This window comes from Lonchura striata, chromosome 8 (assembly GCF_050655825.1).
Source record: "Lonchura striata isolate lonStrDom1 chromosome 8, ASM5065582v1, whole genome shotgun sequence".
Classification (NCBI taxonomy): Eukaryota; Metazoa; Chordata; class Aves; order Passeriformes; family Estrildidae; genus Lonchura; species Lonchura striata.
Genome location: NC_140710.1, coordinates 32031182 through 32090317, shown reverse-complemented (window position 1 = coordinate 32090317; position 59136 = coordinate 32031182). Strand labels below are relative to the sequence as shown.

Sequence of the window (59136 nt, the reverse complement as noted above, 5' to 3'; positions counted from 1 at the left end):
CTGATGTTGTAGTGTATGTCATGGAGAAGCACAGCTCCAAGGAGAGGGTATCTGCTGGGGGACGCTTGGAGCAGCATCCATAATTAATGCTGTAAAACCAGCATTTCCAGTCCAGGCCCTGTCCTGATGTTCAGTGTCAGATGCCAGAGCAGCTGCTTCCCACACACCTTGTAGATACATCAGTTTCTGCACTCTGTGAAGGCATCACAGAGCTCCCCCTAAATAATTCAGGCCACCCTTTTGACAACCTCCGTGTGTAAGGGGTTTTCCTTGCCACGATGAAGAAAGTCTTTGTTTTGTTCTCCTGAAAGCTTGTTGCCTCCCCAGAATCTCACTTCCCAGGGAGCACATAAACAAACTGCCAGCTCTGGGGAGAAGCTCTGAGGTGCCATCCCCTCTGCAGAGCAGCGAAGGCTGAGCCCTGTCTGCCAGGACTGGAGGGGTGACACCTGTGACAGGCTGCCATTAATCAGGTGCCAAGTCCGAGTGCTGCTCTGTGGACAGCATCTGCAGGGATTTTAACACCAAACGAGGTGCTATAAATACCTCACCAGCCCGGCAAAAGGCAGGAATTAGAGAAAATGAAGTTTTTTGGAAGAGGCTGCTTTTTCAGTGCCTGATTTAATGATGCTCACACTGCTACCTGTGATTATGTTTGCCCTATTCCCAGTTACTTTTCCAGTGTAATCAGCCTCGAAGCGTTCAAATGGAAATCTTTCCTGCTGCTTTCCGCTTCACACTGATTTGGAAGCAGGAGAGGAAGGAAACAGCCGCTGGCTGGGGGGGCCTTGGGGAAATCAGGGCTGGTGCTGGCGGGCGGCAGCTGAGCAGTGGAGGATGCAGGGCCAGCAGCACGCACGAGGAACAGCCTGCCCACAGCAGCACCCCTTCCCTGCCCAGCCTCACCCTGGCTCATCAGAATGCTGCATCTCGTGGTGCCAGGATGCTGCATGAATGCCTGCTTATTCCTTAAAGAAATGTATGTATATATGAAACAAATCTATATATGAAACGTATGAAATAAAGCAGGACAGTGGGTGTGGAATTGTCCAGGCTGGCCCAGCAAGGTCCTGGCACACAGACCAACTCCCAGCTGCCTTTGGCCCAAGGTAGACATGTCTAGACTAGTATGGTCTCCATCTTCTGGAGCACTTGAAGCTGCCTTCTCCATAAATGCACTGCCAGTTATTACCCCCAGGTGTGTTCTCAGCTGTTGGCCCATGGATGCATGGTGGACATCCAAAAAGAAATGCTCTTGTGCTTTCAGAGATCAAGCATTTACAAAGAACCTCTGGGCTTCAGCTGAAAAATTGTCAGGAAATGTATTGATGTTGAAAACAGTGGATTCCTTTGAACCCTGGAGATACATACATTCGTTGAGCTCATCAGAAAGGTGGTGCCATGTGTGTGGGGATGATTTGCAAAGGCACTTTGCATGAGCTTGAAACCCTGACCCAAATCCAAATTAAATATTTTTCCAGCAAAAAAGGTTTAATTTTGATGAGTTTTTATCCTTTGTGAGAGCACCTTGTCCTCTGCAAATTATCTGCAGACTGTAAGTCTGTGCAATTATTATACAGATAATAAAATGAGTATTTCCATATGGCAGGAAGATTCCTTCCTTATTTTCTGTTCTTAAACACACGTGATGCATTTCCTTTCCACCAACGTGAGCATAAGCTGATATTTTTGAGCATTCACAAATAAAAAGGGTCATAGATACTTAAAAGGCAAAGCAGCTGGGTTCTTCTGCAATAACTTTGCAGGTGCAATAATTTTATTCCCCCCTTTTGATGAGGGTGAAGGCTCCTTGGGACAGGTTTGTTCAAGAGCATCTTGACTTCTGGCTTGGATGCTTTTGGTCTCACACCTGAGTTTGGTCCTGAGTGGGATTTTTGGAGGAATTATGTGGCAGAGGGTGACCAATCTCAGAAGCAGCCCATAAATGTGAGCAAATCCACAGCCAGGGTGGCAGGAGGAAGAACAGCAGAAGCAGCACATGAGCATCCAAAGGAAGCAAGTTGCCTGTCATGAGTAATTCCCAAGGGAAAACGCCTTCTGATGTGACTGGTGAAAGCCTCTGCTGCCTCTGCTTTGCCTGGGCTGGGTGCTGCAAGGATCATCCACCACGGGCAGGAGCAGCTGCTCCCAAGGCTCAGCTGGAGAAGGCAGGAGCACCCCAGCTGCCCAGAGCCTTCATTCTCCAGGGAAGTTCAGGGACCTCTTATTTTTATGGGCTTAACTCCTCCTGGGTCCTTGGCCTGGGCAGCATCTCTTGCTCTCCAGCTTTGCTGGCTCCACTGGCAGCACACATCGCCCTCGCTCGCTGCATGCCTGGGCAGGGAGAGCCCAGTGCAACGGGCAGGAGGAAGTCATGAAAAATAGATTCTCTTTGGCCCCATGCCCAGCGGCCTTTGAAGGCTCCCTTCTTCCCCACTCTTGTCTCCTTTGATGCTGCTGTTTTGATTTGCAGTTCAGAGGCTCTATCAGAGATCTCCAGGCCGGATGGACTTTAGGGGGAGAGCATTGCCCTGCAGCATAGCCTGACCTGCAGCATCCTGCTGGCTGAGCTCGAGGGGGAGATAAATGTGGAGCTTTGCAGAGCAGCTCCCAGCCCTACTTGCTTATTATTTAAATAAACCCATTCCTGCTCACTTTGAATCATCTCAATAAGAAAATAATGCAACAGAAGACTGCTGTCTGAGGGGTGCCACAGAATTACCACCATTGGGTGAAGGTTTTCCATTCCCAGGTACTTTGATATCCCTCTGTGAGCCAATTTTCAGACTATAAACTGCACACCTGCACACCTTTGTGTATTAATGAGGCTGGTGGGTGACACCTTGACAGGTGCCTGTGTGTAATATCATCACGTTCACTTTTATCCATCAACCTTGTAACTAGGTGGAAAAAACACACAGGGTTTGACAGGATTCATTTTTTGTTTAAATGTATGGACTGGGATTCATTTTCCAGTAAAGCACATGGACCACTGGCCAGGCTGCTCTCATGTGCTTTGCCAGCTGCTCTGCCCCTCGCTGGCTTTCATCCTGCTATGGCTACTTGCTCCTTGCCAGCCTGTCATCCTCGGCTCCCGGGGACACCACTGTGAAAACTGATTTTACAGAGAAATTTTCTGATTCTTCAGGCCTGTCAGGTGGAGAGGCTGTCACACAGCCACTCTGCATGACGGCAGCAGAAGGCACCTTTATCCCAGATGTCTTCCCTCGTCATCCCCAGCTAGGGAAAATAATTTGAAAAGTGACTGACACTTCTGGAAAGAAAACTGATTTGGAGATAATTTGGCTTCTGCTTCATGAGTTTGCTTAATTTTCCTGCATCCTTGTGCTGTGTGTTAACATAGGGTAAGTCTTTGCTTTAAGCAGTTCATCAGCTCCAGTTATTGACTGTTCTCCTCGTGTCAGTGTTTGACAGGGGACCGTAGCAGCAGAGACCAGCCACAAGCTGCAAAATCCCACGTGTGGTGATGCCTAAAGAGCTTACCTAGAACAGAGGCTAGACAGCGTTGAAGGAATAAAGTAGGTATTTATTAAAAAGGCTTTCAAAGGATACACCTTGCGCAGTACAAGAGCCCGGCAGTGGCTGTGCCCAAGATAGACCCAAGATAGATGGCATGTCATGAGTTTTCACACTTTTGTAAGTTTTGGTCCATTTCCATATTGGGGTTAATTGTCCAATTCCAGCTCCAGGTTATACAGTCCTCATCCTCCTAGTCTGCTCTCCTCAGTTCCCTGTTGTTTGCACTTTTTGGGCCAGAGGCTGTAACGTGTCCTTGATTTTGGGGCTGGAAAAGGATTGTTTTGTGTGACTGAGCTGTGACTTGCTACCACTTTATATGACGTTCAGATTATGTAAAAATGCAGTACGGAATCAGGAAAATACGAAAGCCAAAACGTAAGGCATCAGTGGACTCTGGCCCATCAGCAGAGCTGCCACCAGGCTCCAGGGAAAGCAGCTGGTAGGGACAGAGCTGCAGTAACACACAGGGCTGGTCCCTGGTGTGAGCCAGGATCTCGGGGTGTCCCCTGCAAGTGTCGGCATGGAGCCAGCAGAGGCAGCGTGCAAGAGCAGCAGGCTGGGGGAATGCAATCTCCCCACCACCTGCAGCCTGCCCGGGGTGTGACACAGCCAGTCCAGCTTTCCTGGGAGGCAGCTCCTGCAGCTCTGCTTCCCGGCAGGACAGTGGCAGCACCCTGCTGAAAGCCAAGCAAAGGTGGCGTTTGGCAGAGGGAATAAATGGCTGCATTTGCAAACTGTGAGATGAAGTCTGGTGACAGACTCCAACGAAATGGAAAGGTGGCCCTGGGTGTTGATAAGATATCCTCCATGGATGAGATGGAACGTTAAATGAAGAAGAATTTTAATGCAACATCGAAGTTCTGAGTTTAGGGTGAGAAGCACCAGCCCAGGCAAGCAGGGAAGGGTCCTGTGGCAATGTCCCTGTGCCAAGGGCTGTGCAGCTCTGCTGGGAAATGGTCCCCAAGCTCCTCAGTGGGGAGCAAGCCAGAGGCTGCCAGTAGCATCTTTCTGACAGGGAAAGGCTCATTGGGACCTGAATTTCAGGCAGTGCAAAGCCTGCAAGAATAAAATTTAGCACCTAGAATATTGGATTTTGTGTGAGCACTGAGGGCAGGCAGCTTGACTTTTGAGGAGCAGATCTTGCAGCCATCAGGGAGATGTTGTTTCTCACATGGAGAGGTGAGACCCTGCAGCAAGCACAGCTAGTGTGGTGTGAGGACAGACAACTTGGCAGTCTGTGGGAACACCAGTGTGCTGAAGGCTGCCTGCAGAATAAAGCAGATGAAATTTCACAGCTCTCTTATCACTCTCTGAAAGGCAAGCAGACCTCTACTCTCCAAATGAGGACTCCTGGCCAGCCCTGTGTTCTTTGATGGCCCAGAAAATCTCACCTGTAAGGGCAGGTGCAGCAGGAGCAGCTGGGCAATGACACTGTGAGACTCTGGTGATAACCTTGAAGGACAGACAGCAGGATGCTGCACTCCGTGATTTATCTGGGGAAAGCCCTGCTCAGAGGAAATCCCCCTGCCCTGGGAGGCAGCCTGAGGGTGAGCAGGAAAGAGCTTGTGCCCAGGCTGCAGGGGCTGTGGTCTGCACAGGTCCCTGCAGAGGCTGGACACTGGATGAGGAGGTTTGCTGTTTCCCCTCTCCCATGAGTAAGTCCCTGAGCCCTGGGCAAGCTGCCTCTCTGCCTTCAGCATTCTGCATAGCTTTCTCCTTGGAAAATGCTCCAGCAAACACATCTTGAAGAAAAGCAGCAGATTGCATTCCCTTGGAGTTCTCGGATAGCTGTGATTAGTGCTGCCAGGTCTTTGCAAACCCTCAGGGGCAGGCTGGGACAGCAGCTTGTGCTGTGAATGCTGCTGGCCAGAGGGGTTGTCCTGGATTGGCAGGGGGGAGCACTGGCAGGAGCTCCTTGCTGGTGCTGCACAGCATCAGGAATTCTCTGGAGATGCTCTGGGATGCAAGAGGGAACTCAGCCACCATGGCTCTGGATCCTTCAGGCTGGAAATCCTTTCAGTGCTTTTTTCCAAGGACACCAGGCAAATCTTCCAAGAGCACCCAAAGAGCTGAGGATTTGGTGATGTCCCCAGTCTCACAAACACCCCCCAGCACCAGTGACAGGTGGTGGGACCCAAGCAGGCTCCAGATCCTGCTGTCCCTCCTTCCCCTCGCAGGAAGGCAAGGCCACGGCCACGGCAGCTGCAGTGGCTCCGTGGGACCATGAACTGCCAGGAACCTCCCTCATCAGCATCACCTGCATCTTCCAAATCTTTTCCAGCCCCTCTCCAGCTCTGGAAATCAGTTGCCTGTGAAAGCAGCAATGCTTGTGCCCAGGATGACTTTTGTAGTAGGGCAGCTAGCTGCTCCACACTGACAAAGATATGCAGAGCCCTGCTGTGAAATTCAGGAGATTCTCATCTATCTTCCCAGCTAAGATGAGCTCCAGGTAGCTTCCAGATGTGTTTTAGCTCCTTGCCAGCTCTAGCAGAGGAGACCAACCACAATCTAGAGCAGGGTGGATGGTTATTCACCAGCCCACACACTGATCTGGGCCCTGTTCATCATCAGTTCAGGGAGCAAACACACCATCCAGACTGCTCCAGCAGCTGAGAACTGCCTCAAAAATGCAGCCCACAGGTGGAAAACAGCACACAGTCAGCCCTTACTTCTTTGAGCGCACAAGTTCTCCTTTTCCTCTCCTAATCTGGGGGCATTCTGGGGAATTCTGATATGATGACCGTACAAGAAAATGCAGCATTTTGTTTTCCACAAGAATTGATGGTTTGTCAAGAAGACATATCTCTGTGAGGAATCCATGCCCTCTCCTATGCCTCCAGCTGAACACTTTCAAGCAGAGTGCTGAGCCAGCCCTGTACCATCCTCCCTCTGCTTGCCTGCTTGCAGTGAGGAAGAGAAGGAGGATTTGGGCTGGATTTTGTGGTTTTGCTCCTGCTTTTCCCTGACTTTGCAGAAACACGTGTCCCTGAAAAGCCCAGGAGACAGAGGAATGTAATTAAGGAAGAGAGGAGCTCCAGATGACACTGGCTCTGGAGAGCAGTGCTTTCCCCTCCCTCTTGGTACTCACTTACTGCATCTGTCTCTTGCTGGGGGCATGAGTCACATTGGTTCTGGTGATGGATGAAATTAGCTCCAATGTGGAACAGGAAATAAAAAGCCATTCACCGACAAGACATGTGCACAGGCACGGAGCTCAGGGCAAGGATCCTCTCTGCCTTTTTCTGCTCTTGTGCTTTTCACAAACAGCTCCCTTTTAATTAGATAGAATGAAGTTCTAAGTCAACTATAAATGATATTATCAAACTAATAGAGTGTGATCATATCTTGGCTTTTATTGGTCTGGGAGCTGCTGCTGGCTGCCATGGAAACAGTGTTTTCACAAAGCTCCTCAGCTCTGATTGTAGGCATCAAAAGGAGGTCAGGGGAGAGGTGATGAACCCCTGGGATGTCCTTGGCTTCACAAAGAACCAAGGAGGGGTTCCCCTCAGACACTCATCCGTTGAGATGTTTTCATCCCCTCTTTCCTGGTCAAGGCTGCTCTGCAGCACTGGTGTCCATCTCCTGCTGCCCTCCACTCTTGAGTCTTGCTGCTTGCCAACACCCTCACTGCATCCAGGCTGGGCTAAACCAAGAGTGGCAGAGAAGGAAAGCAGAAACGAACAGGGAGGACACTCACAGCCTGCATGTGAGTGTGGGATGGAGCTGTGCTCAGGACCAAACCCACTGTCCCCAGCTGAGCAGCCCGCAGGAGCTCATCCTGCTGCCCTGCGCCTCTGGGGGATGTGAAAAACAGAGGCTTCCTGAAAGTTATCCAAGGGGAGTGAGAGCAGTAGCATGGGGGGGGCATTTCCTGGGTCCTGCAGCTGCCACACTCCTGAAATGGCAGGTGGGGAGGTGGGCAGCAGCAGGAGGGGGCAGCAGGGGCTGGAGCCTGCCCCCACACCCACCCTGCGAGCAGCAGAGAGGGAGCAGGATGCACTTGCCAAGGGGCAGTCCCGTGGGAAGGAAGAAGAGACAGGAGAGAAAAACATGGCTTGGTCCTGGCCATGGTTGGTGTTCCAAGCCTGATGGGAGGTAGCAGGCTCTCTGAGGATCAGAAGATGCCACAGTGGGTGTGCATCCTCATGGGCATAAGGGGCAGCTGCAGGGACATGGGATCCATGGGGATCAGGGGGACTCGGTGAAAAGAAGGCTCCTCTGCCAGGTGTGGTCCTGTCTTTCTGTGGCAAGAGATCCAGGTCCAATCTCAGAGCAGGCTTTGTGAGGAATCACGGCAATGAGTGACCAAGGGGGCAAGGGACAGCCTGGCCTTCATCCTATCAGCTCCTCAGCTCAGTCCTGCCTGGCCCCCTGCTCCTGCTGCTCCTGCAGCAGCTCAGACTGCTGGCTTGGCCTCACCTTGCCTGCTCAGCTGCTCTGCCCTTCTTCCTGCATTTGGGATCCTCCAAAGAAAACCCACCCTGAGCAGGAGGAGTTGGTTCTAACAGGCTTCTCCCCTGCCTTCTCCTTGATGTCCCTTTGAAAAGATGTGTCCATGCTCTGTGAACAGAGGCAGCATGAAGTCTCAGGGCCCAGCCGAGATCTCAAACCACCCCCTGCTGCATTGAATTTTTTTTGCATAGGACTAATTTTTTTTAATCAGAGTGATGTAGAGCATGATCAGAAGCAATTAAAGGCTGTCAGGCTAATTAGTGTCAATCAGCATGGTTTATGGGTACTGGCCTTGTCAATCAAACTTGATATTGTATGCTAGTGAGATTGCTTTTGGATCTCATAACTAATTCTTCACAGAGAGCTTTTCTTTCTTGAGATGCTTATTAAAATAGTACAAGTCCTTCAGAAACCAGTTAAAGGACATATTTAATAGTCCTTTAGGCACTAACAATTACAGGTAGATCCTTTGCTAAATCCTACTTGGGGCTACAGCACATTAAATGCCAAGCTTGTTCCCGTGCTCCTGAAAACTAGGCTGGGTTTGTCCCACCTCTCCTGGGGCTGTTGTGCTCCTTGGCATGTGTTTGCAAAAGCTGGAGCTGAAGGAGATGGGTATAGCAAGCTGCTCAGCCCAGGAAAGGAGGGATTAAAGGGTCATCATGGCAAGGCTTAAGCAGGAGAAGGGCAGGATTTCCTCCAGACTGGAAATGTGATAAGGGCCACTGGGTAGTGTTCAGTGGGATGTCAGGGAAAAAGAAAAAGCAGAAACCTGTCTTAAGGTTGATCCTAACAGAATCAAATCCCCAAGGTATGTCCTTTGGAAAGGTTGGTTTTGGAAGCAAGGAGACCTGCTGCAGCCAGGGCAATCCCAGCACTGCTGCTGTTGTCTCCACAAGGATCCATATTTTAGATGACAGTGGGCATTGGCAGCATTTCCAGGATCCCACGTGAACCCAGGGAAGAAGAGCAGTGCCAGCCATTGAAGCACATCCCTCCTTTTGCAAGTCAATGTGCCCTGAGCCTGGTGCTGCCCTTCTTAACACAAAAGAATCAAGGAGAGAATGTTAGGATGTCACGGACACAGCAGCCATGAGGACATGCTGCCCTTTAAACCCTGAGCCACGCAGCACTCGTGTTCTTTGCACTTACTAGTATAGATGCAATTTTCTACTTGTAAGAAAAATAAAGGAAGAGCTCCATCAGGTAGAGCCCCTGGGAAGTGCCTGACAGAGGTGTGAGGTATGAGAGAGATGAGCATGCCAGACAGAGCCAGCCAGGGAAGGAATGCTCAGGAGATCCAGCAAGCCAAAGCAGGGATGGCACAAGCCACCAGACTGATGTCATTGTCTGCCCTGCAGAAAACACCTGGACTGCTGACAGCATGGTGCTTGAGAGGGCTAAGATCCATGGCAGCATCATGCCAGCTCCTCCCTACACAGCCCTGGAGGGGGCTGAAATGCTGCTGGCTTTTACAGGCCTCCCCAGGTCTGAGAAAATCTGCTGTGCTACTCAGCATCCCCATCAAATACTGCAGCTCAGCCAGCATGTCTCTGAGTGGGTGCCTTAAATTGATCTGTGTGATTGCTGGGGCTCGTGTTCTGAAACTGTGCAGCTGTGTAATTGTGTCCTTCCTGAAGGGCTCACGGCCTGCCAGGTGGAGCTGTCTGGAGCACCAGGGCAGGCTCAGCTCAGCCTGGTCACCAACCAGCTGGGAGCTGGGAAGTTGAGTCAGGCAATGCTCCACAGCTCCAGCACGCAGGGAACCACTGCAACATTCCAGGAACAGGGAGAAACCCGCCCCTGCAGGGCACCAGAGGGATTTTTGTGACACATTCAGTTCCAGGGTACAAAGCCACATCCTGACATTGCAGCAGAAGATCCTTTGCCTGGTTATTGCCTGAAGACATACATTTTATCTAAGGAACTGCTTAATTGCTCCTCGTTGGACACTGGTTATGGAACATTAGGCATCAATAAAAGACAACTCTTAAAATCCAGGCTGAATACCCTTTCCAGAGGATGGTGGTGGCTGCAGTCACAGAACAGATTTGCCTCACTGCATTTTTATTTTTTTCCTAACTTTCCCATTTGGGCAAAGTGGGTGGTATCTGTTGGGAACAGGTATCTCTGCCATAACCACATCCCTGCTTCCCTGCCCCAGCCTTTGCCCTGAAGGTTTCCTGATGCAAAATGCCCCACCCCTGAGTGGGCCGCTATGGACAGAGCTACGAATTTTAATTCCTAGCTGATGTGGGAAGAGCCAGGCCCCGAGACAGATGAGGCTGCATGAGTCTCACCAAAACCATGGAGCTGCCAGTTGCTCTGAGGACATGGATGCTGGAGGAAGTATTCCAGGCCACCATGCCTCCCCACCATCTGTTGCACCAAAGCAAAGGACGCCCAAATAAATTTCAAAATCCCCTGCAAGGGAGAACACTCTGGATGCTATTTCTACATCAAGCTGTTCAAGACTTGCTAAATCATCTCTCCTTTCCATCAATTTTCAGAGCTGTCTTGCCTCAGGAAGGTGGCTTTGGTGGCTGTGTCCCACTCGTAGGAGTGTGATGGCACATGCTGGAGGTTCACGGTGCTCCAGCACAGCCAGTCCAGCTTACTGCTATGAGAAGGATGAGACAGGAACCACATCATGTCCAGAGAAGCTAGTTGGGATCAGCAGGGATCTGCAAGCTGGCAGTACTTGTGAAGCAGTTTGCTCTTGAGCTGGCAGCACCATTTAAAGTTTCCAGACATTTCCTGAGCTGTCCGATGGAAAGGCGGTGCCCCCGGAACACCTGCAGGCTGCTGGAGGCCCTTCTGCTGCCCTAGCTCCTCCTAAAATCTCTTCCTCCAAGGACACATCTCCTCCAAAAGTTGATTCCTCTTGCCAGGAGGAGAACAAGAGGAAAATTTTATGAGGCTTTCTTCTTTATTTGCTGTTTGGGACTCTCCCATTATAACACACTTTCTGATGATGGCCCATTCCCCTGTTTCCTACAATGTGCAGGTAAAGATTTATGCAATTCCAGGTGCCAGCCTTATTTGAGAGATTAATCAGAGATAATGCCTCACAAAGAGGTTTATTGAGTTCTCAGAGTTCATTCACCAGCTGTGAAGTGAAACATCCAAAAACAGTTTTTGAATACTAAGTTCTCCCTGGCACCAGCACAGGAAAGGGAAACAGTGCCTTTTTCTGCTTGAGGTACTTATTCTGCTGGGTAGAATCAGCTTCATGTGAGCAGCCCTGGGAGCTGGGATGCTGGGTTTTTAGCATCCTGCTGGCCTGGCCAACTTGGGGTGCAGGAGGATGTGTCTGGCATGCTCAAGGTGCTGTGCTCTGGTTCTCAGCATCCTCAGCCCCGTGAATGATGAGTTGCTACTTCACGGCAGATTTGAAGAGGCAGGGGAACCCTGGAGAACAAGGCAATGGTAGGTACCTTTCCAAGGCACCTACAGCCATGGAAAAGCACTAGAAACTGTATTTGTGGCTGCAGAACCCTGCAGACCTCGTGTCTGCTGGCTTTATGGCATGACATTGATTTGATGTCGTAGCAACATCTCTTCAAGGGTGGAGAAGGAAGGTCCTTCCTTCAACCTCAGTCTGCACCAGTCACCACTGGATGTGATTTGTTCACTTGCTTCTTGGGACACAAGGAAGCTTCTTGCTCCTTCCCTGTGCCCTACCCAGAAGCCAAGTTCTGGCTCGTGCACCTGCACGCTGGGCTGGTCAGAAGGCAGAGCCAACCTGGCACCACCCAGCAGCACATCTCCTGGCCACACAGGCAGAGCTGCTGCTCCTTGCTGCAGTTGCTTTTCTTCCTTGGTGCACGGCTCAGCTGAACAGAGGCACCCTTGCCTGGGCTGGAGGAAATGGGCTGCAATTAGTAAACTGTCTTTAAAAAAATCCTCCCATCAGCAATTGGGCAGGTGGCTGTGCAAGGGCCTCTTGGGTACATCTCAGTATGCAAATGCTGGTCATGAGGAGATAATTATTCCACTCTCCCATCTCGAGCACATTCCTACCTTGCCAATGATCATTCTACTAATTTTTATCTCTGTTGCACTCAGCATAAAATGCCCACAATGCATTTGTCTTTTCATACAGACATTGGGGTACATTAGCTGGGAAGAGTCCACGGGGAAACCCACAGCTCTGAGGACAGATTTTGGCAGATGATTTATCCTTTCCATCAACATGCTACAGCAAGTCCCCAGTGAGGCATGAGGGCTTTTCCTCTGGGATACCTCAGTGGGAAGGACCTGGGCATCTTCATCACTTACTTATTTATTTACACTTTGACATTCCTTCCTTGGAGGTGACTTTTCTGCTATCCGCAGGATTTTTCCTTTAAGCTCCGAACAACATTCCAGCAACGTGACTGCTGCTTCTTCTTGTCTTGATGAAGAGCTTGCAGACATTTGTTTGAAAATGCCTTCTGTTGTAACATCGAGAAGCTCACATAAAAACAAAACACAGTATTCCTCTTCCCTTTGACTGGTCTTTGTCTTCAAGCAGCTGTAAAAGAGGGCAATCAATAAACCTTGCCAGGGTCTTTTTAATGCTTTTTGAGCCATTATGGTCATAATGCTTCTTCAGGCTGCTGTGTCAATACACTCGAGACACTGAATATGTCAAAACCACATAAAATCTTTATTAAGATGAAATTAAATGAGCTAGCCCAAATCAGCGATTTAAAAGGATATTGTTCTTCAAGGATGCCAGACCTAAAAACCAGACACAAGTGAAGAATTCAGAGCGTTCAGTTAGGATCAAATTGGTGTGAAACTCAAACTTGTGCTCCTGGGCAGGAGGAATTTAGGAGGATGGGAATTGCTGTCAAGGTGCTCTCGACACCTGCCCTGTGTTTTCTATTGCAGCATTGGCCTGAGCTAAAAAAGTGAAGCAAATATAGGGCAGACGGGAAGAAAGCGGTCCTTGGCATGAAAGTTCAGTCTGTCTTTGCTCATAGAATTAACCCAGACTGATCCAAAGGAAAAAAATAATCCTTATTTATGTATGGTTCCAGGAGACAGGGCATGGAGCTGCACTGGGTGGCACTGCAGAGAGTCCATCCTCGTGCTGCATGGCCCTGGTGGGTGGATTTCTTCTCCCAAATCCTTCCAAGCCCTTTTGGGCCCTGCAAAGTCTCCAGAGCCGTGCTTGCATGGAGAATCTGGCGGCAGAACCTGGGGCGTCTTCAGCTCAGCGACTGAACCCTCCTCCAGCCTTGCACAGAGGCTCCAGCATCAGAGATTTTCACCTGCCAAGAGGAAGCGAGGACAAGCAGGACATGGGAGGACTGCCAGGACCTTGGGAAAGAAAAGCTACAGGCTTGAGCCCCACTCAGCACCCCCAGCACACAGCTGAATGCAGCAGCAAGAGGCGGCCTCCAGGAGGGTAAAACCCAGTGCTTGAGCCCGAGGCAGCTGCCACGAGGTGCTGGGGCACAGGAGCTGGGCCTGGGCTCTTTGCACAGACAGCGTCAGGCATGCAGCAGTTCAAGCCTTTGCTGCCACTTTGCCCAAATTTTGCACAGCAGGACAGGACCCAGGAGAGCTTGTCTGGGCTAGATGCATTCTAACAGCCTGCATGGCTCGCTTTGCTCCACTTGGGAGCTCCTGTTTTGCAGTGCCACCATGCCTGGGACACGAGTGGGTACAGCCCAGCCCTTTGCCACTGCCCAGCAGGCAGTATCAGCTCCTCTGTGCCTCTGCAGGACTGGCCAGCTGGCTGACCCTCAGGACCAGCCTGACAGACAGGCTCAGGGGGCTCAGGTTTTGCATCTCCAGAGAGTGCCACGACTCTTACGTGCCCTACAGGCTACAGGTGGACCTGGCTCCTCCAGGGGGTGTCACTTGGAAGGAGGAGTAGCCTCAGCACCGACCAGTGGGCTGGTAATAGGTAGGACAGCACCAGCCTTGCCCCCAAAGCACCACCAGCCTCCCCTGCCAAGGGCACGGCTGCCTTGTGCTCGTGGCCTGGTTCTGATGGCAGCAAGGGACAACACCCCCATGGTTTTTCCGCTGGAGCACAGGGATTCCTTCTGCATTGTAATTGTGCAAATTTTGCTTCATCAGGTGGGATTCTACAGCTTGCCAGGAGGATTTCACTGTTCACAAAGGAACTCTTTTTTCTTCTCAGCGGAAAGCTGAAAAATTGCTCGGTTCCAGCCTATTTAGTTTTAATTGTTTCCTTTAGTTCTCATTGCCCACAGCAAAAATTCACCTTCCCCTAACAACTAGCCAGGCTGGGAGCCAGCCACCCTGCCCAGCCACTGTGCCAACCCTCCTGCATGGCTCCCAAGAGTCTTGTCTGTGCTGGCAGGGCTGGATTTTGGGGAAGAGGCATCACCCTCAGCAAGCAGTGGGCAGATCAGCTGCAGTGCTGCCACTGCTGTGCTGTCACCATGCCCCAGGGGCTTTGCTGGCTGCTCTGGCTCGCTGCCTTTCCCAGCCAGCTCACCCCTCCCTGCTCCCCAGCTTTCCTCTGGCTGCTGCTGAGGAGAGGCCAGCTCGTCATTCCTGCTTCAAGGTGGCTTTGAAGAGAAAGTGCTGTGCTGCTGAGGCAGAATGCGACAATGAACAGCAGAAGATGAGAAAAGCCTCTTCTCTCTCCCTTCACCAGAGTGGGCTTCGAGCACCTGTGGCTTTTTGGGAATGATGTGGTGCATCCTAGGTGAGCATCCAGGACCTCTGCTCCTGCTCCAGCCCCTAATGCAGCTCTTCCACAGGGACACCCCACTCCACAGACAAAAACCTCACATCAGCAGTAGAAAGCAGGGTTTTGCAACCTCAAGAAAAACTTGTGGGGACTCCTAAACCTTCTTGGAAGATATGGGACTGTGGGAATGCAGAGCTTCCCTCTGGCTGCCCTGGAAGGTCTGGGACCATGGCAGGGGTCAGGAACCCCCCTGAAAAGAGCCCTCAAAGACACTGTCTGTGATCTCTGTCCATGGAAAAGAGTTTTCAATCTTACAGGATGAATTACCAGCTCTGAGTGTTTGATATGAGTAATAATTAAGTGTGGCATGGGTGCAAAAGTAAAATTTTAGGATTCTAGATTAGAGGCTCAAAGGGGACAAGATGGAGGAAATTGGGTGTGTCTTGTCCTTTTTCTCCTTCTTCATGCCCTCCATGTTTCACTGTGGTGTTGGCATTTTTCTGTTGGTTCAGGCTGGAGACACACTGTCCAACGTAGGTGACAGATATTGGCATGTTATTGTAAATCCAGCCCAGGGAGTTTCTGGTATTTAATGTTTGTCACATCCCACTGAGGGCAGAGCCCCACACGCTGCCCTGCAGGACAGAGCTGGGCAGGGCAGCAGAACATGTGAGAGATAAACAGAATAAACAACCTTGAAACCAGCACAGACCAATTATGGCTTCTGCTTTGGCAGCGGGGCAGAAAGAGGCTTTCTACAGTCTGGGAATCATCAATTCCACAGATTCCGACATAGGACCCGGAGGATAAAGCAATATTCCCTTCCCAGGCAGGCTGCTTTCAGGGAGCACAGCCAGGCACCCCCAAACAACCTTAGCAATAGCTCAGGGTCAAGGGAATATTAATGTATTCCAGTGCAAGGCAAGGATGCAGGGCTAGCTATCGGGGTGAAACAGAACAAAAATACACCCAACCCATCAGAGTAATGCACCAGATCACTGATTTTATCCCCAGGATAAAAGATCTCTGCATCAGGGTTCAGTCTGATGCCAGGTGCTCCTCAGCTGGCACATTCCAGTCTCCAGGGTTCACAGCACCATGCCAGAGGTTTCCCTGAAGGTTTTCCTCTGCTCAGTTCTGGGGAAGAACTATAAAACAAAGGCTCATAAATTAATTACCTAGAAGAGCAGCAGAATTTTATTAGATACTTTGGAGTTAATTGCACTGATGCTAATCACGTGTATTTTAAAGGAATCAGCAGAGATGTAATATGTAATTCCACAGGTATTCCAGAATAATTTAGCAATTTAATTAATTTCTGCTAATACCTTTAAAATCACCTGCCCACTTCCTCTCATGTTTCCTGAGGGAAAGGGGAAAGAAAGTTTTCCAATTGGCTAAATCTGTTACAAACTCACTTTTGTTGGCAAAGATATTGTTTCATTTCTCAGTGGATTTAATTAACATTAGAGTTACCCCTGGTGACAGGGTGGCCAAGCAAGACTGCAATTGCTTTGTCCTAAAATTGGAAGTCTGGATCAGGGATGGTTGAAGTGTTTTGGACAGATTGTCATGGGCTGAGAAGATGGAAACTGAAATGATTTGTGGATTTAGGTCAAATTCAGTAAGCAGAGCCAGGGGAAAATGTGGGAGAGAAATGTAAATAGCACCAGGCATTTTATTCTATTTCCTCAAAATGCAACATTTTGTTTAGAAAAAGCAAAAATATCCCATTTCAGCATGTTTGAGATGCAGGTTTTCTGCTTGTCTCCTTGTGCCTCCCCCCAGGGTCAGGCAGCTGAGATGCACCCAGCCCTGGGGCAGCACTGCAAAAATGATTTATTTCCTTTCTGGGTCCACTGCTCAGTGAGTGCAGGGCACAGAACCTCGGGATGGCACTTGGGAGTCCAGGGGAGGTGGACAGAAGCAGAGACAAGTGATTTGGGCTGTACGAAAGCTGAGCCCCACCCTCCCCACGTCAGCAGAAAAGAGACCACCAGAATCCATTGCTCTCATGGGGCTTTTATTGTCCGGCTGGCCCTCACCTCCCACCCTGCTGCCCGTGGCTGAGCCCTTCAGCACCACCCACGGCTGCAGAGGAAACCCCAGCCCTGCTCATCCCCAAGCCCAGCCACCTGCCTGGGGCAGCACATTCTTCCCAGCTCTTTTTTGGGGTTTGTTTGGTTGTTTGTTTTTTTTTTTCTTTTTTACTATTTATTTTAAAAATATAGTAGCTGTGGAAAGCAGCCCTCTTTATAAATGCTTGATGCCAGAGTGAAATGCATCATCGGCATCCTCGTTCCTATCCCCTCCTGGGTGCCCCCGTCTGCCAGCAGCAGTGCCGAGGGCAGGGAGGCTGCTCGGGCCGCTGCAGGCAGAGAGGCTCTCATTGCAGGGAGAGAAAGAGAGAGGGACCCTTCCAAAAATAGAAATATTGTGCTGAGTCGTTTGGAGTGAATGAAATACATAAAACACCAGCATTAGATTAGCTTTAGCTCGTCAGATATTGCTCCCGGCAGAGTTGGTGCAGGGCGCTGGTGGAGGCTCAGTCCTCCTCCGCCTGGGCCGGGGCAGCCACGCCAGCCCCAGCCCCCTCCCCACTGCAGGGGTCCCTGCTCTGGCCCACCTCGAGAACACTGGCCCACAGGGCAGCCTGAGAGCCCCTGGAGCCGATATAAATAGGAAACTGTAAACACAATCATTAGAGATAAGAGACATCTACGATCACAGGGTTTACTGCTTCAAACCCCCACCCTCCCCCCAAGTCCACACCCCTATGCCCTTGTCCCCGCTCCGTAAAAAGGTCTCCAGTAACAAAATCTTCGATCCAGGCTTGGAGTAAAGGTGAGGTGCTCGGGGAGTAAAAAGGGACATTGCAACCTTAGCAGTCTTTGCTTGGGAGGGGAGATGGTGGCAGGAGGGGGAGAGAGGGTCAGCTGGTTCAGGTCCTTTGCAAGTCCATTTGGTTTGTCTGGAGGACTCCTAGGGTTATACCTGAGATGAAGACGTCTAGAGGACACTCCATAGCTCAATTAGAATGCTGTTGGTGTTTTTGTGCCTAGAAGAGCCCTCACTGCCAGGATTTGTCTGTCATGCTTGCACCGGGCAGCAGGAAAGCAGCATCATCCCTCTTCCTCTTGGCACGGGGCCGTCTGAACCAACACTGGGCTGGGGGACCCCTCATGTGTCCAGGATCTCGCTGGTGGGCGACGGCTCGTGGGGGATGCCCTGTGCGCTGTGGATGGTCTGGTTGTGTGAGAGGGAGTTCTGCTGGAGCTCCAGGGCGATGGCGTTCTGTGGGAACTCCTTCACCTGCCGCTTGTACTCCAGGAAGGTGCAGGCCTTGGTGGCGATCGCAATGATGTTCTTGCCGATAAAGATGGTGGAGACCCTGCTGTCCTGGAACAAGATCATGTTGATGGCCCGGATGAAGATGGTGACGATGTTGATGGTGACCAGGCTGAGGACGGGGTAGAGCATCATTTTTTGTGGGGCAATGTGCTCCCCTTGCATGCTGATCTCACTGAGGGACACGCAAGGCAGGATCAGGAGGAGTATGTAGCAGTAGAAGAACATGAGCCCCTCTGCCCAGATGGGCAGGCCGGTCCTGTGTGGCTCCCACAGGTTGGCCTGGATGTCCAAGATATCCAGCAGGTCGAGGGCCACCCAGAAGAGGCGTCCCCGCAAGTCCTCTTTCTTCCGAAAGGTCCGTATGTACTCCATGCTGTCCAAGGCCACCAGCACCAGGTAGAGCCCTGGCACGCAGATGGAGAGCAGTAGGGTCAGAGCTTTCCTGGCCACTGTCTCCAGATTCTTCTTGTCCGCTTTGTAATTCTGAAAGATGAAATACAGCTTGATCTCCAGCACAAAGATGTAGAGGAACCACAGGATCATGGCATAGCCCCGCTTGGCCGTCTTCACCTCAGCGCCCACCCACACGGCCACATAGCGCAGCACGATGAGGAAGCAGATGTCCCCCACCAGCACGATGATGCAGACGCCGATCTTGCGGGGTCCCTGGTTCTGCTCCACCAGATAGGCGTCCATGAAGGCCATGCTGGTCATGATGACGATGGTGGTCAGGCAGACATGGCGCTTGTCGGGCGGCGGCAGCACCATGGTGAGGCGGGCGGCCCTGCGTCCCTCGGCGCCGGCACTAGGGGAGCGATCCCGCCGGCGCTGCGCGGGGGCACATCCGCGGCCAGCCCAGGGACCGAGCGCCGCTCTGTCCCCCGCTGCCACCCCAGGAAGAGGTGCCTGGAGGAGCAGAGGCTCGGCTGGCAGCCCCACTGTCCCAGGGCTCGGGGCTGCCCCTGCAGACCCCACGCCAGCCCTTCGCCCCTCAGTGGCTGTGCCCTGTAGGCACCGTGGCTCTGCCCCCAGCCCAGGGCTGGCTGAGCAGCCCAGCCCCAGGCACCCTGCACCACCAGCAGCCAGGGCTCACGGGTGTGCAGGGCCTCCTGGAGGAATGTCCCTCCTCGGTGGTGGGTCCCCCATCGCTGTCAGGCTCTGCAGCAACCCTATGGTATTAACACGCCTTCAGGCTCCAAGCCCCAAATCCTGGTATAGATCCCTGGAAACACGGTGGGTGATGGGGCAGCAGGGGAGCTCTCCCGGTTCCCAGTGAGATCCCACGTTCCTCTGGGGTCTGGGGGGCTCCTGCTGTGTCCTCACAGGGAATCACCTTCACGCCTATCCCCACAGGGCTGTGCTGGTGTCCTGCCACTTCCAGCTGTACCTGCATCCCTCCATTCCTGCAAAAGATAGCAAAGAGCAAGCGTTAGGGTCCCACTGTGAGCTGACCATGGAATGGTGGCCACAACAGCCCCCGCAGCTCCCAGCACACGGCAGTGGGAGCTGGGGTCCCACCAGGCACCATCCCACCACTGGGGCACCCAGCACACGGCCTGTGTGTGAGGGTGCAGAGCAGCTTTCACTGAGCACAAACACAGCACGGGCTGTCCTGCTGCCCTTCCACAGGCACTGCCTGTCCAGAACTCCTCAGCAAGCTCACGCCCTGTATGCTTCTGCTGTTCCAGCAGCACCAACACAAAACCACAAACCTGGTGGGGACACACAGGTTCACAGCATTCCCAGCTCCAAGTATGTCTTGGTTCGACAAGACAGGAGTCTGTGAAAGAGGGCAAAGCCTCCTGTGCAATGGAGAACGGCAAACCCCCCTCCCTCTGAATTACGAGGATCTTTAAATTAAAAGGCTCTCAGGCAAAGATATGGGAGTGGGAGTAACAATTCTTTACTAGGAGAAAACTAGACAACAATTTAAAAAGGCAAATGCAATCGGTACAAACAAAACCAGTGAAAGGAAAAAAAAAAAAAGTCCAGAACCTGCGGGGTGCCAGTATCAGTTCTACTGGGACAATTTGCTTCCCTTGCAGTGGCTGGTGAATTGTAGCTGCAGTGGTGATCTCTAGAAGGGTATAGTTTCCCTCTGAAGATCTGGTGGCAGTGGGGGCCGGTCTTCCTCTGCGCCGGGGTTGCCTCTGAGCTCCGCTGCCGTCGCCTCTGCGCGCCGGCTGCTTCGCTGCGAGTGCCGCCGAAGAGAGAGCGAGAGAGAGCTGCTTCCCCAGGAATCCCGCGAAGAGAGAGAGAGAGAGAGCTGCTTTCCCCGGGAATCCCGCGCAGAGAGAGAGAGAGAGCTGCTTCTCTCGGAGTCCCGCGAAGAAGCGGGAGAGAGCTGCTTCTCTCGGAGTCCCGCGAAGAAGAGGGAGAGAGCTGCTTCTCCCCTCTGGGTGGGACCCCCTTCATTGAATCAGTCGAAGGTGTATACACAAACCATTGTCTCTGAGAGAGATAACAAAAAACCTGTCCAACCGGTTCGCCTTCGACAGATGGCAAATGGAATACAAGCTTATCTTACAACCCAGGACATTATCCACCCCTTATTCTATTTCCATCTGCACACCATGAAATCTTACACCCAGTTCTCTCTTAAGACCAAGTTTCCCTGTGGTACACAGCGGGTCTCCCCATCTTCCTGCATTACCCACCAAGTGTAACCAGGTCCTTGAGCAAAGACAATCCCACGAATGGGTTGGTCTTTGCCTGAGGTGGGATTAATCCAAACAGTTTTCCCTAAAATACCTTTCATATGTACTACAGGGACCTTATCTCCATCTACTGCGTGTAAGGGTTCTGACTGAGCAGGGCCAGCTCGACTGACAGACCCCCGGGTGTTGACCATCCAGGTTGCTTTTGCCAGGTTAATTTCCCAGTTTCTAAATGTTCCCCCACCAAGTGCCTTCAGGGTAGTCTTAAGGAGTCCGTTGCACCGTTCAACTTTGCCGGCAGCTGGAGCATGATAGGGAATATGATATATCCATTCGATACCATGTTCTCTGGCCCAGGTGTTGATAAGGCTGTTCTTGAAATGGGTGCCGTTGTCAGACTCAATTCTCTCAGGGGTGCCGTGTCTCCACAGGACTTGCTTTTCCAAGCCTAAGATGGTGTTCCGGGCAGTGGCATGAGGTACAGGGAAAGTCTCCAGCCATCCAGTGGTGGCTTCCACCATGGTCAGCACGTAGCGCTTGCCTTGGCGTGTCTGGGGCAGTGTGATATAGTCAATCTGCCAGGCCTCCCCATACTTGTACTTGGACCACCGCCCACCATACCATAGGGGCTTCACTCTCTTGGCCTGTTTGATGGCTGCACACGTCTCACAGTCATGGATAACCTGGGAAACACTGTCCATGGTTAGATCCACCCCTCGGTCTCGTGCCCACTTGTAGGTGGCATCTCTGCCCTGATGACCTGAGGCATCATGAGCCCATCGAGCCAGGAACAACTCCCCCTTATGGTGCCAATCTAAGTCTATCTTTGACACCTCTATTTTTGCTGCCTGATCTACCTGCTCGTTGTTTCGGTGCTCCTCATTAGCCCGACTTTTGGGGACATGGGCATCTACATGACGGACTTTCACCGTCAGCTTTTCCACCCGAGAGGCAATGTCTTTCCATATATCAGCAGCCCAGATTGGCTTTCCTCTACGTTGCCAGTTGGCCTTCCTCCACCTTCCCAGCCAGCCCCACAGAGCATTGGCTACCATCCATGAATCAGTATAAAGGTAGAGCTTTGGCCACTTCTCCCTTTCAGCAATGTCCAGAGCCAGCTGAACGGCCTTGAGTTCGGCGAGTTGGCTCGATCCACCTTCTCCTTCGGTAGCTTGTGCAACTTGGCGTGTGGGGCTCCATACGGCTGCTTTCCACTTCCGGTTCATCCCTACAATGCGACAGGAACCATCAGTGAAAAGAGCGTAGCAGGTCTCTTCTGCTGGTAGTTGGTTGTATGGTGGAGCCTCTTCAGCCCTTGTCACTTGTACCTGCTCCTCATCATCAGTGAGACCAAAGTTTTCACCTTCTGGCCAGTTCGTAATTATCTCCAAAATCCCAGGGCGATTCAGGTTTCCAATACGGGCGCGTTGAGTGATGAGGGCAATCCATTTGCTCCATGTGGCGTCAGTGGCATGGTGGGTAGAGGGAACCTTTCCTTTAAACATCCACCCCAGCACCGGTAGTCGGGGTGCCAGGAGGAGTTGTGTTTCTGTGCCAATTACCTCCGAGGCGGCTTGAACTCCTTCAAAGGCAGCCAAGATTTCCTTCTCTGTGGGAGTGTAGTTGGCTTCAGACCCTCTGTAACTTCGGCTCCAGAATCCCAGTGGTCGGCCTCGAGTCTCCCCAGGCACTTTCTGCCAAAGGCTCCAGGACAACCCATGGTTCCCGGCTGCAGAGTAGAGCACATTCTTGACCTCTGGTCCCGTTCTGACTGGGCCAAGGGCTACAGCATGAGCGATCTCCTGCTTGATCTGGGTGAAGGCTTGTTGCTGCTCAGGGCCCCAGTGGAAATCATTCTTCTTTCGGGTAACCAGATAAAGAGGGCTCACAATCTGGCTATACTCAGGAATGTGCATTCTCCAGAAACCTATGGCACCCAGGAAAGCTTGTGTTTCCTTTTTGCTGGTTGGTGGGGACATAGCTGTGATCTTGTTGATGACCTCAGTGGGAATCTGGCGCCGTCCATCTTGCCATTTCACTCCCAGGAACTGGATCTCTCGGGCAGGTCCCTTGACTTTGCTCTTCTTGATGGCAAAGCCAGCTTCTAGTAGTATCTGGATGATCCTCTCACCTTTCTCAAACACTTCTGCCGCTGTGCTCCCCCACACAATGATGTCATCAATGTATTGCAGGTGTTCTGGAGCCTCACCCTTTTCCAGTGCAGCCTGGATCAGTCCATGGCAGATGGTGGGGCTGTGTTTCCACCCCTGGGGCAGTCGGTTCCAGGTGTACTGCACGCCCCTCCAGGTGAAAGCAAACTGAGGCCTGCATTCTGCTGCCAGAGGAATGGAGAAAAACGCATTAGCAATATCAATGGTGGCATACCACTTTGCTGCCTTGGTCTCCAGCTCGTACTGGAGTTCCAGCATGTCCGGCACAGCAGCGCTCAGCGGTGGAGTCACTTCATTTAAGCCACGATAGTCCACAGTCAATCTCCATTCTTTGTCAGATTTGCGCACAGGCCAGATGGGGCTGTTGAAGGGTGAGTGGGTTTTGCTGACCACCCCTTGGCTCTCCAGCTCCCGAATCATTTTGTGGATGGGGATCACGGCATCTCGATCCGTCCGATACTGCCGGCGGTGCACTGTCGAGGTCGCAATTGGCACGCGTTGTTCTTCCACCCTTAGGAGTCCTACTGCAGAGGGGTTTTCTGACAGTCCAGGCAAGGTGTTCAATTGCTTAATGTCTTCTGCCTCTACAGCGGCTATTCCAAAAGCCCACCTGAGTCCCTTTGGGTCTTTGTAATATCCGTTCCGGAGGAAGTCTATGCCTAGGATACACGGAGCATCTGGGCCAGTCACTATAGGATGTTTCTTCCACTCCTTCCCAGTCAGGCTCACCTCAGCTTCCACCAGAGTCAATTGTTGTGATCCCCCTGTCACACCAGCAATGGAAACAGGCTCTGCCCCCACATGTCCCGATGGTATCAGAGTACACTGTGCACCAGTATCAACTAAAGCATCATATTTTTGTGGCTCTGATGTGCCAGGCCATCGGATCCACACTGTCCAGAAGATCCGGTTTTCCCGTGCCTCTCCCTGGCTAGAGACAGGGCCCCTCTAACACTGGTTATCATTCCTTCCCTGGGCATACATACTAGAGGTCCCTTCAAGGGGGTCTGACAGATCGTACCCACAAGCTTGGTCACGGGAGGTTGAGGCTACCTTCACTTTGGTGGAACTCCCCCGGTTAGAGTTTCCCTCCTTGAGTTGACGGACCCGTGCTGCCAGGACAGAAGTGGGTTTCCCATCCCACCTCCCCATGTCTTCCCCATGGTCACGCAGGAAGAACCACAGATTAGCCCTTGGGGTGTACCCTCTCTCTCTAGCTGGGGATTGTTGGGTGCTGATTCTGGGGCCTGTGACTCTCACGGGTGCTGTATTAACCTTCCTTATCTCCTCCCTCATCTCCTCTTTAAACTCCTTAATCACAGCTGAGATATGAGCCTGCATTGGGCCATTAATCATACTCTCATAATTCCTAAGTTTGTTGGCAACAGAACCTATTGTCTCCCGGTGGGTGTCAGCATTGATCGTTGCAATGAAGGTGGCGTATTGAGATGGCCCAAGATTTGCCAGACTCCACAGCATTTGTCCCGTACACCTGACCTTGTCAGGATCATTATTGTGTCGTCCATCCCTCCCAAAGAGTACCTCCAATACTGCCACTTCTCTCAGCTGTTGGATCCCTTCCTCGAGGGTCTTCCAGCGCATTCTATGATGGTGCTCTTGCATTCTCTCTCTGTGGATAAACCTCTCCCTGACACTCATTAAGAGCCGCTCCCAGAGAGAAAGGGACCCTGGTTCCCTTACAAAAACCTGATTTATACCTGAGTCCTGGGTCAAGGGTCCCAAGTTCCTTGCCTCACCACCGTCCAGCTGCACGCCTGTACCCATAAGATCCCAAACCCGGAGTAGCCAGGTAGCATAAGCCTCACGCCCTCGTCGCACAATGTCTTTATGCAGATTGCGAAGACTTTCGTACGTCAGGGACTCGGTGATGATAGCAATCTCTGGCTCCCCTGTGGGTTGTGAGGTTCCTCCATTCCTGTCCCTATCTGCAGGGTGCTCTGCTTTCACCTTAGACTTCCTTGTTTCTACCGGGGCCACTGCTGCTGACCGTGACTGCCTTTGTGGTTCAGCTGGAACCTGGACAGTTGTAACATCTGTGGGTTCCACAGCTGTACTATTAGACTGTCCCTCCTCAAGGCAAAGGGCCGGTTTCTCACCAGCTGGGGAAATGCACTCCTTCAGCATCTCTCGTATCTCCTTAACCAGAACCCTCACCCAATCTGGGCGGTTCATTTCTGAGGTGGGCTGTGGGGCAGGGTCAGGCTCTGGAGCAGCAGCATCTCGAGTCTGTGGTGTAGGTGTGAGGGTAGTTATCCAGGTTAATCTTCCCTTATCTCTGAATGCTAAATATAACAGGACTATCAGCAACACCACCCATTGTATGGTATCATTAGCACTTATAAAGGATCTTAACCCTTTGAGAACTGGTGGAGCAGACCCAAAAAGATGGTTAAAAGGTTGAGAGAAAGTTTGCCCAGGTGCTATTTCCTCGCAGTAGGTACCGTTATTAAAGTAACCCCAAAAACATACAGTTAACGTGTGATAGCTATGAATCCATGTACCTGCCTTCCAGAGGAAATTAAAGATCCATGAATTCCTCACCCAATTAACCCAGAAGCCAAACTTGATAACAGACACCGTAGCCTTAGTTATAGGACCCATTTTTAGATAAGGGTCTGCAAATGGGAAAAGTATAGCTACGATCACATGCCACCCAAACCAAGGTAAACTAGACCACATGGTGATGCTGAAGATGTTTTTACACACAACAAAACCAAATTACTTAAGAACTGTTAATCCTTTTTCCCTCTCAATGCCCTCGGGCCTCACGTTGATGCGCCAAATTCTGTCTTGGTTCGACAAGACAGGAGTCTGTGAAAGAGGGCAAAGCCTCCTGTGCAATGGAGAACGGCAAACCCCCCTCCCTCTGAATTACGAGGATCTTTAAATTAAAAGGCTCTCAGGCAAAGATATGGGAGTGGGAGTAACAATTCTTTACTAGGAGAAAACTAGACAACAATTTAAAAAGGCAAATGCAATCGGTACAAACAAAACCAGTGAAAGGAAAAAAAAAAAAGTCCAGAACCTGCGGGGTGCCAGTATCAGTTCTACTGGGACAATTTGCTTCCCTTGCAGTGGCTGGTGAATTGTAGCTGCAGTGGTGATCTCTAGAAGGGTATAGTTTCCCTCTGAAGATCTGGTGGCAGTGGGGGCCGGTCTTCCTCTGCGCCGGGGTTGCCTCTGAGCTCCGCTGCCGTCGCCTCTGCGCGCGCCGGCTGCTTCGCTGCGAGTGCCGCCGAAGAGAGAGCGAGAGAGAGCTGCTTCCCCAGGAATCCCGCGAAGAGAGAGAGAGAGAGAGAGCTGCTTTCCCCGGGAATCCCGCGCAGAGAGAGAGAGAGAGCTGCTTCTCTCGGAGTCCCGCGAAGAAGCGGGAGAGAGCTGCTTCTCTCGGAGTCCCGCGAAGAAGAGGGAGAGAGCTGCTTCTCCCCTCTGGGTGGGACCCCCTTCATTGAATCAGTCGAAGGTGTATACACAAACCATTGTCTCTGAGAGAGATAACAAAAAACCTGTCCAACCGGTTCGCCTTCGACAGATGGCAAATGGAATACAAGCTTATCTTACAACCCAGGACAAAGTATCCCTGCTCTAACAGGGACACAGACACACAAGTTACTGCACAGATCCCAGCCTGGACAGCTCTGCATAACTACAGCCATGGGATTCTACAAGTTACTGAGCAGCTCCCAGGGTGTGGGGCACGTCCCTCTTCGAGCAGGGGTGAGGTCTGTGCTGGCAGATGGGGGACAGGGCAAAGCTGTCCCCAAGGTGTCATGATGTCCCAGCAGCTCTCTGGACTGGTTCAGCTGCTCGTGGACACAGGTCCTTCTTGTCATGCTGTGCTTGCCTAATTAATTTGTTGATCTTTTCTGTGCGGGGAATGCACTCCCAGAAATGAACAGGTAGGCCCCAGTGCACGCAAGAATGTCACTGAACTGCTCACGTGGAGATAGACCATGATCACAGCGACAGAGGCTGAAGGGAAGCAGCCAACCCAAGGAGGTGTAAGCCATTAAAAGCCTGCCCTACTTTGCAGCTGCTTATGTTTATAGGGCCTCATTTAAATAAAAGCTAGATTCTCTCCTGCTTCAGGGAGACAAGAAGAACAAAGAAGAGAAAGTGGGAAGCCAGATGAGTCAGAGCCAGCCCTGCCTTGTGCCTGAGTAGGTGGACAGCAGGGATGCGTGTACCTGTGCCCTGGTTTCCAAAGGATGTGGTGCTTAGCAAGGGACTTAAAGCTGCTGCTTCAGCCAGGACCCTCGGGATGCTCTTCTGAGTCTGCTGCCAGCAAGGAAAACTGGCATGTTAAAATAATTTCTCAAGCAGGAATTGCTCAGAAAGAAACCAAAATGATGCGGTGGGAATTCATGAGAAATGCTGCATGGTGCTTCCCAGGCAAGGCAGTCCCTGCAGCCCCACTCGCCGGCGTGGCTCTCTGCAACAACTCAGAGCTGCTGTCTGAGGCCTCAATTTGTTCTTTCTAGAGGTTTCGGATAAAAATATACGGTCATTGCTGTAACTGCCTTAAAACTCGTGCCAAGTTTTACAGAGGATTTATAGCCAAGGAGAGATAATTCTATATAAACTAGGTCTTTCAGGAGGGAATGGTGGCTTTTTTTTCTTTCACCCTGTAAGTATTTATGCCTTCAAAAGACAGCGGTTATTTAAAGGGCAGTGGGTTGCATCACAGCACGGTAAGGTTCAGAAGCAGCATGCTTGTAAATCCTGCCCCCGTGCCCTGTGAGCTCCTGGTGTGGTCTGGGGAGCTGGGGGAAGGCACAGCTCTCTCCTCATGCCTACATGAAACCAGATTAGAAAACCCTTTCCTGCCTCCTGGTGAACACCCAGGGCACCAAAAGGTGATAATTCACAGCGTTTACAATGGCAGCCAACAGGTCTTTAACCACCGGTGCTAAACAAATTGTTTTCAGCAAAAAAACCCACGCTCAATTGGCAGATCCTTCCCCGGTGTCCGCTCCTGAAGGGCTCACGGCAGCCCGGGCTGGGTTTGACAAACATTTGTAGTGGTGACCTTTCAGAGGGGAGTCACAACTCTGGCGCTGCTTCCTCCCCTGTCAAATCACGCCCTACCCAGGGTGAGCACCTCTCTTGCCTTTTCCAAATTGTTTCCAAGCACTTGCTGCAGTGCAAGCTCTTCTCCCGATTTTCCAAGAGCTGGTGTTTTCCCCACCCCTCGCAGCCCTGGTGCTGTATGGAAAATACAGAGTCCTTTGCAGATCCATGGAGCAGAGCTTGGCGTGATGCCTGACCGGCCTGCCGGGGAGCTGGCACAAAAAACTCTCCTTGGAGGACTATTAGAGAAAAGCAGGTAGTTTTTAAACAACAATTATTTTGTAACTTTTAAATTACTGTGTTGGACAGTACATTCAGAAACTGCCTGAGAACTGTGCTGAGTAAACAAGACAATAACCACGTCAGACAGCCACAAGAGCACATCTGAGGCAAATATTTGTTCAGACGAGTATTCACAAAACTTTCTTCCTGCAGGAATTCTTGTAAATAAAAGGCAGCCCACCTGAACATAATGAGCTTGGAGCGCTATGGATGTCAGTGAGCCAGGCTGGCAGCTTCCTGGAGAAGTGATCTAACAGCTTTGGCATCCCTCTTTGTGCCAGGACTCCCACAAGCAGGTGATGAAGCAGTGCTTCAGTTTTGGCAACTACGGGCCTCCTTACCAGGACAAATTTTAATCCCTAATTGCTTATTCTCCTCTATTTCTACCCTACTCAAATGGCTCCACTGCACTGGAGTGAGCAAATGACCTCAGTGACACTCAATGTGTCACCAGCTGACAAGACACAGCCCAAGGCCAGCATCCAGCCCCACCAGTGAAGGCTAGCAGCAGGGAATGGGAATGGGGAGCAGCAGCCTGTCCCCTTTCCTTCTCTGGGGTGTGCCTGGGGACACCCCATTTTCCAGCCCAGCCTCTCCTTTCCCAGCTTCCCTGCAGGATGGGAGAGGGAGGCTTCAGGGGGAATGGAGGGGGCTGCTGATTTCCTGGAGAGACTCAGGGATGAGTCCAGTGAGATGAGACTGCGGATGAGTCCAAAGCCGTCTGAAGGGCAGGGTTTGCACTCTCACCACTGCCCTGCTTCCTCTGGCACTCCATTGGTGCAGCCAGCCCTTGCCCTGTTCCTCCAGTGCCTCTGCTCTGTCTGAGAAGTTATTTCTTGGTCTTGCACCTCCTTTCCCCGCCTCTCCCGGGTGCTATAAAGCACTCGTGGTCACCCAAGGAGGTGCTGTCACAGCCTTGCTCCACCACAGGCCCAGGCAGTCTGGAAGAGAACCGAACTGCGCTCTTGCCTGCGATGCCGGCGGCTCGCTGCGGTGGTTAATTCCGGCTAGCTCTGCCCTTTCCGGCGCCCATCGCAGTGCCCCCCTCCCCTGGCTCTGCCCAGCCCCTCCGGGCACAGCAGCCGGCAGCCCCGGAGCGGGAGCTGCCCCAGCGCCCGGTGTCCCAGGCGGGGACAGCAGCGGCAGCCAGCCCGGAGCCACCGGCAAAACATCCTCATCAACGCCAGCAGGCGCTTCCCAAAGCCCAGCCCTACCTGGCAAATTGATTTAAATTATTTATGTAATTTGGATCCTGTCTACTTTAAAAAAGGGAGTGTGACAGAAGTATACACAACAGCTTCCCAGGTAATTAGGATGCCGCATTGCTTAAAGCTTCATTTGCACTTTAATTGCTTTGATTTATTCCAGTTTTCCCGAGTGTAAATCCAAAGCTCCCCCTCACTTGGCCCTTCAGCCCCCTCGAGAGCTGCTGCTCCACCAGGGCTTTTCCCCACCTGGCAGCGTGGGCCAAGAGGAGGCGATGGGCACAACTCCCGTGCTCGGGACTTCGGGGCAGCTGTGGCAGAGCCACCAAGGCGATGGCATCACTCCCTGGCACGGGCTGTGCTCCAGGCAGCTGCTGAACCGCAGCCAGGTGCCCTGCTCTCAGCACAGGCCGGGGACAGGGAGCTGCTGTTCACTGCTTACACGATTTGTGACTCCCTGAATTACCTGTGACTCTGCACCACGTAAGGATGGGGCCTGCAGGCAGGGCAAGCTCTGTGTTGATAAGAATAAACTCTAAATCAGCTTCTCCTCGAGCCTTTGCATGTTCCTGCCGCTGGTTCAGCCTCACTGACCCGAAGGCTGAGGGTTCACCTTGCCCACCCCGGGCAGTCCCCGGGGACCATCAGAGGGAGGATGCTCCCATCCTGAGGAACAGGGAAGGTCGCTCTGGGCAGCGGCCATGCCCTGCCTCCTCAGAGGCAGCACCGGGCTCTCAAGTGCATCCTGTGAAGGAAATGAGATTGAGGAAGATTTTTCCGGACCCTGCCCAGTAATTGTGTCTGAGGAGGAAGCAGCCCACTTGCTAATGACTACAGATAATTTACTGTGTAGGCTCATCAAGAGATGGGGAAAGAGCTGCAAACAGCTCCTAGAACCTGCTCAAAATAAACAATGCGCTGTCAGACGAAACCAGCTCCTGCTTATACGGGTGAGTGCATCAACTGTGCTCTCCTGCTACAAACCCCCTCATTCCCCTTTCCAGTTCATTTCAGGCCCCTTTCTCAAAAACAAATGCAAGCAGAGGGTATCAGAACTATCGTCTGAATAGGAAAAAAAATAAAACTACCCTCTCAATTACACCACTTTGGTGACAGGGCAGGGAAATGCTGCTTGCCCAAAGCAGAGCCCTGAACAGGCTGGCTGCATGGATAGAGGGATGGATGGATGGATGGATGGATGGATGGATGGATGGATGGATGGATGGATGGATGGATGGCTTTTGAGTTCCCAGTTTTGTCCCCCACAGCCATCCTGGTCATGGCACTCCTGCTGACACAGGCAGCTACAGCTGCTGGGAACATCTCCCCATTCACAACCACGCTGAGTTTGATGATACTTGACAGACATGTCAAAAAAAAAAAAAAAAAGCCTTTTTAGATGTTTTAGGTGCTTAAAATAGTTAAAGGTAATGACTCATTTTGACTTGTACATAAATTGTGAACTTATAATACTACATTTTGACTCTATCAAAACAATTTACCATTTTCCCAGCAAAATGCTTCTGCAGAGGAATTTCTTGGCGTTTCCAAGCTGGGTGTATTTTCAAGATTTTCATCTGATCTGGATCAAACCCCAGATATAAAAGCATCTACATCCCTTGTGGTTCATTGGTTTGTTGCCAAAAAAGGCATATTTGGCAATCTGTCTGAATGTATGTTTGCCACAATGAGAGATGCACGTGACATTCAGTGGAGTGCAGCTTCTGCTCACAGAGCTATCTCCATACTCCTCTCCTCTCCACTCTTCAGCAGAGCTTTGCCCACTGCTCCTGGGGCATTTCCCTCTCTGCACCTCGGGAGTCCTCCTGGGCTTGCTGCTCCTCTGCCAAATCATCAGCATTTTCCTTGCCCTGCTGCCCTCCCAAGTCCCAGTGCTCCTGCAAATGCAGGACTTGCCCCTGCTGGGGGAATTTGACCCAATTAAGCTTTTTTCTGTTGGTTGGTTTGGGGTTTTTGTATGAGTTTTTTTTGTTTTCCAGGCTTCCTCCCACTTTTTTGGAGATGCTGTTAGATTTTATGTTTCCTCCAGCATGCCCCCAGCTCACTCCAGAGGGTGCTGTCTGCAGCTATGACCAACACTCTCACTGGTCCTGTCCCCCTACCTAGGACACTGTTTGGCTGTCCTCTGAAGGAGCTGTGCCATCCTTGGGCTGGGAACAAAAGACTTTCCTGCCCCAGGCATGGCAGGGCTGAGGGTGCACCTGCAACTTGTAGTTGAACAAATCACCTCACTAAAATCCAGCAGCACACCACCAGCTCTGACCTCTGCTGGTGCCCTCCTTGATAGAAAGGCCTCACTCAAGTGGTCAACAAGTTTCATGTGCACACAAAGACCACAGCTGGGATTTCTCCTGTGCCATCAGTAGGCATGAATGCAAACACCAGGAGCAAGCCAGGCCAGGAACACAAAACTTGGATCCAATTTCAGTAGCCTGAGGATGTACTTTTGTGTGTGACTCACAACCATGTCCTAAAATAACCTCAACACTGTCAGTGCTGGAGGAAAGGAAATCATGGAACCAGAGCAGAGTCCTCACACAGATGCTTTCCCCCACTGCCTGCTGGAAATCCCTACAGATGGAGGATGGAAAGCTTCCTGCTCTTGCTCATCCTTGTCCTCACTCTCCTGGGTGCTGGCAGAGAGGTACAAACTTTCCTGAGTGCTGCTCTCAGCATCCTTGCCCAATCCACTAGGTGCCTGAGAGCAGGTGGGAGAGGGAATCAGCTAATTAAAATAAAATGAAAACTGGAGTGTGAAGCTATAAATAGGAGAGCGCTGGGAGTTTCCTGGTGCTAAAAACATGCTTGTGGGGAAGGAGATGCTGGAAGCTCTAGGGCAGAACTCTGGAGATCTACCAGGGAAGATGCATCTGAGATCTGCTGGCACCTCGTGCCTGTGTGAGAGGGTGCTCACGCAGGGATGACTCTGCAGCATGGGCTGGAAGGATGAGGGCTGGCTTGCAGGCTCTTGTAGAGACCTGGGCAGAGTCCCCTGCTGGTTCCTCTGGCCTGGGCCAGGTGGCTGTCAGACTTAAGGCAGCAGGTGAAGGACCTCTCCTCTCCTCCCTCACCTACACAATGCAAGGAAAGCAAGGCAAGCTGCAAAGGGAGAGCTGGGAGGATAAGGAGGTCTGACTCCCAAACTACAGTCCTGGAGATCTCTGCTCTACTTGATGGTTGTCGGAATCTGAGGTATTGATGATTCTGATATTGTAGAAAGTCTCTGTCTTTCAGCCCCGCTGCCAAAGAAGAAGCCATACTTGGTCTGTGCTGGTTTCAAGGTTGTTTATTCTGTTTATCTCTACCATGTTCTGCTGCCCTGCCCAGCTCTGTCCTGCAGGGCAGCGTGTGGGGCTCTGCCCTCAGTGGGATGTGACAAACATTAAATACCAGAAACTCCCTGGGCTGGATTTACAAGAACGTGGCAATATCTGTCACCTACGTTGGACAGTGTGTCCCCAGCCTGAATCAACAGAAAAATGCCAACATTACAGTGAAACACGAAGGGCATGAAGAAGGAGAAAAAGGACAAGGCACACACAGTTTCCTCCATTTTGTCCCCTTTGAACCCCTCATCTAGAAACCTAAAATTTTACTTTTGCACCCATGCCACACTTAATTATTACTCATATCAAACACTCAGAGCTGGTAATTGATCCTGTAAGATTGAAAACTCTTTTCCATGGCCAGAGATCACAGACAGTGTCTCTGGGGGCTCTGTCCAGGGGGGTTCCTGACCCCTGCCATGGTCCCAGACCTTCCAGGGCAGCCAGAGGGAAGCTCTGGATTCCCACAGATGGTGAAGGCATTGAGGACTTTCTGCACTCAGATAGCTTTTGAGAGGTCCTGCTCCAGGACAGCAAGAATGGCTGTGGTGTCCTGCTCTCTCAAGAGCTCTTATTCCCCTTGAGGCCCCAGCTGAGCAGAAGGCCTGGGTGCCCGAGGAGGGGAGGTGGCTTCAGCCCCACAGGGCTGGGGAGGTGCCTCTGGAGGCCAGTCACCTGCTACACAAAGCAAGTGGCATCTCTGTCCTCCCTGGGAGTGGCATCCAGCCCGTCCCTGCTGCCAGGCTGTGATGGCACAGAAACAACTGTGTCCCTGTTATTCCCTCTGCCCCCAGCACCGGGTTAGTGGAGGTGGGATGAGCTCGGCAGGCTGCTACTGCTGCCACCAGTCTAGCCTTTGATTAAGAGTGATTATTCTGCTCTTAATTAACAGGAGGCAGCTGCTGGCTGTTCTGGTGGAATGGAGAAGCAGAGCCCAGAGGCTGTGATAAAAGGAAATTGTGTCTGCTGGCTCCCACTGAGCCTGGCACAGCCATCCTCTGCCCAGCCACACACCTGGGCTGTGGGACATGTCACTGGGAGGGACTCAGCACTGCCAGGGTTCAGCCTCTGCATGAATAGCACATGTGGGGCAGCCGGATAATCCAGATAATAATATGGGGTGGTTTTGCTGCTCTCTGTCCTCCCAGGCCACCCTGAGGTGGAACTGCTGGTGATGCCTGCCTGGTTCCCATGGGGTTTATTTCCCAGTCTGCCCCTCAGAGACATTCCTGAGGCAGAGCTGCTCCTGTGACAACAGGTCTTGTCCTCTGGTGACATGTGGCATTCTGCTGCTCCCCCAGGTTTAAGGCAGCCATCTGCCCTGGGAGCAGGCAAGCTGCTGCTCAGCCTGTCAGACTGCCAGCTGAGCCAGCTCCCCAGGAGATGAGAAGGCATCTCAGCTTCTTCTGCTCCCCAGGGCAGTGACTCTTGAGCAAAAGTGGGGTGTATCCCAGTAAAAGCTTCACCTTTAACATCATGCCATTTTTCTGAGTGGAAAGCTCATCTCAAACCTTTGTAATGCAGGGCCAGCACAAAAGACAGAAGTGATGGGTACCTTGTAAAATCAAGGGACCTTTGCCTTGCCATTCAACTGCAGAATTTGTTTTGGCAAGGCTGGTCCTATGTTAATTATTGATGAGAATAGCTCATGCTGGTTGTCTGGAACCCTTAGCAACTTGAGAACTCCTGGTGTTGCACCTCCAGCAGACAGCTATGAACCTGGTTGAAATCACAGTTGGGTCGTGGTGGGGGCTGCTGGTGCCACAGGCTGGAGATGGGCCTCAGTGAGTTCTGCTCTGCACTGCTCTCCATTGTGAAGTCCATGCCACTGTCAGTTCCTTCTGGGACAGGCTCCCTCCTCATCCTGCCTGTGCCTCAGCTTCTGGGATGGGGCTGTGCTGGCATCTGCTGCTCTGGCATCACCTGGGAGATGACACTGCACCCACCTGACACAATGCAAGAAAAATAATGCCAGCCCTGAGGTCACCAGGAAGACACTTCTCTTCCTCTGGTTTCTAGCCTTCCCTCTACCAGCCATCTAATAAATCTAATAAAATCTGTCTTGTTGATGTCTAATTCAATTCCAGCACCCAGAGACCAGACTCATATCACTCACAAACCTAACCAACTCCCTCCTTGGCATATGAGCCAGGCCAAGGGGCTGCTGCAGGCTACTCCGGAAGAAAGCAATTACCTGGGGTCAGGACTCACTCTCCCAATCAATTATACTTTTATAGGTTTTCCTTGGGTCACACCTAATTGAAATTTTAGGTACTTGAACCCCGTGGTCAGAGGCAGCTGGTGACTTCTAGGCTGAAGTCTGGGAACTAAATTAGGTGCCTTGAGTGTCACCCCAAAGAAAAATCACCACAGCACTGCCTGTTCATACCTGGGAGCCAGAAAGGAGTGGTGCTGGGAACTGCCACAGCCCCTTGCACATGTACTAGCCAGCATGCAGCAGGAAGGGCTTGGGGTGGCTGAGACAAGCATGACCTGGGGGATTTGAAGTACTAACTTGTGTATTCCAGTATTCCCTCTCCTTTACATCCATCCCCAGCCAGGTGGGGATGATTCCACCAGAGCAGCTCAGAGCACCAGCAAGTGCCCCTGCAGGGGTCTGAGCCGTGAGTCAGACAGTCCCCAGAGGTGTGTGCTGCTTCTTGGGACTAAGGCTTTTGTTGGCACAAACTGCTGGCTTTTCAGGCTTTCCTTGCTAAAGAAATTCTTTCCCTCCTTCAAAAACAACCAGGAGCAGGGGCCATGTCCATGATGTGGGAAGCTCCCAGATTCCTCGTTGCCAGGTCCTGGGTGAGGAGGGAGCTCAGCATGGAAACTGGGAGATGGGCTCTGCAGCCAGCAGCGTGGGCAGGCCCTGTCCCCCAGGAGGGTGTGAGTTTGCTGTGCTGGAGCTTTCTGCCAAAGAGATTGAATATTTACGGCTGCTTTCTCCAGCTTCCCGTTTCAAGCCACAGTGACTTATTTGTTACAGATTTACATGCATGCTTAAAGACATCTTTATGTTCCTTCTAAGTATAAAAGGCATATTTCTGCATGTAGCATTTTGCCAGTCAGAATCAGCCACCCCATCTAGTATATGACTGCGTTTGTGCCCGGCTTCAGTGCTCATTTTCCTCTTGGTAATGATTATCATTATATGAAGAAAAATGGGTCATTTACAGCGGTTTCTCCCCAAATAAAAGGCTGTGGGATACAGGATATCATTAAAATTCTAAACCTGACTTCCAACCTCAAAAGCAGGCTCTTGCTATTCGGGTCTCTCTGTGGAGGGAGGGAGGAGGGGAGGTGGGGAGAGGGTGCACGATGAATGTGCTCTGGCCATGAAATCTCTTGCTGACATCTGCACTGGCATTGAGACCCCAGGGCTGAGGTTATCTCTGCTGCTCACACACGGGCTCCCTGGCTGGCCCTGGAGGGCACAGGGTCCTCCTAGTCTCTCCAAGCTTTCTCCTGGCCAGCACATCGCCACGCTGTGCATGGGACACTACAGCCAGAGCAGGAGGCAATTCCTCCATGAAAAGAGCAATTCAGCTCCTGCCAGAAGGATGTGGCTGGAGGAGGTCCCCTGCAGAAGGGGAGGCTGGCAAGCTTAAAAGCTGGTGCTTGGACGAGGGAGAAAGCAGGATGAAGTGCTCAGACAGAGCAGCCCTTGCCCTGCCCTCCCCCACTGCTAGGGCTGAAGCAACCCCTGTGAGAGTGTCACTGCTGTCCCATGGGCCAGCTGGCCAGGATCTGCCACCACCTCCTCCAACACCCCTGTTCCCACAACTGCAGGTGCTTGGGGTTGGAGGAGATGCTCACCCAAGCACTCTGCCCATCTCCTCAGCCTTAGATCCAGGCTCCCAGCACTAGGGTCCCTGCCAGGCTTCGGCTGACTCCTTCCCTCCTCATTCCTGATGATGGGAAAATGTGCCTTGCCCACATTCAGTGCTGGCTTTGTGTGTGGGAGCAGATCTCCCACCTCCTGGTGTTCTCCATCCCTGCTCCCCAGCATGCTGCTGCCCCAGAGGCTCATTTCCATCTCCTGGCATCCCCAAAAGGGGCTTCACAGGCACTGTTTTGCTTGGAAAAGCGATGCAACTCCTGTGCAAGCCTGAAATTGCTGTGTACAGAGCTGTAAGGCAAAGCTAATCCATTTTGCAGCTTAGCCAGCTGCTGAAAGATGCTGTTTAAGACTAAGGAACTGCTAACTATTTTTCTCCCCTGCATGAAATGGGAGGGACAAGGGATATTCAGAGGACGAGAGATGGAGACTGACCAAAATGGCTAATTTAGAAGCATCTTTTAAAAAGGGAGACTTGCCCTGAATTGTTAATTTTTGAAGTCATTCCTTTCTAAACGTGCTCAGAACGGACTAATTTTTCATTCTCTTTTCCAGCATTTTAAATCAAGATGTGCATGAGAAGCTCTCCTGCTGCTGATCCCAGCCAAGCAATCATGGCTAATGCCCAGCCTCATCCTGGCACCTGGGAACAACCACAGCAGCCCATGCCAGTGAGGGCATTACCCAGCTCTAGGTCACAGCCATGGGGTTGTGAGTGTGCATCACAGGTGGGATTTGGGGTATCTCCAGGGCAGGACAGAGAGCTTCTCTCCTCCTTGGCGCTGGTTAGGGCTGTCAGAATGACAAGTTAATTTTGGTCTGTCTGGCAGACAGGCTGAAAATCCAATATAGATTATTTCTGTTTGGTAGACATTTAATTATTTTCACTTGGGTTTTTTAGCAAAATAAAACAACTACAAGAGTGGTTAGGAGCAATCCTGGGATGCTTTGTTCAGCCTCAGAAATATTTCCTTTCTCTCTGGGATCATCTCCTTCTTCCCTCCCCTCTGCTGGTAACTTTAGATTGCATTTGAAGCAGCAGATGGCTTGGACTTTTCAGAAACAATGAATGTGTTTTGCTAGGAAACATTGATGCAGGGGAAGAGGATTCAAACCTTATTCCCAACTGATGCCAAACAAAGGGAAGAGCAATAAAACTCCTTTCTATCCACTAATGGCCACAAAGTCATCACACATATTCTCTCTCAATGGGAGGAAATCTCTTGCCTAGAAAAGGGGGATAAAGTGTGGAGTGGAGCAGACATTTCCCAGTTTTCCAGGGAGAACATGAAATGTGGTAAATGGCAGGTGTTTCTTACTGAATTTTCCTGTGCATGATGCACAGGAAAACTGGTGTTTGCAGAGCATCCCTCTGTACAAAACAGGCAGTGCTGAATCCCAGCTAAAGAAGTGGTGAGATTTGGGGAGGCTGGGGGAGACTGGGTGGGACAGGGAGGAGACTGGTGGGGACCAGGAGCTATGGCAGCCAGGGCCACTGCTGGGCTGGCAAAAAAAAAACCCTGGCTGCTGAGGCACAGTGAGTGCAGCTGCAATCAGATGCTATTTTAATTTGCATTCTGAAACTGCTTTGGAAGCCCTCCCTAAGCACCAGGCCAACATCTTGTGCTGATTTTTGCACCATCATTTTCCCTCTCCCACCCTTGCTCAGCCTCAGCCTTTCCCACCCTCTGCCTGGGACCATCAGCGCTCTCCCATGGGATCCCCCGTGGCCTCATTAGGCAACAACCATTTCTCATTGGGATTCCTGAAAGCCCAGGTCCCCCTGGAAGCATGTGAGATCCTCCACACTCTCCCAGGGGTGCTCCTCCCCTGAGTCCCTGTGCATTACAGCTCTTCCCTATATTTACAGATTTGCCTCAAGTAAGGATGGCCCCACTTTGGGTGGTTAATTGCTGTGCAATTAGGTAGCCAGTGCCTGCCACAGTGCCACAGGGTGCTGGCACCTTGTAGCCACCAGCAGGATCAGGTTCTCCCTGCAGGGGCATCCCCATGTCCTCTGCAGCCTGGAGGGGCTGGGAATGAGCACAGAGGCCAAATAAGGGACAGAAAATCATGAAGTTCTGTGGTCTGTGGGGTGCAGCCAAAATTGTGGAGTTGAGAGAGGAATCCTCCCAGCCCCTGGACCCCCTCCAGTGCCTGGCTGGCCTCTCTGGGCTGGGTGGAGCTGGCTGAGGCAGGGTGCAGGCACTGGCCAAAGACTCAGCTCACCACAAAAACCACTGCCAGGAGCTCCCACCTCAAAGCAGTGCTGAGAAAGGACCAGGACTGTGCAGCTGGGAGCAGTTTTGCAACATGAACCCTGCTCTTCCAGGGCAAGCACCAGCAGCTTTCTGCTCTCTCCAGACTCGGAGCACCTCTAGCCCCCCAAGGGCTGATTTTGATGTGATTTCTCTTATTTCAGGTTTGCTAAACCAAGTGAGTGGAGAGTGCAAGCTGGGTGGTTTGCTCCTGGGCTGTTTGAGGGTGCCCCAGTCTGGAAGTGACAGTGTTCCTGTCCTCAGCATGGCTGGGGCCTGGATGCTCTGCTAAGGGAAGCCCTGCCAGGGGAAGATCTGCTTTTGGGATGGAGCTGCCCCACTACCCAGCCAAACAAAGCCCACCACCAGGGCATTGCTGTAGGGGTGGTGGGACCCTGCTTTCACCTTCTGCTGTGTCCTACAGAGTGCCCTGAATCCCTTCTTTCCAAACATCTCATGCTGTCCCCATTGTGTGTCACAGATACCACCCCGCTCCTGTAGGATGGGCTGGAGCTGGTGGCTGTCCCCCTTGCCTGTAGTGCCAGATGGGGATTTCTAACCACATCACCAAACCCCGATGTCCTGCCAGAGGAACAGAGTGATGTCCTGCCAGGGTGAGCTGGCCCAGGCAGGACATGTTTCCCACCTCCTGCACTTGTTTGCCCACAAGAAGTGAGGACAGCTCCAGCTTGCAGTCTGAGCTGGGGGGAGTACAACCCCTCTGCAGTGCTCAGCCCTGCCTTGTGGCTGGGGTAGGGGGTCCTCTGACCCTCCAAACCTCCCTGGTCCTGGGGGAATGAGGAGCACACTGGTTGGAGTGTTCCTACAAGAATACTGAGCCACCAATGGCTCTTTGGGCACATCTTTGTATTCTCTTCCCATGGAAAGTTGATTTCTTTGTGCTGCACTCCAAAACAGCTCAAGTACACTTGTAGGAGAGAGAGAAGAGAGCTGGCTTTTCTCTCCTCTGAGGTGGAACACGAGTGAAATTCTGCAGGATGTTTATGTGAGTTACAGCCTGCAGGACACCCTGTAAGCCTCGGGGCCTGGGCTATGGCAGGATGGGGAGAGCACAGCCAGATTCAGGCTTGCACTAATTTGATCTCAGCTCAGCTTTAAACTGGTTAGGACACATACAGTGCAATGCTGAATTACCCCAGTTTATGCTTAAATAATAACTATATACAGCTTTCTGCTGAATGAATTACATGTGTGTAAACACACCCCTTCCGTAAATCCAAACAAGGTCTTGAAACACAGCTAACCATTCATCACCACATAAATCTGCCTCTTCAGATTGCTGCTAGTGCTGGGATTCCCCTCCTGTGCTGAGCAGCAAGCCAGCCCTGCAGCTCCTACACAGCTTGGCCTGCAGCAGCCAGCTGAGCATCACCAGCAGGAAAACAATACAGAGAAGCAGGAAGGAGTGAAGAAACCTTGTACAAGAAACACAGGGCTGCCAGCTGACAGACCTGCCACACCAAACCCCAGCTCCTGGGAAGTCATCACTTATCCCTATGTCCTGCTGGACAGCATGTGCTGCAGGCAGGGTTATGGACAGCCTGTTGGAAGAGATTGTAGATGGTGAGATCCCATCATAGGTGTCATTCCTTCTGTCAGCACGTGGAGAGCTGATATCTACAGCTGCTCTTTGGTGATGGTGAGCTCCAGAGACAGGGAGGCTCCTGGGTGTCAAGGCATACAGGTTTGTTAACCCCCAGCAGCAGTGAGTGTTTTGGGATCCTGCAGCAAGGAACAGTATTACTCATTTTGGGCAGTCCCTAGAAAAGTCTCCATTTTTGGTACAAACACTACAGATCAAGAACATGGGAATGATTCATGAAGTCTAAGCTGAGCAAGGCCACTCCACCTTCCCTTCCTCTACTGCACTGAAAGTAATAGAAAAAGATTTTTGCTTTTTCATTATCAAACTGGAAAAAAAAAACCCAAAAATGAAACAATCATCTGTGAGCTCCAAACCTGACTCTTACTGCATCCCCAATTTACTCAGGAACCACCTCATTGCCTCAGAGCACCCAGCAGCCAACAGGGTTTTGCTGGCAGCTGTGCCTTTCTCTCTCTCTATCCCTGCATACTAATATGAAGTAAAATGGGATGGTAATTTAATCCTATGCCACTAGAAGCAAAGCATCACACAAGCCTGCTCATCCTCTCCTCTAAGTTTAGCCCAACAGTGTATTAAAAAGCTGCTACTGGATTCTCGCCAGCCCCTACTTAGCTAAACTACCTGACTCTGCAGAAAAGCACAAAATTCTCCATTCTGTGTTATTTCTGATCCTTGGGAGAACGACCCACATCTATCAGGGAACTTGACCCCCCACGGGGCCCAAAGGAAGGCAGTGTCATTTGGAGAAATGTGTGGAATGACATTGGGTATGTTTTCTGCTGCCTGGAGCTGAGCTGCTGGAATCTCAGCTTGGAGCTCCTTCAATCCCTTCACTGCAAGCCCATACACAGTAATGAATAAATCTGTCCCTGCTCACTTATAAATAGTTTATAAAAGGTTCATAAATAATTTCTAGATGTTTTAATGAATAGTTAATCAATTGTTGCCGGGCCCAACAGGTCAGCAGATTGCTTAAATCCATCAATTACAATGGCTGCTGAGGAGCTTATGAGCATCAGTAGGACACCACTGACATCTGTGATGGACTTGTAGCGGATATGAAGGGTTAATAAGTAATTAATAAATGATGCAAGTGCTCTTTTAATTAAGAGCTGCAGAAGACCATTGAAAAAAGCATTCCTGGAAAAGCCACAGGCAACACAGCAAACAAACATCTGGACTGGTTTCGTAACCCTGCCTGTGAGGAACAAAGCTGGGCCAGCCTGGCCCAGCAGGCAACCTGGCTGCCTGATGAGCAGCAAATTTGCCTCATTCAAGCTGATTCCAGAGAAGCATGCCTGTTCCTAGTGCCCTCTTTGAGCCTGGAGCCTGCACCACGGAGCTCAGCCTCCTCATCCCCACCTGTTACAGGAGCATCCTCCGTGCCCTGGCTGCCACGGGTAAGGTACCAGACAGGCAGGGGACAGGGATGCATGGGAAAACAAGACAATTCCCATTTCATAGGGCTCTGGCCTTGCTCCTTCCTCCTGGGGGGTTTGGAGTGAGCGGCCCGCTCTGCCTGGGCGTGGGTGACACATGCAATGCCACACTGAGGAGTTGTGCACTGGCAATAACACATTTGGTGTTTGGCCTCCTTAGCAGAGGCTCTTTATTATCATTAAGCACTGAATATTTCTGGATTATAAAAGCAATTAAGTGTAAAAAAAGGTAATGATCCATCCCATATTGCATCCAAAAGATATGAAAATCCCTCATAAAATTATCACCCTAGTACAGAATGGGACCTAAATATCTTTATAATGTAAGACAGAGAACTTTGCTTACAGTCAGAACATTTATAAGGCATTCAATTAGCCACCAGAGGGTTTCTTAGTATTACCCAATTCTCCATGAGCACAGAGGCAATTACAGGAGATTCTAACTTTTTAAATTAAAGACAAAAGGCAGGAGAATTTGGATAAAACCTCTTCCCAGGCTCACCCTGGAACATACATGCAGAGGAAATTTCATGCAGATCAGGCTTAATTTACTGCACAATTTAGCTCAGAGCAAAGCGAGACTCTTCCCGTTCCTTTGCTGAAAGATCCTTCTGCATGGGAAGGGGACCAGTACATGATGTACTGCGCTGTGATCTGGTCCTGGGGATGCCAGGGCAGGGTGCCATCCCTCATCCCACCCCCTTTGCAATGTCCCCAAGCCCTTGGGCAGGGATCCCAACCCCAGCTGCTCTGGGGGATCCATCGTGGGGACTCCTGTCCCCACTGTTCCTCTGGGGGGGCCTCTGGGTGCTGGCAGTTGGTGTCTGTGCCTTCAGCCTCTGCTGGCCCCCGGCCACTCAGCCCCTGCACATTCCTCCAGGTATCACTGTGCCATGCTGCCATGCCCAGGGACCAATTTAGGCTGGAAGGAAGGTGTGTATCTGTAACGGGCAGTTAATGGTGAGGGTAATCAATCACAGCAGCAGATTAGTGAGGGACATGATGGATTTCCTGATTCCGACACCTTTAAATCACAGTTTCTCCTTCCAGAACTGCTGGGGCTGAGCCAGAAGGGATGGGCTCGGTGATGCATCACCCAGTCAAACCTCCCCACGAACCGGTGCCGTGCTGGGAGCCCCCATTCACATTCTCCCCATCCACACCCACCTGCCAGGGGGTACCAGGGCTCTCCTGCCCTGGGAGAGGGCAGCAGCTGGAGGAGAAACTCTCCCTGCAGGGGGGGCTTTGATTGCTTCCTCCTGATTTATATTTTGAGAACGTTTCAATGGATCAAGGTGTCAGATCTGTAGTCCTGGCAGCAAACACTATTTTCTTTTAATAAAGAGAGAGCAGCAGGTCATCTCATCTGCTGTACCTGCTCTGCTCCTCCTGCGGGGAGGTAGGGCTGCCCTTCCCAGCACCAGCACCTCTCCTCTCCTTTCAGAGAGGCTGTGACTCCCTATCCCCCTCACCCGGCAGGCAGCAGCTTCCCAGCACAGCTCGTCCCCTGCAGCTTGTGAGAATCCACACCCTCCTACATGTTCCTAAGGGTGTTTGCTTCTCCAGAGCTGCTCCTCACCACCACGGCCCCACAAAAGCCCCGACGGCTGCTCCCAAGCTGCTCCCCACGACAGACGTGTCATGAGTGGCTTCACCATCAAGGCAGTAGTCTACAAAGGGATCCAAAGCCATGCCTTTCACTTTGCTTTTGGCTCCCAAGCCTGCCAGCCTGCCTTGGCTCACAGGCAGAGCCTGTCTCCAGCCACCAGCGCCAGACACTCCTCGCTGGCTGCCAGCGCAAGGCAGAACCCTCGGCGGCCGCAGGCAGCGGGGACCACGGGCTCCCGGTGCGGGCCGGGCCGGGGGCACAGCTGGAGCAGCTGGCAGGTGCGGGCCGGGCCGGGGGCACAGCTGGAGCAGCTGGCAGGCAGCGGGAGCTGCCGTGGGAGCCCCAGCACGGCTGCGCCTGCGGGGGCCTTGGGCTGGCGCAGAGAATCGCTGCATGCTGGGGAAGGAAGGAGAAGGCTCCTCCTGAGCACATCCAAACTCGTCCTGAAAAACCAGCCCTGCTGCAGCAGTCTGGGCTCTTCCAGGACAAAGTGTGCAGGAGAAGGAAGCAGCACAGGAAGGTGAAGTGAAAGTTAATATAGGTGCATAAACTAACTCTGACACCACACGGGGAGGATGCAGGAAAGCGTAATGCCAGAAAGGACTGAGGTCAAAAAAGGGGTTTTCTTCTGAAAAGCAAAGTTCACCAGTACTTTTTCCAAAGCACTTGGAAAACCTGAGCATATCAGGACTCCCTCAGGGCATTCCCTCCCAACCTCTGGCATCCCTCCATGGGTAACAGACAAAGGGCATGCACACTGATGAATCCCATGCTGAAGAGCATTTTGATGCTGCTGTTTTGCCAGCACTGAGATCACTACAGTGGGGCCAGCTGTGGGAGGTAGGGCTGCAGGCAGCATCCCCTGCCAACATCCCCAGGGCCTGACACCCATCAGCATTTCGTTCTAGCCAGGTGATCCCAGTCAGCATTAAAGCCATACTTTGGCATTTTTTAGCTGCTGCTGCTGAAAGAAATCACTCTGTGCATAATATGGCAGAGCTGGGTGCCTGTGCTGCCTTCCCCATGCCCAGGCGAGGGAGAGAAGGGCTGCGAGTGTGCAGAGAGATTCCTCATGACTACAAGTTCTGCCTCTTGGGGCACTCACATTCAGCAAAAAAATAGGGGAGGGAAAGAACATGTTTACAAATCTATATATTCATACCTATATGTATGTCATTGTGCTAAGTCATAGTGGGATAAAGTGGATTGGCTACAGTCTTGACGTGCTAAAATTAGGTTTTATGTAAAATAAGTATTTGCTTCATGTAGGGTATGTTGGTATTAAGATTTATTTTCACCCTGACTTATATTACAGCTTGGTATGATTGGGCAAAGCCCAGGGCACATGCATATCGTTTCCATTCACAATTTCTACATGGATTCATGACCTAGCAAGCTGAATTGCCTTGCAATCTTTTTTCCACTGCAGAAAGCTTAATAACCATATCAGTCTTAGAGCAGAAAGAGACCTCATGTATTTGCTCTGCAAGAAGAGCTCTTGAACGGAGTTATAGGAGGCAGGGAAAGCATCACACCAACTCCCTAACACCCATTGCCCATGTGGACTCATTTCCCAGGCAGGTGTCTGTGGGACTAACAGTGGATGCCAGGGCAGTAAATGTTAGTGGAGCGCTTGCATAAACTCCAGGGCAGCCCCAGAAAAAAAAAAAAAAAAAATCCAATGAGTTTGTTTACTTCAACTGATTAACCAAATGGCTTTGGCAAAGGCAGTTTACTGTTGTGAAGAAAGCATAAATTGAATGCTTACAGATGTGGGCACGAGGGCCCTGTGCTCCTGCAGCCATAGAAATAGCTACCATCAACAGGTAGAAACAGGGAGTTAAAGAATGACTTTTATGTGCCCTGGGGCTTTCCTGCGGAACCTCCCCTCCCTGCGGGGGAGCAGGTAGAGCTCAGAGGTGCCGGGGACACAGCGTTTTTTTCATGGAAACAAAGGTCCATCCCTAACAGCAGCCAGGGAACTGAGGCTGCCGGTGGGGAGCAAGGAGAGGAGATGAGAATAGGGTGGGAAGAAGCACCTGCTTATCTGCACAGGATGGGAAAACAGGCACAGTTTGGCTCCTGCTGCAGAGGAGCAGGGGTGAGAGGAAAGGCACAGCATGCTCCGAGACGCTGCTGAGAAACAGCCCCTTCCAGAGACCTCTGCTCACCCTGCAGAGAAAAAGCGCCTGCCTGCAGATGGGAGAGTCACAGTTAGTTTAGCAGAAGGAAGATGTGGGTTTATAGAAAGCTTTTCTGAGATGGGCAGAGAGATTCACAAAGGACTGGCTAAATCCCTGGGTTCCTTGGGTCAGGGCTGAGTTGTGACACCCTGATGCAAGTGAGAAGATGAAGATGTACTCACTGAGAGAGCCTGGCCTGGTGTTTGGAGGAACTGGGGTTACTGGCTCAGCTGAGACACCAGGTAGTTTTGTAATAAAAGCACACAGTGAGGGTTTGTTATGCATCTCCCTGAGAGTCATTTTTGAGTACTGCTGCTGGAGACAGCAATGCTGCTGGGAGAGTAAAAAGTTTGCAAGAGGCTGCTTTCCAGGTAGAGGCTGAGGTGCAGATGCTCACACCAGCTCTGTTTGGATGTGGTTGAAGAAGGCTTTTTATGTGCCAGTTCTAGAACTGACATGAGGATATTCTGCTTTTGTTTGCTTTTTAAGAAAGGATGTTATCAAAAAAAGCCAGCTGTAGAAAGTAAGCTTCTATTGGACACTTGTGGCTTCACCACTGGCTTCAGTATAATTCAACAGAAAGGTATGAAAAACAGGATGGTACGTGAGGGCTTCATCCTGAAGAGGAGAAAAGGGATGAAGGGACCTCCAGCCTTTTCCATGTGAGTACTTTTCTCCCCTTTGGCTTATTGCCCACTTTTCCAGGGAGATGCCAGAATGCAGCACCCAGGGCACCAAAGCTGTGGGCTCTACAACCTCAGAAGCCTTAGCCCACAAAGGTGCTATCTCCTGCCGTGGCCCCTTGCCCTCCTCCTGCTGTCCTGGAGCTGGGGGCTCCCTGCAGGACACTGCACCCTTGCTCCCAGCTCCACTAGAACACATAAGCACCGCTTCATTCCACACACGTGGCTTTTTAAAAACATCCATGGCATTCCCTCACAAGTGTCAGCATTGACCTTCACAGCTGCCATGGTGATGAGCACCACAGAGAAGCCTATAAATAACATCAATGTGCCACACACTGGCCCTTTTATGAGCCCCACTCTTTTTGATTTACTTATATGCGAGATGTTTTACAGGACAACCCAATTAAGCATGACAGACGGCTGACGATGAATTCCTGGTGATGACTCGCAAACACTTTGCTTTAAACCAAATAAAAGGATGCAGAAAACCAGTGGAAGATACTGGTGTGATTTTGTATTGCCCTACAACCTCTACAGCAACAGCCACTGGAGAACACCCCAGAGGAGGAGATGGGAGAGCTCACGAGGCTGCTCCAGGCTGGGGCAAGGGTCCCACAGGATTTCTAGGATGCTACAAGAATCCTGCAGCCTGGTTGCTCACATTTTGGTCTACAGCTCGACCTGAGCAGGTCACTGTGCTGTCAAACGCAGAAGTGTGCTCAGCCACCCTGTGCTGGACAGGGGCCATGAATTTGGTGGGAGGCCACCGTGGAACCGAAAGCTCAGGGGTGCTTTGGTGGCATCAGCACGCGCTCTGCATCGAAACTCCCTCGTTTCTCCTGCAGCCAGGCTGCTCACCCAGGCTTCCACCACCACTTCAACATGGGCACTCCTCACCCAGCAACCACCAAAAGCAATGCTCCACTTGGCAGTTTCATCTGACACTCTGCCATCCAAGTAGCATTTTCTGTATTCCAGATAAGCAACACAGATATGGAACAGGAGACCCAGGGCTCGCATGGCATGCCTCTCTCAGCCCCTGACACGTCACAGCTATCCTGGGAAAGCCTCTTCCACTCTCCAAACCCACTTCCATTTCCTCACCCAAACAAACAGCCGTGATAGAGCTACTCCAGCCCAACCATTTTCCCAGCTTGATGGCATCTTTCTTATGCTCTCCCTGTACACCACTGTACCTCTGGGTCAGGGGAGAGCATTCCCAGCAGATACAGGTGGAAAAAAGAGATTATTCACTGAAAAAATGACTAAGTTGCTTTCGGTGTTGCTCTCTGGGCAAGGCAGTGTCTGGATTCTGCCTGAGCTCTCTATGAGGCAGGGGCAACAAAGCCCCCATGGCATATGGGGAAAAATACCAGTTCCTCACTGACAAATAAACACAGCAGCATTTTTTTCCAGCTCTTTTTGGCTGGAGCCCAGAACTGGATTCAGGCCCAAATACCCATTTTTAGATTTTTGATACTGAATGATTTAATGATACTGAGGAAGGCAGGGGCCTCATGAAATCCCATTCAGCCATTTGAAAACCCAATTTCCTCACAGTTTTTCAAACAGAGAAAGTTTTGATCAGATGTGGTTTGATGTTGAGTTGACACCTGAACCCAGGTGGCTAGAAGGTTAATGAAGAGCAATGAGTCCCCACAGTCACCTAAACTACCCACACTCTGTGATTACTTGGCTTCAGGTTTATAAATTCTCCCCAAATCCACATTAAGGCTGTCAGTTCTCCCCTCCCATTCAGCATTTTCTCCTTTTAGGTCTGCAGCATTTTTCTCCACTCTTTATTCCCTTCTCCCTGCACAGTTTTATTTGCCTTTGCCAAGGAAATGGAACATAATGCAACTTTGCAAAGTTCTTTTGCAACTATAAATTTCCTATACTCCCCCTGCTAGACTTGGGTGTGAAGACGGAGTTCAAAGCAATGCTAGTCTCATTAAAATCCCGTGAATTTGACAAAAGATCTGTGTAGGACTGCAAGGATTCATTGCCAAAGCCTGCTTATCAAGAGGACAGAATTAATTATGAGGTTATGGGCCCCACCATGACCTCCACCACGAGTGAGGGAGGCACAAGCATTGCCCGAGGGGCACACAGTCCTACCTGAGGTGAAAAACCGTGCTGGTTATTAGTTTTGATGAGTAGTGTAACTGCAGAAAATGTGGGAAGATCAGAAAAGCCAAGAAATCACAGGAGGAACTAAAGACAACATGAGATTGATTTCTGTCAGGGAAATAAGAAGTGAACAAACCAGTGATTATATTGCTGTACCTTGCAGAGTCATGGGGAGGAGTGGAAGGAAGAGGCTCCTATTCCCAGAAAGCCCAGGGTGGGTTACTGCTGTGCTGTACACTGAAAACCAGCAGTCATACTCCCCCAAATTTAAGATAAATAAGGGGAACTCACACAAGAGTAAACAAGAAGCTGGGTATTTTGCAAACTGATTAAAAGAAAGCTTTAAAACAGCAGATCATAGCTCCACAGGTAAATAAATTATGTGGAAGCTGCCCAGGAAAACGATGTGCAGCAGCAGCAGAAACGTCAGTGGCACCCGGGTGAGCAGTACCAGGAGACTGAGGGCAAGGGGAGGTGCTGCTCAGCAGAGCCACGATGCAGCAGGTTCTCTGGGAAAAAAACAGGGAAGATGTTGCCAGCCAGGACCTTGCTCACAGAGGCAAACTTCAGCAGGAGCTTAAAATCCAGCCCCAGAAGAGGATCGCAAGGTCACAGCCCGCAGCAGGGAGCACTTGCTCAGACACAGAACTTGACCAGCCTCAGCGCGAGGTGCTGCTGGCACGTCTACAGGAATTTCCTTTGCTTTTTAAATGCAGCCATGCATGTCCACAAGGGTCAACCCCCACCTTGAATAACTCAAGAACTCAGGGCCTTTAATAATACTGTTCATTGCAGACTACAATTTAACCTCTCTGTGTAAATGACAGGCAAGGGCAAGGCGTGGCTCTGCTGATGGTGCAGCAATGAGCCCATGGGAAACAGAAAAGTCATCCCAGGGCAGCAGCAGTGGCAGCTGGAGCTCTTTGCTAATTGCTGAGGACAACCAGGGACCTGCCATTTGCTTGCTGCCTTGCTGTGTCTGCGTGTGGGAAGGGTGAGGGCACGCTTGCACTCTGCCTGGTTTGCAAACAGCACAGGGGGAAAAGTTCAGCTGGAACGCCTGAGCTGGAAAAAAGCCGCTACATATGAGAATTAGTAACACAGCTTTCTTCTTAACTGCAGCTACTAAAGACTCCAGAGATGTGTTTGCCTAAGCAGGTAATGCTCTGAGCCATTTAATGGTGCTGGCCCAAAAGCAGCTGCCAGGGGCCTGTAACATCTGGGGAGTGAGCAAGGCCAGAGTGTCTCTAGCACATTCAGCCCCTGCTCCCAGCTATTCCAGCAGGGTGCAAACACCAGGAATGTGACATGGCCTGAAAACACACACATCCCCATCTACTTGTGCAACAGCCAATGCAGCAGTGGGACATTGAGACACTTCTTTCTTTTGGGAGGCCAGAGTGTTTCTCTAACCCTTCTAGCCCTGAGAAGTCTGGATGCTTCCAAGGAGCTCATGTTTGTTCACTCCAGCCTCACAACCTGAGGAACCCACTCGAGGAGCCCAGGGAAGCTGAGGATTTGTTGTCTCCATGGGTGCAAGGACCTGGATCTGCTTCCAGATGCTCCCTCTGGAAAAAGGAAAAGGTGTGATAGGCGCATGCAAACCAACAAAGATTTCCTTATGTATCCCAAGCACCAAATCCACATTCAAAGCAGGCTCTCTGTGGATGCTCTGCACAGCTGGACTCTCACATGGGTTTGTCTGCAGAGCTCTCACAGTCTGAGACTCTGCTTTGCAGCCAGATTTTTGTATTCTGTGCTGATTTCCCAAGGGTCTTCATTTGGGCTTATCATCCCCACAGGGATCAATAGGACTGCAGCTGCTGTCCTAGCATCTGCAGCCAGCTCTGCTGAGCAGCAGTGTGGTCTGCTGGATAAAGCAGGGGCTGGGAGCCAGGAGCACTGAAAGCCATCTCAGCTCTGCCAGGAGCCTCTGCCAAGGGCTCAGTCAGGCTGATCAGTGTCTTCAGAGCCACGCAAGGCATGTCCCAGCCGGGCACTGGCATCGGTGACCTCGTGTCCTGATCACCAGGAGAGCACAGGCAGGTCCATCCCTTCCACATCCCATCCCAGCCCCTCCCTTGGCTCTGACTTGTGAAGCTCAGCGCTTAATGCCAACAGCATCCGTGGCCAGGATCAAGTCAGAGGAATGGAATTAAAATAGCCAGGGTGGGCCTACATTGTGGCAATGGGCAGGTAGCTATCTCCTCTACCCCAGCTCCGTATTTTAGGACAGGCCTGGGAAGGAGTCCTTCTGTAGAGAAGCCTGGTGGCTGCAGAGCCAAGCACTGCTCGCTAGCAGAGCCTTTCCAATCTCCCCGAGTGCTTCTGGCCTTTGCCAACCTCTTGGAATTCCTTGGAATTACAGGTCCAAGGAACAGCCATACCAGAGACCAGTAGCCACCTAAGGTGATGTGGACCATAACTCTGGGTTAAAATCTTTGATTAGCATCAGCTGTATTCCTTTTTGTGGTGATCCTGTGATCCACACTGATGCACACTTCACGGTTTGCCACCACCTTCTAAGGATCTATACTAATGCCTCCCTGTCCTGCTTCACTCTTCTCTCCACGTCACTGTGCTCAGAGGCATTCAGGCATGATTAGCAGCAGCAAAACTTTGTTACTTCAAGTCTATAAGGATGCCATCCTAGCCCCTTCAATCTGGAGGAGCTGGAACCACAAGAAAGTACCCTTGTCCCCCAGTCACTGCACACAGCCACAACAACATCACCTTGGGGTGCCACTGGAGCCAGGCCCACTGGGACATTTCCTTGCTACCATGCTCCTTCAGCTGTAATAACACTCCAGTGGAAAAGTTATGGAAGCACTTTGCCAGGTGCCTGTGTTTGCAGTGATGGATTCTGCATCTGGTTATTAACCTATTGCAAAAGCTCAGTGTTATCTTGCATGGAAGCAATATTAAGTTAAACAGCTGTTGATAACTTATCTCCCATTATCCACAACTTCATTCAAGGCCAATATTTGCTCACATCCCAGAAGCATTGCTGCATTCCCAATGGCCCTGTTTATGGAGTCAAATGAGAGCAATTTTTAATAGGTCTGAGGCACTCAGAGGACCATGTTACCCAATGCCTCCTAATCGTGCAACATGAGAAAACTCTGCAGGAGTTTTACGAGGCCTGGACATGGTGCACCATCTGCAGAGGAAAGCTAATCTGGACAGGGAAACCTACGTGGAAGAGGAAACCCAGCTTTGGGAGCATCTCCTGCAGCCACAAAGGTGCTGACCCAAATTCCCCACCGCCTGCATCCTGCACCGACCACTTGCCATGCTGCTGTTTCTCATCCTTCCTCCCTCAGAAGGCAGGTCAGCCATGGGCCAGCAGGTCCCAAAAGGTCCCAGCCACCAGTGTGACCCTTTCACTTCCCTTTTTCATCCTCTAAGTCGACCAAAGGATCAGAAGCGACATCCTCTGCCACTTCACTCAGTCACTCAGACTACTGTAGGTAGGTTACTCTTAGCTGAACAAAATAATTCCCTGGGTTTTCGTTGCGGTCCCTGTCAGGAGTGTGTCAGTGGTTTGCTTCACGGTATTTTTCCAGGGAGTCCATTCTCCTCTTTATTACTTTTGCTGATGCTATCACAGTGTGGCAAAGCCTTAGGCAGTCTTAGATCCCGCAGTGCTGGGCATGGCAGAAGCAATGATCAGAGAACAGAATTTGCATTCAAAAAAATTAAATCTCCACTGTATAACTTCTCCCACCACTATCAAAAGGACTGGGATGGAGACTGGGCATTCTGGGATGAGTTCCCAGGCATTTCCCACCCACACAGGCACTGCCACACGCTCAGCAGAGCTCCTGCTGTTCTTGCTTCAAGTTTTCAGGTGTGAAGGCAGTTTCCCAGTAAGCTGCACAGCCCGGGCTCCACTTACGACCTCTCCTCTCCACACCACCAATGATCCACACTGCAACGAGAAATCAGATTGTGGCAACTACTGGACTGTTTTATGGTGCCACTGGAGCTGGTGGAGTCAGCAGAGCTGAACCCTGCTCTGTGAGGAAGTGGCAGCCATTGGAATGGCCAAGGACTGGCAAGAGACTGTAGTTAAAGCCGAGTCTAAACTGCAAGTGGCAGGTACATTTTAAGTGTGTCCCTTGACTCAGTACCCAGCTGTGGTGAGTTTATAGCCTTTGATATTGTTACATTCATCATAAGGAATCTCCCAGTTCCTTGGAAATACAGCATCAAGCTCTCCAGGGCTGGTTTCAGTAGTTTTATTCCCAGGTAATAGCCCTCTCCTGCATTTATAGCTATGTCTAGACACATAGTAAGGAAGGTGCTATAAACGCTTGATGGAAAAACCCTGTCTACCTCCTAATTCCTGCATTTCACACCCCGAGCATGCACAGAGTACATGGTTGTAAAGCCTGTGCTCACACACCTTCCCATGCCACCAGCCCTGTGTGACAGCAGCTCACTGTCCCTAGCACAGGGACACAGCTGGCCCAGCCCAGAGGGTGGCAGGGGCAGGAGGCTGTTTGCTCAGGTCCTACGTTCTGCCTCAAGAAAATGGCCAGGTGAGAAGAAAAGAAGGAAGAGAGGCTGCAAATCCCCTTGGGAAGATGCAGCAAGAGCAGCCCTCGTGGCATTTCTAAGCACTGCCCTTCCAAGCACCAAGGCAGGACAGTGTGAAGAGGAAGAAATCAAACTGATTTGTAAACAAGAGGAAGGAGAGGATGCGTTTATTCCTTTTCTGGGGATGCTGATTCAATATTAATCAAAACCAAGAAAATCAACATATTGGAATGAAATCCTACAATGTTCAAGGTCTCTATGAATGTCAAAAAATCATTCATTAAGTTAAATACTGTGTTTAATGCACCCATAATTCCAGTTATACCTCATGTAGAGTCTGACTACCTGTTTTACACCTTCCCTGGGCACTGAAAACAACTGGGGCCTCTGAGCAGGGTGAGAGTGGTGAGGGTGAATACACGCTGAAGCCTGGGGATGACCCCGTGTCCCTGAGACAGGGCACAGCACGGGGAAGGAGAATGAAACCACAGCCCTGTGGAACATGATGGTGGTGCTGACCAGGACCAAGCACACATGGGAAGGGGCTTGGGATGGGGCTGATTAGCAACATCCCACCTCAGCCAAAACACAGAATCATAGAATCATTTAGACTGGAAAAAACTGCTAAGGTTGTAGCATCCAACCACTAACCTAGCACTGCCAAATTCACCACTAAATGACATCCCTAAGTGGCACATCTTTTAAATTCCTCCAGGGATGGTGACTCAAACACTTCCCTGGGTAGCATGTTCCAGAGTTTGACAATCTTCCATGAAGAAGTTTTCCCTAATATTCATCCCAAACCTCTCCTGGTGAACCTTGAGGCCATTTCCTCTTGCCCTGTCATATACTACCTGGAAGAACTGGGCAACACCCACCTTTTTAGAGCCTCTTTTCAGGTGGTTGTAGAGAGCTGTAAGGTCCCCCCTGAGCCCCCCAGCTCCAGCCTGAGCCCCCCAGCTCCCTCAGCCACTCCTCATCAGATTTGTGCTCCAGACTCTTCACCACCTTTGTTGTCCAGCACCTCAATGTCCTTCTTCAAGTGAGTGGCCCAAAAATGAACTCAGACAAAACAGAGAGGTAGTCAGGGACTGATGAGTGAGCTTGTGACCCACCTGGGGTGACTCTGCTGCCAGCAAAGGTGGTGGTGCCAGTTGTTGTCGACTGTTTTTCAGCTCTTATGTGTATTAATGCACTGCACAGCACTTGGAACCTTCAAGATAAAAGGTACTTTCACCATCACTTCAGTGGCTTGTTTCCTATTATAGGTCTGGTTTTGACACTCCCCCACCCTCTTATCTAACTTTCTCTACAAAGCTCTTCTCACTTTTTCATCTCTCTTCTGTGGTCCCTAGCCAGGGGAAAAAAAACAACAAAACAACAAAAACAATACCAACGTATTTGTTTCCTATTCGGAGAGCTTGAGCTTAGTCAGACAGTGATCTAGAGACGGGAGACTTTCACAAAGGTGACTCTGTAACAAAGAAATATGCGCACTTTGCTGTAAACTCCTCTCTTCAAAATGGCTTGGTACTTAAGGAAAAAAGGCCTTTGTTTTTTCTCTTTTTGTTTTTAACGAGCCTAGTGAATGTTTTAATTAAGTTGGATAGAAATTTTCACAGCGACTTGATGCGAAAATGGGAGCCTTTAAGAGTCGCCTTTGATGCTTGAGTTATGTTTTAAACACTTGATGAGTCCTGCAGAGCTGGTAATCCTTTTAGCATAGCTAATAGCTGTTGCTGAAGTGCTCCTGAAATCCTGTTTTCTTTCTGTCTTCCGGGCTGGAGGCTCCTCCAGAATGGCAGCAGTCCACCCTGGAGCTGTTGGCAGCTGCCAGACCCAGGAACCCGCACACCACTGAGGACACCTGAGGACCCCAGGGCTGGTGGATCTCTGAAGGCAGCCACGGGGGTCTTCCCACACACGTAACAGGGTGATGTTGGACAGCTCCAGGATCCCCCGGCAGGAACGCCACATCCCGATGGAATTTCAGAGTTGTGCCAGGGGGAGGTCAGAGGAGTTCATGAGACCCCTCCTCACCGTCACCCTCCTGCATGGGTCACCTGCAAGAACTGGTGCAGCAGGAGCTCAGGAATGAACCCCCGACCCTGCACTCAGCAGTGGAGCACACACTGCAGCCTTTGTGTGCCATCCTCTGCTGTGTTCACTGTAGCTACCTTAAAATAAGATTTTTCATTATCAAATATTTTGAGTTCAGCTCTCTCCAGATTTGGCAAGCCACCCTACACCTTGTAAACAGGCTTTCCTCTGCTCTCTAGCTCCGGATTTGCTTGAAGGATAGGTAGCAAACTGACTTTGGGGAAATGCAAATGCCTTCCACAAAGGATGCTGCAGGGAGAGATGAAAGCCAACTCCATTTGCATTAGTTCTGTAACTGGATGTTTTCCCTCTCCCGTTCAGACTGTAGTTCACACACACACACACACACACACACACACACACACACACACACACACATTTTTGCCACTGAGCTATTTGTCGTCAGCTGCTCCTCCCAGGAGTTTTGAAGAAATCCCCATTTACACACAAAGCTAGTTGTCAGGGCACCGGCAGCAAGCTGCACAGGCAGAAGGAGCATCCCGGGAGCTGGGATTCAGCAGAGCCCTGCTGTGGCCTTTTGGGCAAGTGCCACCTTGCTCTGTACCCCCGTGCACACCCCGAGCCTGCAGCAGCACCAGCAGGACCCTCCTGCCACCGCCCCCGGGCAGCATTGCTGTCAGAATAACTACAAGAAAACCAAGTTGATGATCTCCAACCCGGTGCACAGGCTGCGCTTTTAGGTGTTCCACAGCAAAATAGCAAGCTCTCAGTTTGTTAAAGCAGAGAAGCAGACACAGGAAAGCACTCTCTCTCTGGATCCATGGGCTAAAGAACAGAATGAGCAGGCTGTCTCACAGGTTGGTGTGTGTACAGGCACTCCTGGGGATGGATATTCACGCCACTGCTGCTGCTGCCTCTCCACAGCAAGGGCCCAGATCCGCCTCTGCGCTTCCTCTGAAGAGCTCCTTGGGCTGCCTGCAGGGCACAGCAAGGCACCCAGAGCCCCACGAGGACACGGGGAAGCAGCACTGGGGACTCGGTGCCAGACTCGAGCTCCAGCTGAGTTGCTGTGCCAAGCCATGCTCACTTCCCTCAGCGCATCACTCTGAGACCCTCCTCCACCATTTGCACAGCTTTCTGTATGTATTTCCCTTATTATTTTTTAAAGAGAGCAGAGGGATGCCTCTCTGGCAGCAACCAGAGGAGTTTAAGAGTAGTTATGCTCAGGCAGCCTTTGAAGCCACCGAGGTAAAGGGGATGGGGCTGGAGATCCTAGTAGTGCTAGCATCCTAACCAGAGGCGTTTCTGGCTTAAACAGTCAGCCAAACATCTTCTTTCATTCTGACAGCAAGAGCTTTGCATCGGGAAACAGATAAAAATACAGGGAAACTGATAAAAACCCAGTTTATATTCAGTCCCGTCTACTGTTGGTTGCGGCAAAACCCGTAGAGAGCCCTAAAACTGCAGAATCTGTGCTTATTTCACCTTACGTTAGCAATGCTCAGGAGAAGGGGATTTCTGAAGGAGGATTTTTACACGCAGTGATCAGACCCCCGTACTCACATACGTTCTTGCAGATAAACCCAGGCCACCCTTCGGTACACAACAGGCAGCTGGGAGAAAGCCCGGTGCAGCCTGTGATCCATGTCCACAGGGCACATCCCGCAGGCAGGATGCAGCCCCGCTCAGCATCAGGAGATCGAGGAGATGGGCAGATGGAGGAGCCGTGCAGGACCCGCGGGGCACAGCCAGCGTGGGAGGCATGGAGGGGATCCTGCCGGGACTGGGTGCCGCTGTACGTGAAGGTGGCTCACAGCTAGAGCCACCCAGGTTCCCGGCACAAACCACCACGGGACACCAAAATCCTCGTGCCAGCTGCCCGGCTGCCCGAGGAGGAGTGTGACAGCGGCATGTCCAGAGGGAAGATTCCAGGTGTGACACGTCCCCAGAGCAGGAGCACAGGAGTGGTGTCCCCAGGCGATGCGCTGGGCTGAGCACACCTTCCCTTCCGCAGGGCAGAGCCACAGATCGATACCCCACGCCCACGGGAAGTCACAGCTCAGCCGCACAGCCCGTCTGCACGGTCGATGGCGACAGTCTGCCACCGTGCAGGAAAAAGAGGGAAAAGGCTGCAAACAGGGATCTTCCACGCGCAGGGAAGCACCCCGGTAAAATCCGCACCCGATGGCCCCGGCAAGGCCGGACCCCCAGCAGCACCCATGGCCCTTGGGGCACATCGGGTCTGCGGCGGGCAGCGCCGCCGCGAGCGGGGTAGGAGAGGGAAAGTCCCGCTCAGAACATGTTCAGCACTCTCAGGGAAACCTGACCCCCTCCTCATGTCCCCGGCTGTGCTGCCTCTCCCGTGGGCTATGGCCCCTCTCCCTTACTCGCTTTCCGAGGCCGACTGAGAAGGGAACTCGTTCCCAAGGCGGAAACAGGAGCATCCCGAGCCTCCCGACACTCAGCCCTGCCACAAGGCTGGAAGGAGTCCGCGTTCCCTGTGGAGAACCGAGCTCCAAAGCGGTGCTCAGCCTCCAGCCGAGGCCTAGCGGGGAGCATCCCCAGGAGCGGGACGGGCCCCGCGGGGCGAGACACCCGCACCCTGAGCAGCAGCGGGCTCCGAGCATGTCCTTCGGGGCTCCCCCGTCCCACCGCTCCCTCCCGGGGCTCTCACCCCGAGGCCAGGTTCCCCGAAGCCAAGTTGATCCGAGAGCAACAGAACCTTCTCCGGCAGCAGCCCGAGGAGCCGACTCCGCTCTCTGCCCTGCCCGGGCCGCATCCCCCCGGTCCCGAGCGGGACCCCGGGCCGCGCCGCTGTCCCGCCGGGGGGCTCGGGGCTGCGGGCGCAGGGGGAGCGGAGGGGAGGACGACGGCGGGCGGGGGCGCGCAGCCGGGGCAGCCCCATCGCTGCAGCATCCGCTAGGGGAGCGGCGGGGCGGCGCAAACGGGGAGCCGGTGCCCGCTGGGACCGCAACGGGGGAAACTTGTGCCGCGTCCGGAGCCCGGCGAGACGATGCCGCGGCGGATGAGGGGGGATGCGCGGAGGGCACGGCGAGGCCCCCGGGTGCCCCCGGCAGTGCCTTACCTGCCGGGCCGCTCCGGAGGCTGCAGTCCGCGCCGTAAATCCGTGTGCCGGGTGCGGAGCCGGGTGCGGCGCCGGGCGGGCGGGCGGGTGCCCCCCCGGGGCCGAGGAGCCCCGGCCGCCCGGCGCTCAGCGCCGCCGCCCCGCCTCGCCGCCCGCCGCCCCGCCTCGCCGCATCGCCGCCGCTGCCGTCGGGGGATGCGGCCGCCCCGCCGCCGCTCGCCGCCCCGCGCCGGCCCCGCGCCGCGCTCCGCCGTCCGCGGGAGGCGCTGGGGGCGGGCGGGGGGCGGCGCGGCGAGGGGGCCGTGCCCGCCGCCCCTCCGCCCCGCGCCGCCGGCGCTGCGGGCACCGGCCGCCGCCGGGAGGGGCCGGCGGTACCCCCGGGCCGCCGCTCTGGCCGCCGCTCCGGCCGCAGCCCCGTCCCCCGGGATCCCCGACACCGGCAGCCGGGGGTTTCTCCACCGCCATCCTGCAGCCAGGGTCCCGCATCCCCGCTCTCGGCGTCCGGGAGCAAACCGGCCTCCGGGAACCCGTCCCTTTGTCGCTGGGTCAGGGACTCGTTCAAGACCAAGTCCCTGGGTCAGGGAACCCACCCCTGGGACCGAAGAGCGGCATCAAAATCCCAGACCCTTTGCCTCCTTCCTCCCGCCTCCATCGCTGCGCTGCTGTCAGTCCCTGAGCCCTGGAGTCCTCAGCGCCGACCTCTGGAGCCGACGCCGCTGGCAGAGCCCAGGACTCCTTGTCCCTACCCTGGGGAGCCCTCTGGTCATCTCCAGAGCCCAGGACACTGGAACTCTCCTGGCTGCGCCCGGGGTGTGGCTCAGCCAGGTCTGAGAGGAAATGGGAAAGAGGCTGCCCAGTCTTCTCCCGTCCCGCACAGCCCACGTCCTCACAGCAGAGAGCGCACGCCATCCCGCCGGC

At 52.0% G+C, this 59136-nt stretch overlaps 1 protein-coding gene across 2 annotated transcripts; it reads right to left on the bottom strand.

Moving 5' to 3' along the window:
• Window positions 1-16659: 16659 nt before the first annotated feature.
• Window positions 16660-58375, bottom strand: TMEM121 (transmembrane protein 121). 2 transcript variants are annotated; one of them, XM_085586907.1, is made up of 2 exons: window positions 58219-58375; window positions 16660-19407 (listed from the first exon to the last, which is right to left on the bottom strand). In XM_085586907.1, exon 2 carries the CDS (start codon window positions 18770-18772, stop codon window positions 17834-17836), a length of 939 nt encoding a protein of 312 aa, XP_085443033.1. In that variant the 5' UTR covers window positions 18773-19407; window positions 58219-58375; the 3' UTR covers window positions 16660-17833. The 2 variants fall into 2 exon arrangements, with proteins under 2 accessions (XP_085443033.1, XP_085443034.1); XM_085586908.1 differs by lacking the exon at window positions 58219-58375 and adding an exon at window positions 57808-57827.
• Window positions 58376-59136: the final 761 nt, after the last annotated feature.

Coding starts and splice junctions, on each gene's coding strand:
- TMEM121 (XM_085586907.1), bottom strand. CDS start 18,772: ATGGTGCTGCCGCCGCCCGACAAGCGCCATGTCTGCCTGACCACCATC.